General features: G+C 34.2%; 1 protein-coding gene across 1 annotated transcript; it reads right to left on the bottom strand.

The window, feature by feature from the left end:
- Positions 1-9,290: 9,290 nt before the first annotated feature.
- On the bottom strand, positions 9,291-28,784 carry LOC123629982 (translocon-associated protein subunit alpha-like). The gene is given in 8 exon segments (XM_045539321.1): positions 9,291-9,694; positions 15,772-15,865; positions 17,592-17,670; positions 18,390-18,466; positions 20,464-20,541; positions 20,543-20,727; positions 22,015-22,102; positions 28,683-28,784. Coding segments are annotated over 8 exon segments (771 nt in total). The 3' UTR covers positions 9,291-9,626.
- Positions 28,785-69,149: the final 40,365 nt, after the last annotated feature.

The following is a 69,149-nucleotide window of genomic DNA, read 5'->3' as shown; positions in this document are numbered from 1 at the left end:
CACCTGTAATCCCAGCACTTTGGGAGACCGAGCTGGGAGGTTCACTTGAGGCCAGCTACAGCTGTGATCTACCTCCCTAGTGTTTCACTTCCCTTTGTAGAACTCCCCTAAGGGAACTTCACAGAAACCATTTACAGCGACTCCTGTGCACTTGGTTGCCAGTTTCCTTAGGCTTTGCTGTGGTAAATCCTTCCTGGTCGAGCTGCAATGTGCAGCCAAGATGCACCTGAAACTTCTCACTCTTGTATGGAATCCTCAAGGTGCAACCGCCTGCCCACGAGTCTGGAAGTCCCCAGCCAGAGACCTGGGCATCTGTGAACCCACGGCATGGCAATTCAGCCTACCATCTCCTGGCTTTTCAGTGAATGGTAACCAGTGGGTGACCTGGAGAAAGAACCTTCCCAGTATGAGGCACCATGATCACATGAAGGCTCTGGACACAAACACACTTGGGTTCGAATCTCAGCTCTTCCACTTAACAGTTGAGTGATTTTTAGCAAGTTATTTAACCTGTGTACCAATTTCCTTATTTACAAAATAGGGATATACCTACTTCACTGTGTGGCTGTGATACATAATTCATATTAAACACCTACCATATGTGCCAGGTACTGTTTTAAGACTTGGTGACCTTAAATAAAAACTCTTGCTGTGGTGAAGCTTCCGTTTATTTCACAGGGGTGACACGACAAGGTAGGAAGGATGAGGTAGCCTGATAGTAGTAAGGGCATGAGGACAACAAAGCTGGGTGTGTGACGCAGGATGCTCGGGTGATGCCTTCCCTGAGGGAAGTTGGTCAGGGAAGGCTGACAGCAGCAAAGACGGGGGCTGAGACCTGGGCAGAGGGCACTATGCCAAGGCCCTGCCCCTGGACATGCATGGCCGGGTACAGGATGGAAGGTGGCTGATGGGAAGCACAGGAGAAGGCGGGACAGGGAAGTGCCAGAGCCTGGGGGGCCGTACAGGAGTTGCCCCATGAGAGCCAGAGGAGGGGCTCAGGCTGGGGGCAGGAGGCCAGAGAGGTAAAGGATGGGGCAGGAGGGGCTGCACTGAGCATGCACCTGGCACCAAATGGGCAGCAGCTAGTGTGGCTGATGATTTTACAAATAACATAGAGGATGCTGGGGTCCCTGCAGAGGAAAAACACTTTCAAGTGTTTTCTATTAATAATCTTGATTTTCTTTGAATATGTAAAGTGACAGTACATCCAAGTTTTAAAAAATTGGCTTATTTTTTTTGGCTACAGAAAAGCTGTCCACAACCATTATGATTATTATACTCATCGTAGGAGGCTCAGATAAATTTAACATTGCATTTATTGCTTCCATGATAAAATATAAGCACATTACAAACATTTTGAAAAGCAAAATGTAAATCCACCACCCTAACACAAAAACTGCTTTAGCATTTTGGTGTATTTCTTTTTAAACTTTGGATTAATCCAAAATTTAATACTGAGGGTTTCAAGCATTGCGGAGAAGACATAAAAATGCTGGTTCTTACTGTCCTAATTTTTTTTAATTCTCAAAGCATTTTTTCCCTTTCAGCAGAAAAGACTGAAAACATTACATAGTTTACAAAGACTGATCTCTAACACATGTGCACAGCCTCTAATCAAGTTACTTATTCTATGAAGAACACATTCATTCAGTTCTACTGCTTTAGAATAAAATCTTAAACAAATTGTAGGTACTACTGACTCACTGGGTACAACCAAGAAAATTAAATCCAAGATCCATCTCTGTTTGCTTAGAAATGTTTAAATGGTCAGAATATGGAGTCTATGCAATTATTGGGAACCAAAACCCTCAAAGGTGGGCTGGGAATGGAGGCGGGGAGAGACCTTACTTAATGTGTGGGGAGAGGGAGGAAGTGCCTTTATGGTCATTATCTGAAAAGCCAACTAGCTGACAGCCCAATAGCTCATGTAAAACTCATCTTAAATCAGCTTTATTCTAAACACCACTTTGTTATTTGAAATGTCTAAATTTTTTAAGTAGAGAATGTGTGAACTTTTAAAATAATTTCCAGGGAGAAATTCTGATCAATATTGTAATGTTTTTTTTTTGGCTTACTATTTTAGATTCCTTTAGTGCTTCTCATCTTCAAGACCAAGCAGTAATATGCATTGGTACTTTAGGAAACATTTCATGTTGCACAAAAATACTTTCAAGATTGGCTTTTTAATTAAGTGATACATAAATTAAAAGATGCATTCGACAGGACAGTAGACCAGTGTAAGCAGTAGGTCAGATCGATGAAAATAATCAAGAAAGAAAAGTGCTCACTTACATCTTGGGTTTACCAAACTTAAAAAAATATGAGATTTCCAGATAAACAGCAGGAACATTTCTCTAAGCTGCACAAAAATTTTAAGGATTCATTATTCCACTTTCATTAAATAGTCTCAAAAGATATCCAAATAACATTTTCAGACATAATTACCCAATAAAACTTCACATTGCAGAAGTTTTACCATAAACAAATCTGATGAAAATACGATGCCAGAAATCACATTTCGAGTTTGCAAGCACTAAAATTAAAATAGCAAACCCAAGACCTCCTGAAATCAATTAGAAAACATAAAAAAGTATTTTGAACCAGAGGTATTTTTGCCCAAACTGCATAAATTCAGATTTCCCTCAAGTTCTGTAAGTTGTTAGATTATGAAGTGGAGAGAAATGAAATCTTATTCACAGCAGAGCTAAAATTAGTAATCATTTATTAAATACTTAATGTGCAAAATACCATAGTCAGGGGCTTTGTAAGATTTCAGGTTGGCTAAATGAGAGAGTCATGTTTCTGAAAAATGACAGGAAGTTAGACTGGGAAGGCTTATGGAGGAAAGTAAATATCTGTGATTTGTTGGTTTGGGGTTATAATAAGAACTTTAAGTGAAAATGAGTCACAGGCAGTTATAACGGCACTAAGGAAATAGTTTAGGTCTAAAAATCAGGAATGAATTAATCAAGAGTTAGCAGAGGAAGCCAAGAGAAGTACCGAGGTCTCTTAACACGCTAGTCCATAGGAGGGGAGGATGAGCCTGAGCTACCCTGGGGCTAGTGAACAGAATCGCCAAAAGAAAAGGAGCTCAGGGCAGGGTCATGCAGGGTCACAGAAGCAAAGCTGAATTTGGGGGCCAGAGGTCAATGGGCTAAACGGGGAACTGAGACTGAAGTTGTTTCCTGCAAGTGGGGAGCCATGAGCTCCTAAGACAGCAGGTCTTCCTGGGCAGAAGCTAATTAGAAGGAAATTGAAAACAAAGTCTGGTAAAGAAAAGGAAGCCAATAGCACAGCAGCTGTTTTGACAAAGGGAAAAACAACAAAAAGCAGCTAGAGGCAGGAGAGTCGTGCACAAGACTTAAGACAAGAGGGTTTTTGTATAGATAGCACGAAAGGAAAGAAGCCAGAGATGGAGAGGACATGGGAAAGGAGGTTTACAACTGGCGATAAGTCTTCAGCAATCTGGAAGGGACAGGAGCTGGTTGGTGACAGTGAAGAGGTTCAACCATAAGGACTCAGCTCTGAGCACCTTGTGCTCACCTTTGTTGCAGTCGATGCAACAAAGTTCTCACCCTACAGAGATAACCATGAACGCCCACCAACAGGGTTATCTCTTGAAATCAAATCTCTGAAGCCGCCATTCGGTATGTGAAAAGCCAGTGTGACCACCGGTCACAGATTCTTACAGGTGGTTCCTGCAATGTGACTACTTCTAGGCAGGAGGCTGCAGTATAAGCCAGATATGTGCTACTCAGGTGGACTTCACCTAAGGAAGAAGTAAAGACAAACATACTCACAGCCACTTAGAGTGGCCCTTTGGCCAGACTCTGCTTCAAGAGCAGATAGCAGCCTGCTCTGGATCCGACTTCCACCTGGGAGACAGCGGCATGGGCTCACACGGCCAGATGTAAGACACATCAATATGTTTCAGACATGAAAAGGTTGATGATTATGAACTGGATGAGATATTACATGCAAGACTTTCAAATGCACGTACTTAAACTGCTCGGGAGAGTTCCAGGGGATGAAATCTTGTTCTCATTATGTACTGGGGACCAATTGCTTTACATCTTCTACCAGGGATGATGGCAATGGGTTCTTTTATGAAAGCTATTGTCCAGACAGAGTATCTAAAAATGTAGCTTGACTCTGGACTGTGATAGCATCAAAAAAAAAAAAAAAAAAAGAAAGCACATCGGAGAATATAAAATGTGAAGCAAATCCCAAGTGTTGCAACGAGAACACAGGTAGGTGTATTTCATGCATTACTGTGAACGTGCTCCCTGTCAAACGATCCGTACACCTTATTCCAACCAAGCTGGAAAGAGCAATAGACCAAATGTGATTGGATGGATGCCTGGGCTCCTGCAGCCTGTTCATCATGTGATGATGAAATGAGGATGTATATGAAAGAGGAGATGCTTGACAGACTCAATCTGAAACACCATTTTTGACTAAAGTACTTCTGATACTCCTTTCTAAAGTGCCTTTAGACGTTAAGCACCTATTTCCACAAATGTAAGATGGATGATCAGAACAGTATGATTCCTGAAAAAACATTCAGAAATAAGACTGCTTTTCTTTGGGTGGTTCATATGCCGAAATTCTGAGAAACGAGTTTCAAAAATGATTTGAACACCAACAACTTCACTGGAAAATATGTGGGCTCTCCAAGTGTTCTACAAAAGCAGCACTGGGCATGTAGGTGCTAAAAGATTTATCACAAAAACTCCCCTTGCTAGCCTTATTACTCTGGTTCATTGAGAAATCCACAGCGCTAGCCAGATTACATGGCCATCTTGAAACTTTTATTCTTTAGTTAAAAAAGAAAACTATTTTTAGCTCACATACTCAGAATTTAACTATTACACCACATCAATGTCCAAAAAGTACCACATACTCTTTCCCACCCCATGCTTCATGGGATGTTGTAAGAGCAGTGATTGCACGTCTTACTGAGTGCCAGGCAATGTTCTAAGCACTTTCCGTGTATTAATGCCTAACAAACCTAGGAGGCAGGCACCAAAACCTGAAGCACAGTGAGGTTATGCAACTTGCCTCCACCTAGGAGGAGAGGATCTGGGATTTGAACCCCTGCAGCCCAATATGAGTTCTTTTCTGCTAAGTAAACAACTAACTTTAAAGAAGAACCATTTAATAACATTGCATTAAGGGTTTAGGGCTGACGATTCAAGTACCTCTCAATCTACAAAAGAGCACGCTGAGACTCCAGGGATGAGCTACCTTTGGGTAGTGGCCGAGGCAGACTAACAAAGGCCTCCTAACTCCCAGGCTGGCATACCATATCACCTCTCTTTGTTCAGCCTCTCAGAATTGCCAATGACAGTGGCTTACCACCAGGAATATTTATGAATCCCACTAATCACACAGAAGAATAGCAAATGAAAACTGGCCCACATTTTCTCTTCTTCCTTTGAACAGTAGTAAGTTCCTACATAATTGTGAGCTAGAAGCTAGGGATAAAAAACAAGATTCAGAGCTCCTAATACAGAGGGAGACAGACAGACTGCCACAGGTACTGACACAAGTCTACATAAGGGACAGCAGGGGAACAAACAAGGCAGTCAAATCATCTTTGACTGTGATTTAGAGACTTTAAAGGTTATCCTTCATGTGCTTTCCAGGTACACTGGATTCTTTTTTCAATGCCCCACTGTGCCTATTAAGGGAAATCCGTAACAGAACAGAAAGAAGACTAGAGAAGCCTAAACCTGTAACCACAGTTCTAGAACCATCTGGTTGTATAACCCAAGAGCAGACACGTCACTATCACCTCTAACATGAAGATGGACCTTTCAACCCTTTTCAGCTTGGAAATCCAATCAAGCAATTATTAAATCTAACTTGCAGAAAATGTTTTTAAAGACTATGATTCTGTTAATAAGGGAGATAAAGACACATGATTAGTAGAGATTAAATAGGGTATTGTGGATAACTGAATGATTATAAACAAAAACGAAATGTCAATTTCAAATAACTATACATACATACCACAATAGACAAATCAATTTATAATAGCTCAGAAGACTCCTTGGGGTTTTATATACTATTATATTATATAGCAAGTATATATAGTATATTCAGTACTGAGGTTATTTGAACTTTCCATATTCAATATGTAACTTTGACCAAACTACTTAAAGTCAGGTTTTGTTTTTTCCATCTACAAAATGAGAATAATATCACCCTCCTTGAATTGGTATGAAGGTTTGTGAGGTGACAAATGGAAAGGCCCAAGGAACACAGCACATGACTGATGTTTAGTAAATGAGTTCCCTTTCTACTTCCCTAAAAAAGCAGCTCACTGGTACCTAAACCTAAGCACCATATCCCTAAACAACTCCAAAATCTTAAAAAAGAAAAACCCCAGAACTTCAAATCATATAATTAACACAGGCCACGTTTTTGTATAAATGAAAAAGGATAAAATCATGCAAATACTAAGTTCATAAGAGTCCTAAAGAAATTATTTAGATGATTCCAAGTCAGTTCTTAAGTGTTGTTCTTCCTTCCTAAATACCCTCTAAGGATGACCTTACAGATATACAGACCTCTATCTACATAGGTTTCTTAACAACGAAACCTAACATTTCACTTACATTAATAACAAGGATCTTGTATATGTTAGGATGCTCTTCACTAAGCTAGAGGTAGTAGGACTTTAAGAAAATCAGAACAAATTTATTATTTTTAGTTCTACAGCTGCAAATGATGCCATCTAAAACTGTGGAAGTACTTAAGTGTATCTGAAAATGTTTTCACATTTAAGCTAATATCTAATTTTAGAACTAAAATAAAGGGCGTGGTCTATCAAAAATCTTGTTGTATTGCTGAGTTAAAAATTATTTCATTATTCAAATGCACTAACCAAGTAAATTTTCCTTCATGCCAAGGGTATGGATATCATTGTACTGCAAAAGAAGAATGGTATATACGAGCCTTGCCTATTATTACCTTTATCTACTGTACCTCCAAAATAATCCGTCATTAAGTAAAGGTTTCAATGTTACATTGCTACTATTTACTTCTCCCCAAAAGTCGGAGTACCATTCTAGGCTGATGACCTACAAATGCACTTTTAAGACAGCAGTTCTTTAATATATTTTTAGGTCTAAATTTGCCTTTTCCTCCTATCAAAGTCACATTTTCTGAAGCTGCTTAAAATTAAAAACCTCATTAAGTCAATGTTTCTTTCCATATGATTTTTACTTTTACTCCTTCCCTAAGGCTTCTAACTCAGAGGTCCCATGTCCCTTTTCCCCTCCTTGGACAATGCTTCAGAGGGCAGGATTAGCCCTACAAGTCACTATGTAAGACTACGAAATAAATGATGAAGCTATACAACCAAAGCAAGATCCATGCTTTATGAACACATTATTCTCACACATTGAGGTGACAGGTTTGATACACAAGATCCTTAAGTTCATTTTACATATTCTGAAACCAAGTTGTTGAAAAGAAGAATTCTGAAGCCATGGTTGGTGTAGCAAATGAATATATCAAAACAAAGAAAAACTTCATTCAAATATTTACATTTAAAAAATAGGCTACTTATTAAGTGTGCTTGAACAAACCATGTGTGGAATTGAATTCCATTCATTATGGAGTTAGTTTCTGCTAAATACTTACTGATGCTATAGACGACCCCTGGCATCTGAGCACTTAAGAGTTTTCAACTGTTCCCAATCTACACTAAAAGAAGAAAACATGACAAATAATAAATTCTACATTTCTGAAGGCACTAATTTGAACCTCAGAAGTCGAAGGGCTGGTATGTAAGACAAATTGCTTAGGAGTGAGGAGGGCTGGCAGCTGTATAGCTTGGTGTGATTTTGCAATGTATTACCACGTATTCAGTAAGACTCTCTACAGGCCATTTAAATATTGTACTAACAACTTGCTGCATTATATTCCAGCAGTTTCACAAACTTAAATATTCACAAAAATGTCTTGGAATATATTCCTTGAGAATATGAAGGCTCTCCTATGTTACATTAAACAAAAAAACCATGCAGAGTTGGAGCTCATAGAGCTTTTTCAAAACAAACTACCGATCATACAGCCCAATTAAAAACTCAAACACTTTATAGTACAAAGTTTATAGTCCAGCAATGCCAATATAGGTAATTTGACAATTTAGGCTCTGCCTGCAAAGTGTTTAACAATTATACAATAACTTCTATTGTCATTGGCTTTGGCTCAGATGTTTAAATACTTTAACAGCTCAGAAAGACTTTTTTTGTTTGTGTATGAATTTTGTTTTGTTTTTGTCTGTGTGGGCATGGGTATAGGGGGCATTGAATTGGATGAGAATGAAGAGAGGTCAGGAATTAATGAGCCACTAAAATTCCATTTACCATTTCCTTACAAAATATATGTGGGAGAATATAGCTTAAAGATAGAGAAGGAAAGCCTCTTATTTGTTTTTACTTTATCCTTTATCTAGTCTGACAATAATGCCAAACTTAATTTACTGCCTAGGGCAAGAATAACTCTCTAAGAGGATTTTATGAAGTCTAGTTTAATTTTGGTTCTAAGGTCTTAAGCACAATTTTTTGGAATTTTTTGAATTAACTGAAAAAAAGGTTATGTCAACAACCAAAACGCCCCAAAGTTTAGATTGGTTAGCAGCTTTAAAACATCCAACTCATTTTTTTTAAGACTAGGATTAGTTGGCATATATCTCTGTCCCCACAATTTAATTTTCTGCTTAATCTGTCGACTAAGGCAACTTTTCTTAAGAAGGGGTGCATCTATTAAGGAGAGAAAAATTATTTCTTTAAAAAAAACTGAGTAGGTCTAAAATCATCCCAGAGCTATCTCTGGGTCAGAAGTACAGTAACAATGGACAACACAACCCAGTTTACACAAATGTACTGTTTTCTTTTTGTTAAAAAAGGGGTTAAGTTTTACATATCAAAGTCAGCAGAATTTTCATGTTTCACAATTTTGTTTGCTAGAGAGATCCCAAAATTGCTTGAATTCATTTGGGAAGTTTTCTGAAGGTGTGCCTTATAGTAAACAGCAGCAAAATACCAAACAATTCTATTGCCAAAAAGCAGCTAATCCTGCTTGTGCCTTTAGAATACTAGTTGTTAAACAACAACAACAAAATACTAATTTGTGCCATCAATTGAAATTTGAGCTATTCCAAGAAAGAAACAAATTCCTCCCTTTAAAACTATTCAAGGCAGGACATCAACAATCATATAGAGCAAATATTCATTGAGTTTTGGGGGGGAGGAAAATCAGAAAATGTCAAAAAGGAAGAGACAAAAGCATAATATTTAGTATTCTAAAGGCTCATTTCAGGTAGTTCAACAATGATTCTGGTAAAACCAACTGCTCACATACACACACACACACACACACACACACACACACACAGATTTTAATGGTTTTAAAAAAACCAGATTTTTACATTAGAAAAACGAATGCAGTGCATTTTCAGCAATATTATCGCCACAGACTCTGATTTCTCAGTCCACACATAAGTAGTAGTTGCCTTCTACGGTGACATGGCTTCTCTGCACTAATTCCCATCAGGCCGAAAAACATTAGGGCAGGTTAAGCAAAGACTGAATTGTTGCACAAAGGAACATTTACTCATCAGATCCCACTGATCTCTTCTGTGCCCGTTTCCTGGGCAACCTTCTTGGGGAAGCTTTATCTGAAAGAAAAGAGAAAGTTTTGAGCTTGTCTATTACAAGTATATTAGATTTAAAAGACATTTAAAAAGTATTTTCCTTCAACTTTCCCACTAAGGTTAAAACACACAAACATGCAAGAATACTATCTATTAACAATAATAAATGTCTCCTATCTAGCTACAGGTTTTTAAAAGAACCTTTAATATAACCTATCAAGAGGTAACTATTAAAATGACACTTTTTTGCAATTAGGATAGGAAAAAGATCTAATTGTGGTTACTATACTATTGAAGATATCATGCAAAACCATCTTGAATTCTGTATCTCAACATGTTTATAACATGCACAAGTAAAAACTTTTAGAAACAGCTTAAAAGGCATGATATTTGAAGCTCAAAAAAAAATTTACACTGGTTAAAAATTAAAAGATTTAGTATTTAAAAATGTAGTCATATTGTTTGCATAATTTTTCACAATTTCATAAATGTACCTGGAATAAGGAGCAGAATAAAGGACATTAGATAGTAATTCAATGCTAAAACTATTCTATGCACATAAGCATTATCTTTTTACTTCTTTCCCTTTATCTCCTATATAGACTCTTAGGTCTATTCAACAGAGAATAAATTTGTGGTGAGTTTTTCTACTTTTCTTCAGTAAGATGAACCATCTATAGTTTCTTTAAAAAGTAAAAGGCTAGGCGGGGTGCAGTGGCTCATGCCTGTAATCCCAGCACTCTGAGAGGCTGAGGCAGGAGGACTGCTTGAGGCCAGAAGTTCAAGACCAGCCTGAGAAACAGCACCCCGTCTCTACTAAAAACAGAAAAAGATTAGCTGGGTATGGTGGTGCGCCTGTAGTCCCAGGTACTCGCGAGGCTGAGGCAGGAGGATTGCTTGAGCCCAGGAGTTTGAGGTTGCTGTGAGCTAAGCTGATGCCATGGCACTCTAGCCTGGGCAACAGAGTGAGACTCTGTCTCAAAACAAACAAACAAACAAACAAACAAAAAGTGAAAAGTTGGACATATCTTCTGACCATTAGTCTTTTTCTTATTTTCTAAAAATAATTTGCATATCAGGAGGATAAGCTCATTGTGGAATAAGTTAGAAATAGAAATAATTTTGCCAGTTGAAAAAAAGTGAAAGGTTGGAAAAAGATCTTCACCAAAGTATGAGGTTTGTTCATACTCACCAAAGCACACAAAATTCAGCAAAATACTGGTAAAATTGAATTTAAAATATCAGTATGATTTCATGATTTTAAAAATATGCGTTTTAGTTCAGTTCACAGCAAAGGCTTAGAAACAATGGGCTCAGTATAAATGATATCCCTAAAGTCTAGATTTTAGTTTCTAGCATTATTAGAAACATAGCTAGCTTCGTGTCTGGGGCAGAGAAAGTACAAAATAAATTTGGATTATCTTGCTGACCCAGCAAGTAAGGGATCATTCAAAGATCAAAGGGATAAGATTAGGGGCAGTTCAAAAGGGCTCTCAACAGCTAAAACTGTCACAATTTGAGCTTAAGAAAGAATATTGTTGACTGAGACACACTGATCCTATGAAAATCTAAGTTTATATATGATAATAAAAAAAGGAGAAAAATGAGAAAAAACTCATCTGGGTGGATTTTATACTAACCCTTTACTTTGAAAATTGGTAAAGGGAAGAATTAAGCATTTATCCTGCCTTTTTAGCAGGAATTGTCAATTCGGTAACTAGAGTACCAACTGATGAGAGATAACTCTACAAGTCTGACGGTTAGTAAAAACAAGAAATTACAACTGAAAACAATCAATTTCAACTTCTGACACATTACTGACTCATGCAAGGATTATCAACTGGTAAACAGTTCAGACAACTGAACAAATGTGCAATGCCAAAGTAGTACTACACAGACAACCTCTAGACTGCATGAGGAAACATCTACTGGATACAAGGAAAGATCACGTGGCTACCACCCTGACCTAATGCTCAATTCAGCTTCACTAAGGATGGGGCAACCAGAGACTGTGTTCCTTGATGTAATAAAGGAAAAAGTACTTATTAGCTATGATGTATGCTATCAGCCAAAATAATTAAATATAATCAAACCTATAGATTTAACATCCGGTCTAGCTTGAACTGGTTATAAATTTAAAAGGACTTCAGAGATATAATAGCCAGATGCAGTTCATCATCCTGCAGTGGAAAACATCAGTTGTAAAGGATATTTTTCAAACAATAGGAGAAATTTCAATGTGACTATTATATGTAATAAAATAATAACTTTCTAAATGTGATGTTATTTCAGACTGGCAAATGTTATTTCTTTACAAACTGAAATATTTTAGAGGTCGTGTGTCATAGCTGTAATTTAAAGTATCTCAACATTAAACAAGTTAATAAATGACTTTTGTAATAGAAAAGAAATCTACATTGTAAAACAGCAAATAATCACGTACAGCCAACTATACTTTTCATACCCTTCTCTCTCCTTGAACTCTAGCCCTTGGCCTTTCAGAAATGCTCTCTCATTGGATATCACAGCATGAGGACTCTTTGACTTCACAGGATGAGGCTACAACTAGAATCACCCAGGCTCTAGGGTTTGATACAAGTAATAATAGGGAGAAAGGACTGTTTGTGTGTGTTATGTGTCTTCAGCTATTTTCAAATCATAAAAACAATTTAAAAATAACATTCCTCTCAATGATAAGCTCATAGAGGACAATGCATCAAAAGATTCTTGAATCTGATAAATATTTTATCATCTTAATTGGGTAACTAGATTAGCTTAATGCTTCTTAGAAGCTCTGTTGTTGCTTGTAAAGTTTTTTCAAAACCAGAGATTCATTTAAACAGGAAAAGAAAAGGAAAAATAGAAGTAACTTTGGTGGTAGATAAGTTCCCATGGTTCTAAAGCAAACTCAGGCTAAATAATCAGATTTTGAGAAAGATAAGCAAGTATTGTTAAAAAAAAAAACAGTGATGTTAACTCTACCCATCTTTAAGAAGTACGTCTCACTGGGGAAAACATATGGACTTCATAATGAAACAAACCTAGTTGTGAATCTTGGCAAGGTACTTTTTCTTAGGAGCAATTTTCTCATCAATAAATACACAGCTTCTTATCTTGCAAAGTAAATGCCCAATGCACAAAGGGCATATAACATATGTTTAAAGTCTTTCCTTCATGAAGGCCTCCTCTGACTTCTAATAGGATCCTTTTTCTTAACTTTTAAACTGTCCATGTTATTCTAACAATCACATACTGCCTCTGACTATTCAAATTATTTTTATATGTACTTTATTTCCTTAAACAGAAATGTAAATTCCTGAAAAACCAGGAATATTCCAAACTTCTTTTAACATATCACTCATAACCTACAGAATAGTAGGACACAATAGATAGTCAATACTTGCTGAATACAATTATACTCAATCTGAATTTTGCTCTACAAGTGTAATAATTCTAAGCTTTTAAATTCAGGGACAACAATGTCAGAAAGAAAGGTACTATGAAACCAACTTCCCACACTCTTTGTCCTGTAACAATTCTTTGGGAGGGATGGCTCCATAATTGTTACTTTGACTTTAGTTTTTAATTATATTTTTTATGCTTTTTAAACACAGATTTAGCTAATTCTCTAAGACATTTAAAATTTAACTATTTTATGAAGAACTTGAAATAGGCCATGGTCTATACTTCTATCCAATTCTTCTTGCCATACTCAGTATCAGGACAGTATGTGTAAATATATAAGAAATTAGTAGCTACAGAGAAAGATTATTTCCTTCCATGATTTGAGCTGCCACCTATCCTATACATCCTGATGTCTCCAAATCGTGATTCATATATACTCTAAAGCAGAATTTTAAATGCTTCCTGGACATCCTTATCTGGGTGTCCCAAGTGCTTTTCACACTCAACCTATCTAATCCAAACGAATCTTTCCCCATCCATATATGCTTCTCTTCCTTAGATTACGGGACACTTATGGGTCCCATCTTCCATCCAGTTGCCTAAGCTCAGAATGCTGTTTCATTCACTCCTAACACATCCTGTCACCAAAAGCCCTGTCGGCTTCACCTCTGAAGTACCTTTCTATTCCCTTTTACTCTTATCACCATTGGCTCTGCTTAGACCCTAATGATCTCTCCTGCGCTTTACTGAAATCATCTAAATTGGTATCCCTGCTTCCAGTAGTCCTTCACAAAGCTATCATAATTCCTTTTTAAAACACAAAATTGTAATTCCTCTGTTTTGAAGTGTGTGACAGCTCTCTTTTATCTAGAAATCAAAAGTCCTTAGCACAGCACATAAAACCCTGAAGAATCCTTCTCACTCAACTTTTCAAGACTTCAGTCAAATGTCAACCCCTCCTGTGAATGATTTCCTACTCTCCTAGAGGGGGAAGGTCCCTCCAGTGCTCATATTACTTTGTACCTATTTTTATTAAAGCACTTGCCACGTTGTAATTACATTTCAAATAGAGAAAGCTAGCTCACAGAAAGCAATAAGGAAAACAATTCAGGAAAGGGACTGATCAGCCAATTCACAGGAAAGAAATACTAAATAGCCAATACAGTCGTCTCTTGGTATCAGCAGGGAATTGGTTCCAGGACACCCCCACATACCAAATCTGCACAATTATACTGCTTAAGCCCTGCAGCCAGCCCTGTGGATACAAAAAGTTGGCCCTCCCTATACGTGGGTTTTGCATCCCTCAAATACTGTATTTTCAACCCGAGTTTGGTTGCAGATGTGGAACCTGCTGATATACAGAGGACAGACTACATTTACTGAAAAAAATCCACATGTAAGTGGAACCTCACAGTTCAAATCCCTGTGGTTCAAGGGTCAAGTGTAAATACATGTGTAAAGAAGTTGAATCTCATTCTTAAAGAAATGTAAATGAAAAACAGCAAGATACTATTTTGTATCATAATGACAGATTAAAATATTTGATACTTAATACTTGAGAATGATTAGTGAGAATGGAGAAGAAACGGACTATTATTGCAAACATAAATTGGCACTTTTTAGGAGAGAAATGAAGTCCTTTCCATAAAAATTTAAATGTACATGATCTTTGACCTAGCTATTCTAAGTTATCTTATAAATTTATATGTAAAAATACTCATTACAGCATTATTTTTAAGTGAAAAAACTGGAAATAAGTTAATCATTCAATACAGGACACGTTAAATCTATCACAATACATTTATATAAAGAAATACTGTCTACTTATTAAGAAGAATGAGGTAATTATATATGTTGCTGGCATAAAGAGACATCTAAGACATGAAAACTGAAGTTGTAGAGCCATGTGGACTGCATGATGTCATTTGAACACTCACATAGAAACAACAGAAGAATATGCTTATAAATGTATAGCAAATACTTGGGATACATAAACGTAACACCAATTATTTATGAAAGATGGGATTAGTAAAGGCGGGAGCTGACTTTAGTTTTTAACTTCTATATTATTTCATTTTTTAGAATGAGGCTGTACTGATTTTATAATAAATGTTTTTAAAAAGTCTCTCTACAATTGGAGAAAAAAATTCTACATTCCTTTATAAAGATCACTATTTTAAAAAATTGCATATATAACTGAAACATATCTGTTAGGTAAACTACCAAGTAATACTTTAGGTTTACTCTTTCAAACTGGAGTATGTATTTAGTAGTTTTTTAAATAAAATATAGTACTAAAAACTGTTCCATTACTCATTAAACTTACTATAAGGTATTTATGTGCTAGACAAGAGCCCCCAACATTCTATCAAACACCATTAAAAATTTAAACACCTCACCTCTTCTACTTTGCACTGAAGCAAGGGGAAAGAAAAGAGACAGGAAATAGATTAGGAATATAGAAAATTCATACATTTATAAATAAACTGCAGATTTGGAAGCATTTCAAAATTAAAGCCTAAGAAATACTACACATAGAACAAATCTTCAAAGACTTCACTAATCATTATACTAAATTCTATACAAGTAATGGAAAAGACGCATCTTAAACAGTACTGACCAAGCACTTCTTGCTAAATCTATTTAATTTCCAGTTAAGAGAAAGCCTTCCCAGCCAAGTTTGTTAGACTACTTACTGATCTGATTCAAAGTTTCCTGAGGAATCCAACTCATGTCAACGTCATTCTGACTTGAGGTACCCATTTCTACTTTCTGTATGGGTCTCTTGCGCTAAGAGAACATAAAAATAAAAAATATATAAAACTACATTTTAAAGTAGTTCTATAATATCGAATTTTCCCTTGCTATAAAGCTTCATATGTTACTATACCATTGGTAGACCAAATAAGACTATCTATATAATGATTTTATTTCCCTTTAGGAATCAAATTGTAATCAAAGAATAAATTTATTTCTACATTCAATAAAATTCAGGGTAACTGCTGAAATGTTGCACACAGGCGGTTCCTACATTGTAAGCTAAATAGAGTTAAACAGTTGGCACAGATAAAACAAGAACATAAAACCGCATTTAAGCTAACAACCTCAATTTAATGTAAGAGCCTCAAACTTTCTCCCTAGAGTATTTACAACAAAACTGCTAAAAAGTAAAAATGATTCATTTTTTTACTTTGCTCTAAAAAAACACCAAAAAACAATTAAAAAACTTAATTATCTACATAAGTATTATATAGCCCATAAATTAGATTCTGAATACACAGAAAGATAACTAAATAATGGTTTCATTCAAATGGGAAAAAAAGAGATGTAGTTATACCTAATAAATTTATAGCAAAAATTCCCACTAAAATGAGGCAATGAAGTTTTGGAAATTAACATTGAAGCACCTCTTTTAAAGAAAAATGCTGGCCAGGTGTGGTGGCTCATGCCTGTAATCCCAGCACTTTGGGAGGCTGAGGCAGGAGGATCGCTTGAGGCCAGGACTTCAAGACCAACCTGGGCAACATAGTGAGACTCTATCTTTACAAAAAATTTTAAAAATTGGCCGGTGCGGTGGTGTGCGCCTATGGTCCCAACTATTCTGGAGACTGAGACAGTAGGATCATTTGAACATAGGAGTTGGAGGCTACAATGAGCTATTGATCATGCCACTGTACTCTAGCTTGGGTGACAGAGCAAGACCTCATTACAAAATAAATAAATAAATATTTAAAAATTTAAAAAGTGATTATTAATAACATTTATTGTTAATTTTAATATAGATTTGACTGCCTGACTTAAGGCTTAGTAAATATTCACTAAAATGACTAGCAGTTGTTTAGGGTCTAATAGATTATACCAACATATTATTGACACAATTTGCGTTATACTTTCCCATTGAGAGGAACAGCAGAGCTATTGTTTCTGTGGGGTAAAAGGGAGAAAGAAAGAGATGGTGGAGGGAAAGAAGATGGGGAGTAAGGACTCAGTAGGGGACAACCAGAATGACAACCCAAGATGATACCACTTTACTACGCTGACCACAAAAACAGAAGTTTGACTCATAGAGCAAATATAGCCAAATTCTTTTTCTTTTTCATATGAAGAGACTCATCTATGAATTAAGAATTATCCCTGTAAGTATTAAGGCAAATATAAAAGCTGGACTGCTAACAGATAAACAGCATATCCATGCAAAAGTATAGTAAACAGAACAATGAAATCTTTCTCGGTTTGAGGAAAAAAAATTATAGCATAATTTGGAGTTACAATACCAGTAAGATCACTCTGGAGGGTACAGACAAAGGACAATAATTGTATATGTGCATGAAAGTCTAAATGAATCCAAGTTACATGTCCAGGGTCTCATCTTCAGGTTTTATTTTAAAAAGGTTCAACAAAGCTGTAAGTATACAAACCTACAGTCAGAAGCAGCCACAAAGAACTAGACTGTGCTTAATTCGGTATTGTAGTGACTTCTGAAGTATGATTGTAAGAGGTGTTTATCTATAATTACCTTTCTTGACTCTAGGAGTTGATGAAGGCCAACAACAACCAGAAGCCCAAGACCAGCAAGGAACATACACACAAAGATTCTGGCATAAAAGAAAATATAAACTGGCTTTAATTCATAAGAAATACCACAGCTAATTACAACTGTAATTCTAACACATGACATAAGCTTTCCAAATAACTTGTAGGGAAAACGAGTATTTTTCACTCAACTTAAAATTCAGGCAATTAGTTTTATAAATTTAATTTATATTTGAGAGCAATTAGTCAATAAAAAAGTAATTCTATGATTTAAAATGAATAAAATTACATTATAATTTATGCTATTTTCAAAGCTCACAGTTTAAAATAATTGTGTTAGGTTTTATGTGCCTCAAACATTACATTATTTTGCAATTTAAAAATTACTTCAGGTGAATTACATTTAAGTCTAAAGTAAGAATGACTCTTCATTCAGAAAGAACATGTTTTTCAAGATAAAAACTTCTAATTTATGTTTTCGGCAGTAATTTTAGACTTAGCTTATGCTGGTGAATAACTTATGAGCATGGGGTAAAAAACAATTTAGAAGAGAGGAAGGACAGAAAGCCAACTACTATCTTTTAAAAAGATTTGTCAGTTTCACTTATCTTTCCTAACTTGATATTAATAGTTGTAACAATCATCTAAAGTAAGAATAATGTAGTAAGGATTTCACCATAAAGTCCATTTTCACCATTCAAAAAAAATTTGTTGAAATAGGAGCAAACCTTCCAGTCCTACCTTATGAGATCAAGATCTACATACTGTAACTTTCACTTACGGTTCTCCATCTAACCCATCTTCTCTTTCAATAACTGTAACTGTTTGATTGAAGACTGCATCTTGCAATACATTGCCCTATTTAAAAAAAAAAAATCACAAAAATCTGAAATCTATTGGAAAGTATGAAAGCTTGTAAGATTTAAAACTGTTACCCTAACAGATATACTATCGCTTTCTCATCACTTAGAAAGTCAGTAAACTCAACAGTCATATATAATTACACTATTCAATGCCAGGGACTCAACATTATAATGTTACTTTCACCTATAAAATAAAAATGTCACCAGGCTGGGCATGGCAGCACCTGCCTATAGGCCCAGCTACTTGAGAGGCTGAGGTGGGAGAATCTCTTGAACCCAAGAGTTCAAGTCCATCCTGGGAAACATAGTGAGACCGCTCTCTCAGTTGTCCCCTACTTTCTTCGGGGTTGAGGTGAGTGCAGAAGGGAGGTATTCGAGGAATCAGGAAAACAAAGTAAAAAATGAGATAACATTGCAGAAAGAAACAAAGATCACAGAGCATTCTTACATCAGCTCTATCTTCTGTTATCTGCAATCCTCCAAAACAAGGAAGGAAGCATGAAAACGTACAGTAGTTGCAAAAGCATATAATTTTAAGAACCGGACCTGAGCAAAAGTCAAATTCATGTTCTAAACTGACAATGGGCTGGAAATCAATTTCTTTATAATTAATGGGTTGGTGATTTTCAGTATCAACATATTTTTCTGTTGTGGTCTTGAAACAATTTTGTCAGGTCAACACAATTTTAGTTTTCAAATATATCAGCATCACTGGGACAATACATAGCTCTGTGTTCGATGCCTCACAAAAATACAGTACTTTTTCAAAACTGTCGGTTACTGCTGAACTATAATTATATAAGTTTTACTTCAAGATGTTTTACCTCAAGATCTTTCAGTTTGCATTCCTCTATTGACAATTCCAGGAATCAGAATAGACTAATGAAAATAACATTCAAAATGGAACTGAAACTACAAATATGCTTGTTGGATCACATTTAATTCTATGTGGAAGGAAGAAAACCCTTCCTTCCTGTCTACTAAGTAATTAGAATAAAAGGGACAATTTAATGGCAACACAAGAAATTTAACTCAGACACAAGGTAAATGTGTTAACACTAGGGTGAATTAGGTTCCAAGAGAAAATGAAATTTCCTTCTCTGAACACTTTTTGAAAAGGGAATGGTTTAGAGGTGCTCTCATCTGAAGGAAACAACAATTAGCATACAGAGGTCAACTTCCAGCAGTAAAATTCTAGTGGGTTTCCTTCATTTAGTCACTGATGACTATATATAACACACAGTTTAAAAATCATAATATATCAGAGCTTATATTAGGACATTTGGTTCTCATAAATGAAAACTAAACCATAAATCTTGCTGCTAAAACTACCTTAAAAATATCTGATTATATCTTATCTGTGAGTGTATAAAATGATGGAAAAACAGTTGCAGAAAGTCTTTTTTTTTTTGAGACAGAGTCTCACTTTGTTGCCCGGGCTAAAGTGAGTGCCGTGACATCAGCCTAGCTCACAGCAACCTCAAACTCCTTCCTGGGCTTAAGCGATCCCACTGCATCAGCCTCCCGAGTAGCCGGGACTACAGGCATGCGCCACCATGCCCGGATAGAGTCTTTAAAATTTATAAACATAAGCAGTAAAATAGGCAAAACAAGCAATAAAAGGAGGTACAAAACACATTATTTAATAGATCTTAACATCTAAATCAGTAGGAGACTACAGCGTGTGGCTTACTCTCCTTTTCCTTTTAAGATCCTGCTCAACTCCTTCCTCTCTCACACAACAGCACCTTATTACACGTATCTCTAGTATGCATCCCTTATCACACTGTTTTACTGCCTGTTTTTGTCCATCTCCCCCACTGGATTATAGACTTGACAGAGATTTGTAATTTACCTTTGCCTCTTTGGTGCCTATCACAATTTCAACCACAAAATAGGCACTTGAATGAATAGAAGACTATTTATTAAACAATGTCAATTGTCCCCATTCATCTCTAACCTTTAAAAAAAAAAAAGGTTTAAAGGCCTTACATTCAAATCTTTGTAGTTCAGATTGATGACCAGACCAAAGGGTCGTCCACCCATAGGCTCTGCAGGAATGAAGGAGTAACTCAAAAGTTGCTTGTCTCTGAGGTGGCACTACAGTGTCCAGAGGAAGAGCTGTGAAATTCTGGATATAAAACTGGTAGTCCTGAGGATAACAGAATGAGCCATCTAAGGATTCAACGATGAAATCTTCGGTACCCTTGTTTGTAAAGCCTACCAGGAACTTCACAATGTTATTTGCTGGAAAATCTAAGAAACAAAATAGAGACAAGAAAATTTGAACACATACCAAGAGTTCAAAATAAAACGATATTACTAATAGATTTTGACACCCTTTTCCTGCTGTTTATGGAGTTGGTTTCAGAATTCTTTTCAATAGAGCACTCTAGTCAGCCACTAAGTAAAAATTAATCAATTAGAGTTGTTATATAAGCTTTTTGTCTATACTCTAGCATTCCAACACGTGGGTTTAACTAAGCATCTCAATTTCAGACCAGATTACATTCCAATTACGTGGTCTCAGAAAGAGTTGTGTACTTTTAGCAGCAAGATTATCATGCAGCAGGGTTATACATCTTGGTGAAGTCACTTTCAACTCTAACTCAGTATGCTATCTGTGTAGATAAATGGAGAAAAGAATGATGGAAAGATAAAGTCCAAGAGGACCATCTGAAAACTAGTATTTTTAGAACATAAAAAATTAATCAGACAATCTATCTCCACTTTAAGCAAGTAGACAAATGTAAATTTGAAGGTTAAGACCCAAGGAGGCAGATATAAAAATAAATGGAACAAAACTCACTTAATCAAATTATATTCTGCAGGCATAAAGTTGGAAAGTACATGGCAATAAAACAAAAAACTTGAGAAGACCAAGAAAATTAATAACTTTCAATATTAAGTCTTCACTAATTATACTGTAGTCTACAGAGCTGAGTTTCATCCAGTACAGTACAGGCTGTGGGGTCAGACAGGTTGTCTCCATAATCTATTTATGAACTGGATAACCCTGGACAAGTTTCTTAACTTCTGTAAGCCTCAGTTCAACAGTAACTATGCTCAGAAGGTGTGTTAGGATTAATACATGCAAGGTATTGAGAACAGTGCCTACTGTATAGCCCTCAATAAATATCAGCCATTCAATTTATTTTCTTTTAATAAAATCTAGGCTCTAACCAAGGCATAATTGAAGAGATTTAATATTTCATTAATGTTTAACACTCAAAATATAATAAGTTACTTTGCTGTGGCAGTTTGAAAAAGTTTTAAAACATTATCTTTGAAAAGAACATTTAATTTCTAGTCAAACTGAGCAGTATTTATTTTTCCCTTAGTTTAAATGCCAGCAATATTACCTTAAAGATATTGGTTCTCATATACATGAGAAAGTTTTTTCAAAATACTTGTTTGCATTACATTTGTTATGTAAAAGAGAATGTTAATAAGATCTTAAGCACTACCAATGCTTCCCCAAAACCCCAAGCTTGTCATTTTAAAATTCTTATATCTGAATAAAAACTAATACTTCTGTATTACCTTCTCCTTTTACAAACAAGATAGTAGTATCTGCACTTGGTGAAGCTTCAGGTTCACCAGATACATCTTCTTCCTCTTTATCTTCTGCCTAAGAAAAACAACATTAAAATGGATTATTACGGGAGAAAAAAATGCATCATCCTTTAAGAATAAAGACTTCACTAGATTCTGGCAAAATATTGATTCTCCGTGGCTTTACTGGGATTAGCAATATGAATCCCACTGTCTTGTAATAGTTAAAATAGAATACCTAGGCTGGGTGTGCTGGCTCACGCCTGTGATCCTAGTACTCTGGGAGGACGAGGTGGGAGGATGGCTCAAGGTCAGGAGTTCAAGACCAGCCTGAGCAAGAGTGAGGCCCCGTCTCTACTAAACAATAGAAAGAAATAAGCTGGACAACTAAAAATATATAGAAAAAACTGGCCGGGCATGGTGGCGCATGCCTGTAGTCCCAGCTACTCAGGAGGCTGAGGCAGGAGGATCACCTGAGCCCAGGAGTTTGAGGTTGCTATGAGCTAGCCTAATGCCACGGCACTCTAGTCCAGGCAACAGAGCAAGATTCTATCTCAAAAAAAAAAAAAAAAAAAAAAAGAATATCTAGAGCAGTGCATCTTGATGGCAATGTGCATACCAATTCTCTGGGTATCTTGCAGATCTGATTCAGGTCTACACTGAAGCCTTGAAGAGCAGAAATAATTTGCAGCTCCTACAAGTGTGTTGTGCTATTTCAAGTGTGTTATGCTATTTCATTGAACTAAGTGTGTTGAAAAGTAAAATAATTTGCTTATAGCTAACGGCCAAATTCCGCTTCTGTGAGCGGTGCTTGCTTACTCAAATGCTTGGTAAACAAGGCTCAGGCCCTGGGGGGGTGACTACAAACAACTTACTGATAAAGGGGCCGAGGCATGATCAGCACGTAAACAGCCTAACAGCCAGGACAACATTCCTAATCGCACGTAGACGGCTTGTGCAGGGGGTGTGTGTGTGGGTTTGGGCAATCAATATTGGACAATCTTTTGTAACAAGCTATAGCAAAAGTATAAAAGGGCATATGTCCCATTGAGCGGGGTCCTAGTTCGTAAAGAGACCACTGCGTTGGTGCTCTGGGACTTGGACCCTGGCTCGAGCCAGCCAATAAACTCCTTTGCCTTTTGCAGCCTTGGACTCTGCCATTCTGTTCCTGGGGCGGAACGGGGAACCGGTTCTAACAGCCTGAAATCCTTTATTTCTACAAGCACCCAGGATATGCCAAGGCTGCTGGTATTTTAGACCACACTTTGAATTGCAAGATTCTAGAGCAGTGGTTGATAAACTTTTTCTGTAAAGGCCAAATGGCAAATATGGCTCTGGAGACCATAAAGTCCCTATTGCAACTACTCAACTCTGTGACTACAGCGTGAAAGCAGCCACAGACAATATGTAAAGGAGTGGCCACGGCTGGCTTTGGCCTGTGGCCACATCTTACTCACCCATGTTCTCAAGCACCTTGTTACCAGCCTACAAAGATTTCCATTCACATAACAGAAAAATTTTCCTTTGAGAATCTGTCACATAATTTGCAAGAAATCATTAAAAAAAAAAAAGTTACCAGGGATCTTATTAGGGTAATATAAATGTCCTAAAACTGAATTCATGTTGCACAACTGGGCAAATTTACCAGTTGTATGCTTAAAACAGGTGAATTTTACAATACATAAACTGTATCTCAAAGTCTTTTTTTAAAAGTGAACAAATTTTACATTTGAAACTCTAAACCTCAGTACAGCATCATTTTTCCAGGCATTAAAAAGGATTACAGAGATAATCGTATATTTGAAGCGTTCGGGCCCTAAAACTGAGATGCTTAAGGGCACCACTGTTTACTGGCAGTTGAATTTTCATTTATGTAGAACACTCCGTCCCCTAGTAGATAAGACTTCTCAAGGGCAAATACTGTCTTGTAATTTTAAAATTCTCCACATTGGGCTCATTCACTTGAAAATGCACTCAAACATTTGTTCAATGACATTTATAAATTTCAACAAAAAATTACAAGGCATACTTAAAGATAAAAAAAAAAACAGTTTCAAAAGACAGAGCAAACGTCAGAACCAAATTCAGATATGATAGAGATGTGGGAATTATCAAACAGGGAGTTCAAAACAACAATGATTAATATAGTAAAGGTTTTAATGTAAAAAATGACATCATGCAAGACAGATAGGCAATGTAAGCAGGGAATACGGACTCTAAGAGAAGATTCAAAAGAAAATGCTGAAAATCAAAAGCACTGTAACAGAAATAAAGAATGCTTTGGGTGGGCTCATCATGAAATAGGGCACAACCAAGGAAATAATTAGTGAACTTGAAGAAATAAACTTCTAAAACTGTAATGCAAATAAAAAAATAACATGAAACAAAATATCTAAAACTTATGGGACAATTACATAAGTTGCAATATTGGTGTAATTATAATAACAGAATGAGAATAAAGAGAAAGAAATTTTAAGAATTTGAGGTGAAAATGACTGAATATTTTTTAATTGTAATTATAGGCATGAAGTTATAGATCCAGGAAGTTCAGAGACCACTAAGCAGAAAAAATAACCAAAATATCTAATCTAGCTTAGATAGTCAAAGTTATGGGTCAACTTGCCTAGTCTATGGTACCCAGTTGCTCAAATAACAGTTTGGATGTTGCTGTGAATGTATTTCAAATTAAAATAAAATCAAAATATTATTTACATTAGCAAAAATGTTAATGGTGATGTGTTAATTATATTACCACAAAATGAAATGCTTAGTTATAAATCTTTACAAAATTTGTACAATATCTACATGAAGAAAACACTGATGAAAGAAATCAAAGGAGATCTAAATGAATGGATGTTCTAGGATAGGATGACTCTATTTCCAAGATGTCAATTTTCCCTAATTTGACCTATAGAGTCAATACAGTTTATTAATAATCAAAATTCCAGAAAGTTATTTGTGTATGTTAACAAACTGATTCTAAAGTTTATGTAGAAAGGCAAAAGACTCAGAATAGCTAACATAATATCAAAGGAGAAGAACAAAGTCAGAAGACTGATACTACCCAATTACAAGTCTTAACAGTAATTAAGGCACTCAAGTATTGGTGAAAGACTAGATAAACAGATCTTTGGAACAGAATAGACAGCTCAGAAATATATCCACACTACTATAGTCAACTGATCTTTGACAAACAAGCAAAGGCAATTCATTGGCAAAAGGACAGTCTTTTCAAAAATCATGCTGAAACAACTTGATATTCACATGCAAAATCATTACTCTAGCCACATATCTTATACCTTTTACAAAAATTATCTCAAAACAGATCATAGGTCTAAATGTAAAATTTAAAAATATAAAATTCCAAAGGAGAGAACTGATACCCATGGTTTTGGTGATGATTTTTTAAATAAAACACAAACACTATGAAAGAAAAACTATAATTTAAAGTTCATTAAAAATACAAATTCCTCCTCTATGAAAGACTTTGGTAGGAGAATGAAGAGCTGAGAGATAGACTTGGATAAAATCTTTGCAAAATATATATCTGACAAAGTAATTGTATTCTAAATATACAAATAAATCTTAATATTCAACAATAAGAAAATAAACAATTACAAAATGGGAAAAAGATTTGAATAGACACCTCACCAATTAAGATATACATAGATGGCAAATAAGCATATGAAAAGATGTCTTGATGGAATTACAAATTAAAATAATTATAAGGTAGAACTACAATCTATTAGAATGACTAAAATCTAAAACATTAAAAAAAATGCTGACTAGGATGTGGCTCAACAAGAATTCTCATTCATTGCTGGTTGGACTGCAAAATGGTAAGGCCACTCAGGAAGATACTTGGTACTTTTCTTAAAAAACTAAATATACTCTTTGTAGGATCAAGCCTTGTTCCCTTGGTATTTATTCAAAGGATTTGAAAACTTCTCTTCACACACACAAACACACAACTACATACAAATATTTATAGTAGGTGTATTCTTGTCAAAACCTGGAACCAATTAATATATTTTTCAATAGATGAATGGATAAGCAAACTATGTAAGGTACAGCCTTACAATTCAATATTATTCATTGCTAAAAAGATATGAATGATCATATCACAAAAATGTAAAGGAAACTTAAATTCATATTGCCAAGTGAAAGAAACCAATCTGAAAAAGCCACATATGGTATAATTTTAATTATATGGCATTCTTCAAAAGGCAATCCTATGGAGACAGTAAAAAGATCAGTAGTTTCTAAAGTTTCACATGGAGGGAGGTAAGGATGAATAGGTGTGGCACAGAGGGTTTAGGACAGTGAATCTATTCTTTATAAGCTATGATTGTAGAATAGAAGATGGTGGCCAAAGACAATTTCACTTTACCTGAAATAGTCTCATTTTTTATAGAAGTATATTTTTAAAAATATGTTTAAAAATATTTATGTATATGGAAAGACTGGAAAATAATGTGTTGAAACATTAACAGTAGTTAATTCTGAGTAGTGAGTAGCAAGTGTTTGTTATTTTCTTCTTTTTACCTTTTCGTTAAAAATTCCAGCTCCTCCTCCAAACAAATGTATGTAAAGAATCTTTACCAAAGCTATGTTAAAAATAAATAAATAAATTGAAGGAGAAAATAAAGAAGACTATATTAAAGATTCACATATGAACTTACAATTTGTAAAATGATGTTTTTGAAAAGGCAACAGTGATAGAATGCAAAGTATTGATAGACAGAGGAGCCTTAGAGTGGAGGTGGAATGCCTCTTCCAGCCACTATAACATGATAAAGAAGAAAGAATACATGCCAATTAGATTTGTTCCTTTCTTCCTCTCACTATATTCCTTCAGGATTTGATGATTTTCTGCAGTGGTATGTCTTGATGCCTGGAGGACATTATCCTAAGGGAAGTAAGCTAGTCATACAAGGACGAATATGCGATGATCTCACTTATGTTTGGGTTCTAAACTTTTGAGCCCATAGAAGTAGAGAGTAGAATGGTGTTGACCAGGGACTGATGGTGAGGGGAATAAAAGTGATGTTGGTCAAAGAGCATAAAGTTTTGCTTAAATAGGAACAATAAATTCTGGAGATCTTCTGTACAGCATGGCAACTATAGTTAATAATAATCTATTGTATACTCGGATATTGTCCAATAGTTAATTTTGAATGCTCTCAGCACAAAATAATGATAAGCATTTGAGGTGATGGGTATGTTAATTAGCTTTATGTAATCTTTCCACAATGTATACATATATAAAAATCATATTGTACCTATAAATATATATATATAATTCTTTGTCAATTAAAAATAAAGTTTAAAATAAAATTATTCAAAAGTATTAATATTAATTTAAAATTAGGCATTATTGCCAGAGTGTGGAGGAGTATCGACCTGGGAAATGTGTGGTCAATGAGAGAATGTGCACCCTCTGCTTGAGCAAGGAATAGCAAATGGCTGAAAAACCAAATTTAATTTCTGATAGAAAAGGTAAACTAAACACTTTTACCAAATTGTGTGTATATATAATTTATCATATGTATCATTTATACTATATATATATATATATATATATATATATATTTTTTTTTTTTTTTTGAGACAGAGTCTCACTTCGTTGCCCGGGCTAGAGTGAGTGCCGTGGCATCAGCCTAGCTCACAGCAGCCTCACACTCCCGGGCTTAAGCAATCCTACTGCCTCAGCCTTCCGAGTAGCTGGGACTACAGGCATGCGCCACCATGCTCGGCTCATATATACAATATATTTTAAAAGAAATATCATTCTACATACTTTAAGTTCTGCGTAATTTAACAATAGGTATTTTTAGACAATCAAAAAAAAATAATGGAAGGCATATATCTATTGGCATTCAACCAAAGATTCTGAAAATCATTAATGCATAGAGCAAAAGAAAAACAACTTCCCACACAAATAAAACAGTTCTAAAAATGATGTTTTAGATGCTACTAATTTTATGAAATGGTGGATTGATTTTATCTGTGGTGGACATGACTTGGCCAACTGCTTAGCTACTACTTAGGAAGATGACTTCTAAGAGGATTTCTTCAGAATATGAGAATACAAAATTATTTTGAGATAATCAGTTCTACAAATAGAATTAAATCTGAAATTGTTTGTATTTCTCAGTTACCTAGATTGCTCTTTCTAGCTAATTGTGCCACAGATGTGTTTAAAGAAATCAATAGAATCTATCTTATCAATATTTACACACACTGGACCTAAAAGCCATGTCTTTTAATAAAGTATAGAAATCTAAATATTAATATATTATATTATGTATTAATGTTTTATATTTTAAAGTTTATTATATTATATATCTTTGGGTTTTTTTGCGAATTTTTTATGTATATTGAAGTTCATTTTACTACTCCACACCGCCTATGGGCCTGTGCTACTACTTTGCACTGACTTCAGGCGCTTCTTGCCTGAGTGGACGTGGGGTTGATTGGGAAGAGTTGTCCTGTGGGTCAGATCATGTTGCCCCGCCAGCCGGCAGGCACGGCTGTCCCATGCTCTATTCCCTATCGTGCATCTCGCACTCCTTGGATTTTGCGGTGGATTCTCCGATTCACCCTTTTTATTTCCCCAGCGCTGCGTGTCCCGCGCTGCTTCTCTGCAGATTCACGAGCTGATCCTGTGGGCCGCGATCCCCTCGCGTGTGGCCGTCCGCGTTCTCCACCGCCCACTCTCGGAGCAGTGAGCCAGGAGGTCGCCAATAATCCACCATTTCCCCCGATTTTATATGCATTTTAATTTAAATAAATATAAACTTCTTCAAAATCTAAATGCAAATATTACCAAAAAGATAGATCTGGTTTACAAATATGATTCTGTTTTCTTTTAATAACCTTTCTTTTTTGCTTTCTCTTGTACCTTTAAATTAGAAAAAAATTACTTCTGTCATTATATGGAAATTACTATTCTGCTATATGTGTAAATAAGATATATTGTTACTGCTAGTCTCCTCATATATGAGAAAAAGTAGTTTTACTGAATATGGGGCCGTAAAAAAATCCATCTTTCGCCAACTTCAACTGACAAATAGTGGCAGCCAGAGAGCTGTTCCAAAAAAATTCTAAGAGCACAGATGTTGGCAGTGAGTTCAATTAGGGAACCCTGGAGTGTGTTTGAAAGGTTGTGTACATGTTGTATCTTTTGCAGATACATTCGTAAGTGGTATCTTCTTACCAGAGCTCCAATATTCTATGAATCTATATACTTAAGATTAGCTTTCAGTCACATATACAAAAATCCCAAACACAAAAGATGATCAGAGAGTGTCCCTATGTGGCGGCCATGATGCCAAGCACACTGCATGATTCTTTACCCCTGCTTAACCTTCACCTAAGTTCTGTGAGGTAAAAATACAATTATTTTCCCTCATTTTACAGGCATGGAAACCAACATATAACTTAAAAATTCTGTGCTGAAGATGACCTATGACAAAAATGATATAAGTGGGAATGCTGTATTTGACACCAGTGAATAATAGAGAATGTATGAAAACACTTTGTTCTCTTTATTATAAAAAATGAACTCATGGGCATGCTCAATAAATCAAATTACGCTTTAAAAATCTTTTCTTTTTATTTTTAATAATATTTAGTTCTATATTCTACATTACCTTCCTGGCCATTATAATACAGCAGGATAGATTACTTTTAGTTTGCTGAACGCACTAAGCGTTTCAAGTAACTCTTTGCTTCACAAATTCTTCCTATTGGCTGAATCTTCTTTTTCTATTATTTACATGGCAGATTTATTTTTCTAATCATCTATCAGGGTTCTCTTTCTGTGGGAAATTTTCTCTGATCACTCCTTCATTTCAAGTAAAGTTAAATTAATCCTCTACCAAATTACTTCACCTATTTTCTGATTATATTTTTGGTTTTATATTATACATATATTACAAACCTGTCATTTGTATAGTTGTCTATGACTGTTGATAGTCACCTTTAGATATGAAATTATGATTTGTTATTATATCCCCAGTATCATGTATAAATTATCACAAAGAGCAAATATTGTAAAAAATCATTTACTTATTATAACTGAACATAAGATTTCTTAATGAGAAGCAGATTCAGTGTAAGGAAAGAATTTTAAAAACTTCTTTCAAAGTGTGGTTCTAGATTCACCAGCCCCAGAAATATCTGGCCTGTTTGTTAAATGTACAGATTCTTGTGTTCATTTGAAATCCTTAATGTATTCAGCAAACTAAAAAATAATCTAGTCCTGCTTGTATTACAATGGCCAGGAAGATAATGTAAAATATATTATAGAACAAAATATTACTAAAAATAAAAAGAAAATATTTTTAAATGCAATTTGATTTTTTGAGACTGCATTCAGGTGACTTAAAGTAGAGGGGTCATGAACACTGGGAATGGGCTTCATCTGGGGGTCAGTATTAGTGAGAGGGAGGGGGACTGTGGGGGTAGGTATTCCAGTCTGTCATATCCTGTTTCACATTTTTCATGCGTGTCCTGCCTTGATCCATTTCCACTGGAATGGGTGGAAAATGATAAAGCTCTCTTTTATCTACTAATAATGTGATCATAACTTAAATAGCAAACCCCAACTCTCCCTGTCCCTCCAGTCCCTCTCCTAAAAAGTGCAGTTTGGAATCTCATTCTGGAAAAGATGGAATTGAATGGAGGTTTTCTACATTATAGGTAGACCTAAGTAAAATTCTCAATAAATCTTTTTTGAGTAAATATAAGGTCTCTTGTAGCTATAATGTTTTAGAACATATCTCATCTTCATTTTTAATGTCTTAACTGAATACAGTTATTTAGATGAAGAAAGCATGTTACCTTACTGGGTATTGTAATTGATTCTAGTGTGTGTGTGTGTGTGTGTGTGTGTATATCAAATAGGATAGTGAAAATGTTACCTTGCAAACTTGTAGTCTAGTATCAGTTAATTCCTATTTTCATCTTTAAAAGGCCATTGCAAATCAGTATAAGGATTTTTCCAGCAATTACTCACAACACTTTGTCATAGTTTTCAATTTCTTCAGCCATTTAGTAATATCTTTCTGTGAAGGAACATTGCCAAGTTAATCATAGTACTTATTGACTAGGTAGGCTGCAAACTCAATGCTATTAATAGAAAGGTAGTGTGAATTGAAGTTCTGTGTTCATTATAGATACAATCCTTATTTTAAAAAGGGAATTCCAAACTAAAACTGGGAATGAAAGTGAGGAATTCCTAAATTTTTGCTAAAGTGAATCATGTTTTGTTTGAATATATTACAATAGTAGGAAGAGTTATAACAATCCATCGTTTTATCAGAAATGGTACCTGAAACGGATAGGATATGAGTACTTTCAAGCTTCCCTTTGAAATATATCAAATAATGCATTTAGAGTTCTCTTTATTCTTCTATTGTTGTAAAATTAGATTCTGGAATTGGGGTTTGGTAATATGATGTGTTGCTCACAAGTAGCCAGAACTTCTATTCCTAATGGATTTTGAAACCAAGGAACAAATATTTAATCTCCCTTTTATGTCTTGGTTCTAGATCCACTTCCCAAATCGAATACCACTTTTTTTTGGTTGTTTTGTTTACATTGGTTCTCTGAAGCTTACTCTCAGTACCCTTTACTCTGAATTGTCAAATTTTGATAAAACATGCCTTTTTCTTTGGTAGGAGAAAGCAGATCTTACTGTCTGCCAGAACACAATTTACATGCCTTATTGGCCCCAGTAAACTTTTAAAAATCCTAAAACAATTTTAAAAAGATACCTAATAGAGGAATAATGGGGAAAGAAAGTTAGCTTTCTTTGCTATACCAAGTGCCTTATCTGAAGGCAAGCTCAGAATGGAGAAAGGGTACTTTTACTAATTTGTTCATTTAGATGGTCAATTTTTCTGTCCAAAGGTGGATATTTTTGTTATGTACATAAAGGTCTTGTGTGTGCTAGATCAAATCCTGTAATCATTTACTGAAATCTGCTTCCAGTTACCGTGCTAAAATCTTTATTTTTGTTTTCTTATTCATTCCCCAAAATAATCTTGACATATTGGTTTTAGTTCTTAGGGTAGACCAACAGCTATAACAAAACCAACCACAAAGAAACAGTGATCCAAATAGAATAGAAATGTGTTTCTTGTTCCTGTAAACAGGCCCACATGATTCAACGGTAGTGTGAAGAGGCTGCCTCAGGTGGCTGTCCACAGAGTTACTCAGAAACGAGGGCACAAGGGGAGTCTGCCATTCACACTGTGATTGGAGTTGATTTCAGCGTCACCCTGGGCTGCGATATCTAGCTGGAGAAGGAGAAAGAGTGTCAAGAATTGCTTCTAGGACTTTGTTTTTTAGTGATTGAGTCTTCCAGTTCTGTCCATCTGTGGTTTACTATCTATTGTCTAGAACTCCGTTCAGTGCAATGTGTGACTGCAAGAATGTCCAAAAAAGCAGTGTAGCTGTGTTGACAGAAAGAAGAAATAAGGTTGATGAACAGCTGACAGTCTCTACCTCATAGCTAGAATTCCTTTGGCAACTGAGTAAATAATAATTTTAAGAAACTGGGTTGTCCTCATATATTTAACAAATTTTAGATTTGGGGTTTGATGGCTCTTCTGACTTCCAAAGCCAGGGATATTAAGCATGCTTCAATGGACTTTCAAGATTTAGCTTAAAAAAATCCCTTATGAAAACATTCCTGAATAAATTAATTTGTAGAAGGGATGAAATATGCCACATCCTGGGGTAAACTCTAAGAACTCTTGATGAAAATTAAATAGAAAACATTAATGTGCTTTTAATATCATATGCCTCTTTAATTCAATGATTACCTGGAAGTAGTCCCAATTATGCCAGAATTTTAATAAAATAAAATGTTTTAAAATTATTTTAATGGGAAAATTAATCACCAAATAGCCACTACTGACTCCTTATTTATGTATACATTATAATCATACTATAGACATGGGATAGATATTCAAAATATACTTTCACATTTATCAGCATGGAATGTTTCATCCAACCATGATTGACTTACATGGTGTTTAAATTTTCTGAAATGTAAGTTACAAAATAAAAAATAAAACACAGTTTATCAAGAGGCTTTAAATTGGTACTAATCCTAGTGATGTTTATAGTAATATTTCCCTAACTTTGAGAGATTCAAATTGTCAGTCTAAGAATAGCTATCTTTTTCTTCTATAAAACAGTGATTTTTTTCATGGCATGGCAAAGTATGCACTTAAATCTGACAACATTTTTAAGTTGGAGATATTAACAACGTGTTTTACTATGGCAAACAAAGTGTTATTACTTGAGCAAAACAAGATACGTTTACTTTTAAAGCAATTGCCTTTGTTTACCAACTAAAATATTTTATCATGGAAAAAAGTAAAAAACTGTCCCTTCTTCTTGACTCAAACAATTATTGGCACAACCACATAATTGCTTTGGGAAGAAAATGATGATATATTTTGAGAAATACACACAAATGCCCTAATTAATGTTTTGTTGACATTTTCTTAAAAATAGCACAAGATTTATATTTGTCTACAAAAGTACACGTACCTACATGTGTGTATGTATGTACATGCATATACACACATATATATTCACAATTGTTTTAAGTGTAAACAACTCTTGTTTGACTTCAGCATGACATTGGAAAAAATCAGGGTTTTATACAACTTTATAAACTTGCTAAATCACTTCCAGATGTAATAGTATAATGAATTTTAAAATTCTAGTTTTTTAGTAAAAGTGGCAGTGATACTTTCATATTTTCATTGTTTCTGTGATATATTGTGAAAAAACTGGAAATAAGGTTATCTGTGGCCCGTTAAGAACTTCTTAATAACTTGTTGCATAATATTAAAATATTAAACAGTTTTCTCTTTTATTCTGGTCTCAAGTTTCTTTATTGATGCAGGAGATATCTATATTTACTCCACAACTACTAGGTCATCTCTGGTGTTTGTTGTGTGTCAAATCTTTTTTTTTTTTTTCTTTTTTTGAGACAGGGTCTCACTACCTCACACAGGCAGTAGTGCAGTGGTGTGATTATAACTCACTGCTGCCTCGAACTCCTGGGCTCAAGTGATCCTCCCCTCCTGCTTCAGTGTCTTGAGTAGCAGGAACTATGGGCAAGTGCCACTGTGCTATCCTAATTTATTTTATTTTATATGGCCCAGGCTAGTCTTGAACTCCGGGCTGCAAGCAATCCGCCGACCTTAGCCTCCCAAGTAGCTGAGATGACAGGCACAAGCCAGCCATGTAGCAAATCATTGTAAATTTTTATTGATTGTAGCCCATATTTTAAATAATTACTCATTTTTTAAAATTATTTTTATCACAGATGGTTCAAATATTTTTAAAAATATTTTGAAAGTCTGTTAATATAAGTTTTCCCCCTTTTTAGGGAACACTGAACTTATAATGTATTGCTGACAAAGGAATGTGCAATGCCTTTGGATAATAATTTTAAGATATTATTTTTCATTGAACTGTGTTGTAGAAAAAAGAATATTTAAGTTGGGTAATAATAAATTATCTGAGTACTAATTGACCTTTATCAAGATAAATAGGCTCTCTGAGCTTGGGCTTTCTTATACCTATAAAAAATAATAGTTTCATCTTAAAAATTTGGTAATATTTTAGTGATTGAATGAATTTTTATTACCTAGTCCAAATAAAAATGTTCGTTTATGAATAACATGAACTATATATAACATGCACTATGAATTTGGGTTTTTTAATAATACATTTTGTTTATAACCATTTAGTTTTATAGAAGATTATGAAGATGGTACAGAAAGTTTCAGTGTGTCCCTAACTCAGTTCCTTCAATCAACATTGAGCGTTGTAGTGACACATTTACTACAATAAATGAACCAACCTTGGTAAAGACTTATTAAGCAACATCATTTTGCTTTGTTATTATCCTATCTACAACACCACATTGTATTTAATTTTTAGGTCTTCTTAGACTCCTCTCGGTTGTGACAATTTCTCTAATTTGTCTTGATTTTGTTAATCTTGACAGTTTTAAGGAGTACTGGCCAGGTATTTTAAGAATGTCTGTTAATTATTTGCCTGTTTTTTCTTTCTTCTCATATTTAGACTGGGTTGTGTGTTTTGGGCCGGAAGAACACAGTGATAAGTACCATTGACATCATATCAAGGGGGCAAAATTTCAACATGACTTATCACTGTTGCTGTTAACCTTAATCATCTGGATGAGATAATGTTTGTTGGGTTTCTATACTGTAAAGTTTTTCTTTTTTGCCTTTTTTGTGTTGCATCCTGTAAGGATGTTCCTCTGTGCAGCCTAAAGCTAAGGAGTGGTGAGTTATGCTTCACTTTCTTAACAGCAGAGTAGTTATGCAAACTCTTGGAGATTGTTCTACCCGAGAGATTTGTCTCTTATCCTTCATTTATTTATTAATTGGATGCTTTGTAGACTCATTAAATATAGACTCATGGATATTATTTTATACTTTGATTATAATTCAATACTTCTTTATTAGTTGCTTTTATTATTCAAGTTTTAGCCACTGGAAACTCTTTCAGTTGCCTCCATATCTTTTTGACATACCTCCATCATTGTTGATTGTTTTATTCTTGTTTTTGTTTTCGTTCTAGAATTCCTTACTATTTGGCTTTACAAGATGCAGCAGGATCATGCTGTATATTTCCTCCCTCAGTCCTAAAATCAGCCATTTCTCCAATTGCAAAGGTTACTTTTATTGTAGAATAGTTAACAGAAACCAGGATTTGGGCACGAAATCTGCTTGTTGTTACTATGGAGCATTGTTTCTAGGCTCTATTTGCTGAAAGAGAAGGAAATACATGTGTGCATACTAGCCAGTACATATATACACATCTATATTTCTCTGTGTATACATCTGTAAGTCAAGCTGAAGATGAGTTAATAATGATGTCTCCAACTCATCTATTATCATGTGCATTATTCTAGCTTCCTCCTTTTGCTTATCTGTAAGTTCTCATTCCAACAGTGAAAAACCTGGCTCCTATAGTCCTCCACTTATTTATTAATACCTATTTGTTCAATTCCAGAATACAGGCAAAGCATTATCTGAATTATTAACCCATACCCCATGGGAAGTAATTTTATTAAGTAGAGTATAGTGCTTATGTTCATTTTCTTTTGCCTTTAGATTTACAGGCTCTACTATTTCCAAAGATACTTAGGTGAGCTCTTTTTTCTCCACTCCCTTCAAAGAGGTTATTTCATACATTTGTAATGCAGTGACTGTTTTGTCACTTTCTGTGTTCCACCCAGGAATACAGATATTGTATGTGAACATTAAGGTTTATGCTGTAAAGTTCCCTGCATATTTACAAATTCATAGAGTCATGTATCCATAAGTACAGTATCATTGAAAATCATTTCACTGTTATAAAAAATCCCCCCTTTGTTCAAGTATTCAACCATCCCCCAAGATTAAACACCTGGAGACCACTGACCATTTTACCATCACTATAATACTTCCTAGTAGGAATTATTTTTCAAAAGAAATGACTGCTGTGATATTCCCTTCTTATAAGTTATCTATTTCATTCAAAATATATGCTAAGTTTGAAGTCATATACATGGGTATAAATATGGTAGCAATAATGTAAATCAGGCCAATTTGATCTGCATGAACTCACAAATGCAAAACATTTATGTTAAAGAAGCTCAATGGTACCTTCAGAGAGCAAAATAAATTCTAGCTTGTAATAGAACTAAGAAAATTCCTAAATTTATGTGTGTGTGTGTGTGTGTATACACATACACACACACACACACACACACACACATACACAAATATAATTAGATGTTTCACTGGACATTTGTGTCACAAAACAAAATGTAATATATTAAGAATGTAGGATATGTAATAGAATTTCATTCTCCCTATTGTTGAAGGAAGAATATAATTCATTATATACTATTAATAGCATAGATTCAACTTCAAAAAAGACAAAGTGAAAGATATATTTTATTAAAAATAAATCTATAACTTATGACTAGAAAATGCAACACACTGGCATTAGCTCCACAGAATTTAGCAGCATTGTTCCACATTAGATGTATGTCATATTAGGACCATTAATAAAATTGTGTATTAAAATATATGATTATAATAACCCTAACTACAGTTAACATTTATTGACCACTTTCTAAGAGCCTAGGTTTATGCTAATTTTTCTATATACACTGATTTTCTCAAAATTAACCAATAAAAACTTTTAAATAAGCAAAGAAGTGTGAAGTACATACCAGCGTTTTCTTCCTGTCTCAGGCATATTAACTACCTTCTCCAAAGTCACACATCTAATGAATGCAATTAACTTCAATGTCTCTGTTCTTTGACCACCTGTCACTTCCTTTTTTATTTTATACTTAAATATATTAATGACAGCTTCAAAATTTTATGCCTGGTAACTCTTATAATTATTAACTTTTGTAAGAATTATTATTACTATATTTTAATTTAAGCATTTTGACCTGTTCAGCTTCCTGTAATCTAGCCTGGTTTTTTGGGCTTCATGGACATGCCATAGGGATTTTCAAAAGCGATGATTTTGATATTTTCAAAACCCACAGGAATATTTAAGTTTTACACCCTTATCTAAAATCACTACCTGCATGAAACCATGTTATGTGCATTATGAGGTAACAAAAATTTTTAAGGAAAATGATTGAATGCTTCTATGCTACTATTATAACCAATTTTGAATTAAAATGTCTCTCATGATTTTGATTAACGCTTTTATTTTACCCACTGTAATTTGTACAAATACATTAATCTTATAGTCAAATAACCTTCCCTTTGTCTAGGTTGTAAGAGAAGACATCCAAAAATAAGCCATAATTCAAAGTGCATATTGAACCAGAGAGATTGCTACTTTTATAATGATAAATCAGTCCATGTGGGAAAATGGTCCAAATCAATTAAAATAACTGTTAAAAGAGAATTGCTTAGAAAGGATGCAATTCACATTTCTAAGATATTTTGATGAAAACTTTTAAGCAGGGAAGACTGTGATTCTAAATGGATATAAAATGATACTAATATTACATAGATGAAAAAGAAAGAAAGGTAGCGTTAATGTTAATGCCAGACTTCTTTTCAGTCCCCATCATCCCTGCTCTTTGCCCAGGAAAACTAAGTCATTTTATTTTAAATATTATCTTCATTAGGTAATAAAATAGCATTATAACTTACAAAAAGATGGCTTCACATGCTTGTAATAAATTTAAGGATTTTTTCACAAAGTCACTTCAATCATGTATACCACACCAAGAACATTACAACTTGAAAAGATCCGTGTGGCAATCCCGCTCCCATCAGTCACGTTAGATACCGCAGGAAATTGATGAGATCCTGATACCTATGATTTTAAGTGGGATGAAGAAAAATCTTGTATCAGTGAAACTAGTACATTCAAAGTTGCCACCTAATATTTTTACTATGGTCAGTTACAGTATATACAGAGTTCCTCACGTTGAAGCTATACTCCAGTGGATTTTGGATTTTGCTAAATATTATTTTTTAAAGAAATGTCAAATAGAATTTAAGAAGAAACAAGAAAGAAGGTAAAATTCTTAATTACTTGCACATTGCATATGTTCTCTTTGAGAAGTGGCCTCTACCTCCGGCACCCGCCTGCCAGACTCCCAGTCTGTCCCCACCCGCCCTGCCCTCTGCCCAAGATGGCCGACCTCTGCAGTCTGCACCTTCCGCTTCCCTTCCCTGCTGAGGGCTTCTGGGAGGGCTGAGCCAACCGGAAGCAAAAAGTGGATGTCGGAGGGCAAAACAGCAGGAAGCCAAGGTGACTCTTCTGCACCGACTTGTGTGCCCTGTCTCTCAGCACATGCGTCCCATTTGTATTACCAATACTTACTGGGCTCCAGTAAAAGCATTTCATTACCGTTACCTCTTTAGCAACAGGGATGCAATAGTTCCCCCTTCCCATTCCTGTTTTAACTCTTAACAATGCCTAGACTTTTGCAAAAAGTCTGTCCATTGAAATCTCATCATTTTAAACATTTGGGGCTAATTAAAATTCCTGTCAAAAACTCAGCCTAAAATATCTAGAAATATTCACTTTTTAAACTTTGATAAATATACTCTATGAGTATCTCCACTGTAGATCTGTGTCTATAACTATTTATGAATGAACTATTTGTTTTTCATTTTTCATTCACTTTCGTCTTCCTTGAGTGTAGTGCAGTATAGTGCTTAAGAGACTTCGCTTTGGAGTCAGGATACCTGGATTATGACCTCATTTCTGTCACTTATTATCTATGTGATGTTAGGAAAACATTTTTAAACACTTTGTGTCTTCGTATTCTAGTCTGTGAAATGGAAGTTATAATAATGTGTACCTCTTTAAGTATTTCAGAGTATTAAGTGAGTTTATACAGGATTAGGAAAACCATTTAGTGCAGAAGCCTTCAATAAATTATAGTTGTTTTTGTTATTGTTTTTATTTTGTTAATATTATCACTAATATTATTGCCATTACCCTCATCCCCTAGAGATGCTGGGATGCTCAAAAAATATAAATTTTACACACTTACCAGGATTGCATATGAACCCGTTTGGTAAGTAGCCCAGAAAGTACTGGCATTTTTCAATATTTTAAATTTTGGTTTATCTAATAGAGGGACATATTTTATTTGTGTCATGTGATAATTAGTGAATGTAAGTATATTTTCTCATAATCATAATGGTGTCATTTCTTCTTTTCACTTTATTTAAAAATTTCTAATATTTGTTTTGTACAAATTTTAATGAAATTATTTTTGTTTTAAAATTTTTCAATAAAAAGGAACACTAACACCCTTGTCATTATTGTTATAATCACTTTCTAGTTATTAGTTTTTCTGTCAGCTTTACTAACAGTATATCCTGTCTTATGCAATTTTATAATTATACGTGTTCAATAAATCACCCATGTACGTTATGGCTTTTGATTTTTATGATACTCTTACGAAAATGCATGACCACAAAATTTTAATATTTTCTATTATCTATTGTACTTCTAATGATTTATTGCCTTACTTATTTTGGTTATGATTAAATACTTTATTAATATGAAATACATTTTTATGTAAGAAGTAAAGGAAGGATAACATTTTCATGTCGCTTTTCTCAGCTTTTTCTTTCCCAGAGTGGCTTGAAATGTGTACAAGAGGTTCATATAAACTAGACTCTTTATCTTTGTCATCTCTTCTATTGCTTGATCTGACAGAAACATGCACACAATCAGGCCCATTAGTTTACATGAATTTTTTCTTAATCTATCATGAAAATATTATGTGGTTGTTTCATTCACAGTATTTTTAGTTATCACTTTGTTATAGTAAATTATTATTATAACTGTCTCATATCAATTTTTAATTACTTCTCACTTGGGGATTATTGATAAATTTTTTCTTCCTTGCTACTTTTTTGTAGCATTGTTTCTCTATTCTTGTGAATATTTACATTCTTTTTCTATCTTGTTTGTTATAAACTATCTACAGCCTTTTATTTCCTAAGTAACCAGGATGATCAAACAGTTGATAATTATCATTGTTGTATTAATATTTCATGGAATAATGCCAAATGAAAATAAAACACTCAGGCTGGGCACGGTGGCTCATGCCTGTATTCCTAGCACTCTGGGAGGCTGAGGCAGGAGGATCGCTTGAGTTCAGGAGTTTGAGACCAGCCTCTCTCTACAAAAAATAGAAAAATTAGCTGGGCATGGTGGCACATGTCTGCTGTAGTCCCAGCTACTCGGGAGACTGAGGCAGGAGGATTGCTAGAGCCCAGGAGTTTGAAATTGCAGTGAGCTACAAGGACGCCATTGCACTCTAGCCAGGGTGACAGAGTGGGACTCTGTCTCCAAAATAAGTAAATAAATAATTTTAAAAAACAATAAATATTTTTTGAATTAATAAATATGTATCCAAAAATAATAAAAATCTATTATAAAATTAGTGCCTCATTTCTGTTATTAATGATCTCTATAGTGGTGACTTTGAGTTGCAAATTAGTGGAAGAAATTATACATATGTACACATATTTTATGTATATTTTTACGTATTTTATTTATGTATTTATTTATTTTTGAGACAGAGTCTGACTCTGTTGCCCAGGCTAGAATGCCATGGCGTCAGCGTAGCTCACAGCAACCTCAAACTCCTGGGCTCAAGCAATCCTTCTGCCTCAGCCTCCCGAGTAGCTGGGATTACAGGCATGTTCCACCAAACCTGGCTAATTTTTTTATATATACATATTTTTAGGTGTCCAAATAAATTCTTTCTATTTTTAGTAGAGACGGGGTCTCGCTCTTGCTCAGGCTGGTCTCAAATTCCTGAGCTCAAACGATCCACTCGCCTTGGCCTCCCAGAGTGCTGGGATCACAGGCATGAGCCACCGCGCCTGGCCTTATACACGTATTTTATATGTACACATACATTTTATGTTATACACATACATTTATATATATACAAATAAAGTCCCTCAAAAAGAAAAATACTTTTTCAAGTACTCCACGTAGATAGTTAATGTATTTTTCTCCTTAAGGACTCAAAGCCAGTAAATTTATTTGAAAATATTTTCTTAGGAATGAATCCAACCTTATTTGTTTTCTGTAGATACATATCTTGTAAGGTAATATTGATTCAAGGAATACATAAGGAATTTACACTGAAGACATTTATATACCTAAATAAACACCCAATATTAAATACCATTGCTAAAATAAATAAAACAAATATATATGTGGATTCATATATCCATATATATTTGTAACTCCATTTCTATTAAAATAAGTTGTAGGGCAATATTTATTTTAATATGGAGTCAAAATATATTCATAAGAATTTTCATTTTTTTTAAGGATCCTTACTTATGATTATAATTCAAGACTTTCTCCCAGCAGGTTGATTTCCTTGACAATACATTTTGCTATGAATACTGACAGTAAGGACAAATTCCATTCATAATTTCAGCAAGGCCTGCACATTCTTCATAAAAGTGACCATTGTACGAGACAAAGTTCTTCAGCATACACTACACTAGGTTTAAGTGCCCACAGGTGTTAAATTCTAAGCACTTCAATAACGCTTAAAAATAATGGATAATATCTCACATTTTCAGTCGCATAAAACTTAACCATTTTCTTTCAGTAATGCTTTGGTAAAGAAACTTATAGCAAAGTGTTAGTTGCTAAGGAAACCATCTTCTATGAAACTGAATATAAAGTAGAAACTTTTGGAAAAGATATCCAAAATGAACATTGCATATTTTGTATTAGTTTATTTTGAGTTTGTTGGTGGTGGCGTCTTTCGAATATCTTTTTAATAGTAGATCCAATAAATTTTATCTAGGTTACTGAAAATGTGCAGTGGGATTTAAAGTTTTACTAATGTAATGGATGTGAACCTCAGAGAATTTTATGAAACAAATGTTTTTAAACTCATGAATCTAGTTGTGCCAAAGTAAGAGAAAGCAAAGTTCTTATAGAACGATTTATAGTGTTTCTAGATTTTCTCTACTGTAAAGTTACTTGTCCTCTATTTCCATCCTATACTGTCTCTGCGAAGGAAGTCATTCTGTGCAGTGTCTCCTTCACCCTTTTGCTATACCGCATCATTGTGGGTTGTTTGCTTCTTGTTGTTTTACATCCTTTTTTTTTCCTTCTGGGCATCAAAAGATGATCCAGGTTCATCTCGATATTTCCTAAAGCAGTTCCAGAATTAGCAATATATCTGAGGAGTTCTGGTTCCATTCATTGGAAAACCATATTAAAATCCAAGATCTGGTATTCATTGCTACTGGGATTTATTGCTTCTGGACACTGTCAGAGGATGGAAAAAGGAAAAAAAATATGTTTAAAGTAACCAGTGTATGTACAGATATGCCTAAATAATTTTGTATGCTGCCATCTCTGTCAATATTAAGCTAAACATGAGTCCATACTGATGATATTCCCAACTCTAATTCATTTTCACCTCAATGATTTTAGTCTTTCCTTTTATATGTAATCTTATGCAACAGAGAAAAAAAAAAAGAAAAGAAAAGAAAAGAAAACTGGCTCCCATCATATGACATCCCTTTACTTAATTGTTCCACTCCAGTTTATGTGTATAATAGTCTCCGAATTGTTAACTCACACCCTGATGGCAAATGTCTTTATGCACTACTGTACAGTTTCCATTGCATTTGATTGTACAGACTTCATTCATATCCAGAGTTATTTAGACCAGTACCTTTGCCCCCTTCTAATAACGGTTTTATTATTTTGGCACATTCTACATTCCATCCTGTGAACACCAAACTTTATAAATGAATTGTTAAAAATTTGCATGCCTTAAGGTTTAATGCTGGTGCTGGAAGTTCTGTGGATTTTGACAAATACAGTGTCATTAATTCACCATTACATTCTTTCATGAAATGGTTTCACAGCCATAAAATATCCTCATACTTCACATATTCAACTTTTCCCTCTCATCCACCCCCCCTCCCCGGCAACCACTGACACTTTCACCCTCTCTACAGTTTTGTCTTTTCCAGGAGGCCATATAATTTAAATGATGGCATATATAGGCTTCCAGACTAATTTCTTTCACTGAACAATTTGCATCTAAGATTCATCCATGTCTTTTTGTGGCTTGAAATAATCAATGAATAATAATCCCTTTTATAGATGAATCACAGCTTATAAATTTACCTGTTGTAGGGTATTTTGATTGCTTCTAGGTTTTGGTGATTGTGTATAATACCAGTATTAATATTCATGTTCAGGGTTTTAGGATATTTGTTTGTCTTGGTTTTGTATGGTTTTGTGATAGTACTTTTTGTACCTGATCTAAAAACATATTTGCCTGTCTTCAGGTAATGATACTATTTTCTCATTTTTTCTTATAATACCTTTATGACATTTATATTTGAGTCTACAATCTTTCTTGAGCTAGGTTTTGTGTTTGTGTGAGATAAAAGTCATGGTCTATTTGTCTTTCTCAACAAATCTTCAATTTTTCCATCACCGTTTGTTGAAAACTTGTTTCTTCACTCATTTATTTCTTTGACACTTTTGCCACAAATAAAGATAACTAGCATATGTGTGGGTCTATTTCTTATGATCTATCCTGTTCCACTGATCTGTTTTCTTTATGTTAATCTGGTTGTCATTCTTTATGGCAATGTCATGCTATTTTATTTGCTGAAGCTTTATATTTAGTCTCGAACACCAGATTTTTTACTGGTCTGCTATGTACTTTGAATTTCCATATAATGTTAGGATTAGACTATAAATGTCTACAAAATTTTGCTAAGATTATGATTAGGATTGTGTGGAATCTGTAGGTTAGTTTCATTAAGAACTGACTTTTTAAAAGATGGAAACTTTAATTCTACAGATAATGACATCGCTTTAATTTCTACTAATATTTTGTAATTCTCAGAATTTATAAACAATATTTTATTAATTTTATTTCTAAATATTTTTATGTTTTAATGTTAATTTAAATGGAATTTTTTTCATATTTTAATTTATTTTACAATTATTAGTTTTCATTATGTAGAAATGCAATTATTTTGTATAATGACCTTGATCCTGTAATACTGCCAAATTTACTTATTCCTTATAGTAATTTTATTTTGAGTGGTTTTGGATTTTCTACTTACAAACATTCTATCTAATCTTTATGTTTTGTTTTCTCTTACTTTATGCTGAGTGTAGTTGAGTAGAGGTGGTGAGATCAGACATCCTGATCTTAGGGGAAAATATCCTATATTTCAACAGTAAGTATGATATTGTTTATAGTTTTTTTAATATACTCATTGTATTCAGAAAAATGCATTGCTATTTCAGTATTTCTGCTATGGATATTTTTATTATGAATCTGTATTGAATTTTATCACTGATTTTCCTGTATCTGTGGACATGATCATATATTTTCTCCATTGTTTTGTTAATGTGGTAATTTACATTGATTATCATTTTTAATTTTAAAATTGGGTTGCTGCAGTATCATAAGGTGATGGAATTGTTAAAATTGACTCACATAAATCATAGATCATCTTCAATTTTAGGAATTATTCAAAGAATCAAACACTACAGAAGCACTGACTGTAGCATTTCTTTCTGGAGAGGGCAAATCCAACAAAAGCAGCTTTTTAAGTGTTCATTTCTCCCACACTGGCACAATAGAAACATAGACACTTAACTATGTGTGCATACAATTTTGTTAGATAAAGCTAATTTTTAGTACTTTTGCTCCATCTGCTTGACTAACTTTCACTCTCCAGTTGGTCATATTCCATAAAATCTTAAATTCTGAGTTTTATACTTATAGTAACAGAACCAGATAGACAAGTCATTTATTTACAAAATACATTTATTTATAAGAACTTCCAAGTATATTTCCAATAGTAAATGCTATTAGCTTATTTACAAGGAGGCCTGGTCTAGCTCAATTACTGCCTCTGGAATCCCCAAGTAGAAGGGAGTAACTCAGCTCAGCTGTTAACTTTTGTTCCCAGTCCACTCTATGATTTTGGACAGTGTCTCTTTGCTTCATATTTCTTGGTATATTTTCATAATTTTTCTTAAAACAAAAGTCCTCAGAATATTTTCTACAAGATTTTGTATAAACAAATAAGCTTATAAATACTTCAATGACCCAAAGGATTTGAGCCATCAAATAGAAAGTGTGAATTATTCTTGTTATAAATCATGTTAGTCATGACTTTAACTCTTCCTAGATCTTTTTGTATTCTTTTAAAAGCTTAATTATTCCCTTTATCTGTTATCAGGAATTATTAGGACATGTTTGTATATGTTAATGGATGCATGTATGATTTATCTAAAACCATCTTCTTCTGGCCAATCTGTATCCCTATATATGAAATTAATTGAGGGCTTCAAATAGCCTCCTAAAATATTTTCTCATTCTGATTGAAATGGACATTTGACTTTTATTTAGTACTAAAGTTAATAGAGTAAGTTACAGATTTCAACATGTTTGCTACACCATTCCTAAGTTAAAATTACATATATTTACATACATACAAAAAGTATACTTTTCCCTTTTATATACTTACTCTATGTGCACATAATTCCAGAGGTGGTGACTAAAGACCACTTTTCAAAAAAACTATAGTTTCCACCTGGTGTTTGAACATAATCATAACCTTATTTCTCCTATCATAGCCTGTGTTCTTATTGACACAGACTTTCAGGTAACAATATGTAGTGCAGTCCATTTTTTTCCCTGATTGAGATTATATGTGTTGATACTTAATACTGATCTTTTAATCCTGACAAAACAAACCATGACAAACATAATTTTCCTTTGTATGTGTAATATCTGGGCAATTAGAGAACAGTGATAAAGGCCACAATGTCAATGTCATTCTCCTCAGCTTAGACTTGTGATATTCTTCCCATAAATGTATCTCCCTCCAATAGACTTCTAATACTCCTAGCCTCTGACCTTTAAAGAGATGAGATTCCAAAATAATTAGTTTATCCAATTACCTGCTCTGAGTAATGGTATGTGGTTGAGCATTGTCTTGCAAGAGGATTGGCGTGTCTCTATTGACCAATCTCAGCTGCTTAATCGCAAGCATCGTTGTTATTGCCAATCAGTTGCAGTAGACATCTTCTGTCATAGATTGATCAGGTTTCATGAAGCTGTAGTGGATAATACCAGCGCTGAAACCCGAAACAAACACCATTAGCTATTCTTTGATGAATATTGGGTTTTGGACTGTGTTTCAGCACTTCATCTTTGTCTAACCATTGTGTTGGAATGCTTGGGATTGTTGAAAATAACCCATTTTTCATCACATGTAACAATACAGTATAGAAATTGCTCGTCTTTATGTTGTGACAGCAGAGAAAGGCAAGCTTTGAGACAATTTCTATTCTGACACTTGTTTGATTCATGTAGAATCTATCTATCCAGCTTCTTTAGCTTGCTGATTTGTTTCAAATGGCCCAATATCATTGAAATTGTAATGTCAAACCTTGAAGCTAATTCACATATAGGTTAAGATGGATTCATTTCCACTACAGCTTTTAGCTCATCATTATCCACCTTGGTCTCAGGTCACACATGTGGCTCATTTTCAAGATTAAAATCAACAGAACAGGACTTCTCAAACCAACCACGTACTGTGCATTGGTTAGTCACATCCTTCGCATACATGTCACTGATATTTCCAGCTGTCTGAGTTGCATTGGTGCCACGATGGAACTCATATTCGATAATAAGACAAATTTTTAACTTATCCATGGTTTCACAAAAATTACTCTTAAAAAATTTTTGAAAAGTTTCTGTTCATGTCCTTTGCCCACTTGTTGAACTTTTCAAAAGAAGATAGACTAATGGCCAAGAAACATATGAAAAAATGCTCAACATCTCTAATCATCAGAGAAATGTAAATCAAAACCACAATGAGATATCACTTAACTCCAGTAAGAATGGCCTTTATCAAAAAGTCCCAAAACAATAAATGTTGGTGTGGATGCGGAGAGATAGGAACACTCTTACACTGCTGGTGGGATTGCAAACTAGTACAACTTCTGTGGAGAGTAATATGGAGATACCTCAAAGAACTAACAGTAGAACTACCATTTGATCCAGTAATCCCATTACTGGGCATCTACCCAAAACAACAAAAGACATTCAATAAAAAAGACATCTGCACTAGAATGTTTATAGCAGTACAATTCACAATTGCAAAGATGTGAAAACAACCCAAGTGCCCATCAATACATGAGTGGATTAGTAAAATGTGGTATATGTATACCATAGTGTTCTTTTCAGCCACAAAAACAGTGGTGATCTAGTACCTCTTGTATTATCCTGGATGGAGCTGGAGCCCATTCTACTAAGTCAAGTATCACAAGAATGGAAAAACAAGCACCGGATGTACTCACCATCAAATTGGTATTAAATAATAGTGTGATAAATGCACATATAATAGTAACATTCATTGGGTGTCGGGCAGATGGGAGGGGGGTGGAGGGGATGGATATATTCACACCTAATGGGTGTGGTGCACACTGGCTGGGGGATGATTATACTTGAAGCTCTGACTTGGGTGGGGCAAAGGCAATATATGTAACCTAAACATTTGTACCCCCATAATACGCTGAAATAAAAATAAATAAATAAATCTAGCATATAAGGTGCAAAAAATTTTTTGAAAGATAATTACAAGCCAAAATGTGTATTTGAAAGAATGAGGATGTATCTTCACAAAAATAAAACAGGAAATGTCAAAGTGAAATATCAGAGATATCCACTGTCAAAGTTAGTAATTAAGGAAATTAGACATTTCACACTTAATATCCTAATACAAACATTTTCCTGTCATTGTTAATGTGTGTGATGTTCCATTAGATGAGTGGCTTCTCTAGTCCATTCACAAATCCCTCATCATCCTCTGGACTGACTCCTACTTACAAACAGTCTCCTGGAAAAGTGTTCCTTTATCATGCACATTGGATTTAAACCAGGACAAAAATTCTGTGGAAAACAGTATGGAGATTCCTCAAAAAATGAGCAATTGTGTGTGTGTGTATTTCTTTTCTTTTTTTTATCTTTTTTCTTTTTCTTTTTTTGAGACAGGGTCTCACTCTGTTCCCCAAGCTGGAGTGCAGTGATGTGAACACAGCTCACCGAAACCTTGAATTCCTGAGCTCCAGCAATCCTCCCACCTCAGGCTCCCTAGTAGCTTGTACTACAGGCACAAGCCACCACACCTGACTAATTTTTAATTTTTATTTTTTTGCAGAAATGATATCTTGCTCTGTTGCCCAGGGTAATCTTGATCTCCTGGTCTCAAGTGATCCTTCTGCCTCAGTCTCCCAATGTACTGCTTTTCCTTTGGCTTGTCTTTGCTGATAAGGCAATGGTAATTTTATTATTATGCTTCTGAATTTAAAATGTATGTTTTTCCTCTGGCTTTGTAAACATTTTTTCTCAGTGGGTTTTCAGAAGTTTGACTATTATATTTCTAGGTTTTTCTTGATAGTTTTTATGTTTTTTGGTTCAAAGAGCTGAACTTGGATATGTGGACTGTTGTTTTTAGACGAATTTGTAAAGTTTTCCTTTATCATATCTTCAAATAAGCTTTTTCTTTTCTCTCTCTGCACTTATTCTAGACTCCATTTATTTTATACCACTTGAGAGTGACCTATAGGTGACTGATGCTTTGCTTTTTAAATTTTTTTTCTTTCTGTGGTATATATTGCATAATTTCTGTTGGTCTTTATTTAAATTGTTTCTAATTTTTATAATAGCTAATGTATTTCTAAGTGTAGGCAGGAAATTTATGATTTCAGCTGTTTTATTTTTCAGTAGTAAAATTTTTAGAGGTTACATTTTTCTTCTGAAACTTCTCATTCCTTCACCTTTTATGTCTATCTTCTCCAGTTACTTTCTTAGCATATGTAAATATTCATTTGTCCTCACTTTCTGATTGACATAGCTCAGGCATCTTTATGTCTTCTTCTATTGATTATGTTTTGTTTTGAGTATGTATCACATTTTCCTATTTCTTTGTACCACTTTTTAAAATTTTCATATATTTTATAAAATGAAAACTAAAATAATGACTATTTTGTTCTTGTTTATCACAGAGGGTATGGGCCTTTCCTGTCTTTGGCAGCGAGCTTGAGGTTCTGATCACTCTGATTCCACTTGAAGTGGAGTTAAGCTGGGGCTATGTTCCAACTTTAATTAAAATAAACTTATCTGTTGTTAGTCCAGTTCTACACTTTCCAGGATGCCACCTTTGAGGACCTTGGCTCTTTTAATTTGTCAGTTTTGAGCTGAGCTGGTTTGGACCCCTGGTTTTTATATGGTTCACCTTTGTTTTAAACTGTAGCAGAGCCCAAAACCCATGGTCACAGGTGCTTTCTAGCTCCTCCTCCACTACTGCTTTTTAGCAATGTTGTGAGTGTGGAAGTGCGAGGGGCGAGTTGTCCAGACAAATGATTTATTTGTATCTGTTGAACTCTCCCAGATTCCCACCTATCTCTCTAGCATGTCATAAAAAAGCTCATATGCTTTCTCATCTGTGCAAAGTTTCTCCTGTGGCAGGACCTCACTTCTGCCCCTGTGTCCAGAGAAGGCCCTCCCCCCAGAATAGAAGCTGATGTGGCTCTTTGCTTTCATATGAGAGGTTTTGAAATTCAGATTATAATCTACTTTTTAAATTAGTCACACAGAAATGCATGAATATATTTTATATGTGTATTTTTCCTTTATTTTCCTTTTATGTGAGTGAAGTTTTTTTTGTTATTTTTATTTTTCTTTAAAAATAATTGCTTTAATAACATATACTACATGTGATGATATTCATATAAAGTATTTGTATAGAATTGTGCAGTCATCCCCACAAATGATTTTAGAATATTTCCCTCACTTCAAAAAGAAACATCATGCCCATTTGTAGTTATTCACCATTCCCACTTCTTCCTCCATCTAATCTACTTTATGTCTTTACTGAATTGCTTTTTCAGAAAACTTCATAAAAACACAATTATACCGAAAGTATTCTTTTGTGTCTGGCTTCTTTCACTTTGCATGTTTTTGAGTTCAGCTATGTTGTAGCATCTATCAGTACTTCATGGTTTTTATTGCCAAATATTATTGCACTGTATGGATATATCATATTTTTTAATCCATTCATCAGTTGATTGGCATTTGGGTTGGTTATTAGAAGACAACATAATTTTTTTTAGAGCCAGATTTGTTTAAATTTTAGAATATTATGGGAGTACAAATGCTTTGGTTACATAAATTGCCTTTGTACCACCTGAGTCAGAGCTACAAGTATGCCCATTCCCCAAACAGCTGGCACAGCACTCATTAGGTGTGAGTTTACCCATCCCCTCCTCACCCCTCCCACCTGCCTGACACCCGATGAATGTTACTTACATATGTGCACATAAATTTTGATCGATTAGTACTAATTTAATGGTGAGTGAGTACATATGGTATTTGTTAACCAAAACAGCATGGTACTGGCATAAGAACAGACACATAGACCAATGGAACAGGACTGAGAAACCAGATATAAAACCATCCTCATATAGCCATCTAGTCTTTAACAAAGCAGACAAAAATATACACTGGGGAAAATCTCTGCTCAATAAATGGCACTGGGAAAATTGGATAGCCACATGTAGAAGACTGAAGCAGGGAGTGGATTTTTTTTTTTTTTAAACATTCCTAAACACTCTAAGTGGAAGTAGAAGTCTTCTCTATTACTTTTATTATATTGACGCAGCTAAGAAGAGGGATTTCTACAATAAGGTTAATAATAGGAAAACATTTCACATGAGGTCAAGAACTAATATATATTGAAAAGTCTTGGCAGTTATCTTCCCCTAAAAATGTAGAGTTGTATTCTATCACACTGAGACACATTTCTTTAAGATGATCATAACCTATGACAAATTATAGGCTTTTGTGAACTAAAAATTGAGTTAAGTTTGAGTTGAATGTTCGATGGTTAATGTGGCATCAGATATATTCTATATGTCATTGAGGCTGTAACAGTCTTATAACTCAGGTAGAGAAAGGAAACTATATCTTATTCCCATAAGTGGTACAAAGCTGAGGTGAATATACTTTTAAAGACAGGATCCTAAGACAACTTCTTGAGGAAGCAAATTATCTGGTTATCTTCGGAGCATTCTAAAAGGGGAATATCAAAATGTAGGGTCTTAAAGGATACTACTTGCTTATTGAAGGTACTCAACATGAGAAATTAACACAAAAATTCATCATTTCCTGATAAAATTTCTCACAGATTTAACAGATGTATGTAGAAAAGACAAAAAACTTCTATACACCAGAATACATAATACTCTCAGAGATTAAAAAAAATCAAAACCACAGCATAAACAAAAACCTTGCTGATGATGAGGTCACAAAATAAAACCATACTACCACAGGTGCTAAAGGAAAACTAATTTATGAAAATAAGAAATAGTGTATGAACCATACTCTTTAAATGAGTTTGTCTATGTTAAAATACAGGATTAAAATAATATTGCCTTGGAGTATTATAAATAAGCCTAATAATAAGAGACAGCAATATTTCAGATTAGGTATTTTGATTGAATCCTTGAAATCTGTTTGGAATGTTTAAGAATATTTGGGAGTTACAGAGGGGGAAATGTGGCCACAGATGATGGATTAAAATGTAGAGTGAAAATAACAAATCTGAAAGATAATTTTACGTAAAATCACCAACATTTTTTTTGTGTGTGTGTATGCGTGTGTATTCAAGATTGTCCTCAAAATGCATGTGAAGAAATTTCTCATATATCTCTGGATGATATGGAGGTGATGGGCATCTTCTTGGGTGGATTGGGCTGTGTAGATGGCAGAGCACCTGGCTGCCACCGTTGAGTATGTACCAGGGATGCTAACGACCCGCAGTGCAGGGACAGCCCTTCACAGCTGAAGTTCTCACTCAGTCACCCGCAGTGACTCTGTTGAGAGACTTAATTGTATATAAGTGACATAGTCTTATATACTGTAACCCTTTCATTAGGATGTATCACCTACTGGGATCCATAAATGTCTCTTTGATTACAATTGTGCTGTCAAAATTTCCTCTTTCTAATAAGATCACATTATTTAATTGAGTTGTTTCATCAGTAATCACAATCATTACAAGATCAGTAACATATTTCTGTCGTGTTCTAAGAATCTATTTCTTATCTTTAAAATAAATGCATTTTTATAAGAAATAGCAAATGAAGAGGAAACAGAAGCCAGTAAAAGACCCTAATAAATTGCAAATATTTGAGTTTTAACTGAAAGTAGTCCTCCCTGGTTACTCTGGATCACGTGGATTTCACCAATCTCTGGCTCACTTTGCCAGCATTTTCTATTTCAAACAACTCAACATTTCATTATATTATCTTGCTATTTGATTGTTTGATTAGTGCAATTCTTGTCTTTTCAGCAAGAACATAATCTGCTTGAGAACATGTCTTATGAAAACCTTGTATTCCTCATGTCAGTTTTCACAGAGTGCTTTCTTGAATGATTAAAAGATAAGTAGCAAAAATATTTGAAAGTGAAAGAAAAGAGTCTAGAAAATCAGTTGTTATTAAGTTTATTATTCAAGAAAGCTATCTAACATTGTTCTCACTCCAAGTTGAATCTCCATGTTAAATATCAATAACATTTTTTCAGTTCATTAAAGTAATGGTTGTCACTTATTAAGTATCTTATGCATGCATTGATGCATATTAAAACATATTTTCCTATCCTTACACATGTGTACATACACATACATACATACTATCATGCAAGTGCAGCCACCCTTAGAACAATGAAGAGATTGAGGCTTGGGAAAGGAACGAACCTTGTCAAATTGAAAACATCTAATGAGCTTGGCCAGGTGTGTCTGATTCTAATGCACACACTTTGTGTGGGAACTACCACAGTTTCCAATGAATCATTAATAAGAATAAGAATCTTTAGTAAGAATAATGTGATTATGTCTACTTTTGAATACATTAAATAAATCTAGTTCAGAAATTAAATTATTTATTCCCATCACATTCTTTCTTGCATAGATTCACATTTCTAACTCTTGACACAAAACCACATAAGTGTTTCATTAAGTATCACAGATTAGAAGCTCATCTGTTAAAAGTTTGGGGAATTATCTAAAAAATATTCACCAAAGCAATGTTTAATAGGGGGGCACTATCTGGAATTCATTTAGTGTCCTTGAGGGATTTTTTAATCATTCAAAACTTGCTGCAAAATTTTTGGGATTTGAAACTAAGCATACCTTCATTTATATTCTCTCAACCAATATTTCTACTTTATCTCGCAAACACACATCAGTTTCTTGCTTTGGCTAGAATTAAACAAACACAGGTGTTAAAATGATCAGTTTCCACATATTTTTTTCTACCTACTTGTGCTATGGAAAGCCCTTATGTTTCTGTACAAGACACATTTTCCCAATTCATGGTACCTTAAAAAAAATAGAAAAGAAAAAACTGCCAGGCAAAATGTGCTGCAGTATATGAGCCGCTGCAGACTTCTCATAGGTATTTTGCAAGCAGATGTTTCATTTGCAGTTTGCCAGAAGCAAACTGTTTTTCAGGTGCACACAGAATATCATCTTTGTATAAAAAAGAAATGGTAATAACTACTCTTAGTAGAGTTTTACTCAATAGGAGAGCAATATAGAATTGTTGGCTAAAGTGTTGGATTGAGCACATAATGTTTAAATGGTCTAAGTGCACCCATGTTAATTGCCCCAGAATGAATGGAGATAAAAACACCAGCACAGAGCCTAAAGCTGGGGGTTAATATTGTTAAAGTACCTTTTATGTAAAACAGAGTGCTTTACCATATCCCTGTGAATTAAGAGCTATTATATCTATTTCATGAGTGCAAAAGTGTGGGTCAAATTTTATGCAATTTTCTCAAAGTCAAATAGTTAATAAGAATTATACCAGAATTCATACCCAAGTCACTGTGATTACACAATCTAATTACAGGTGTTTGAATTCTTTGGTTTCTGCTTTGTCTGGTTCTTGGAATCCGTACTCCCTGGAATTGAAATACTTCATATGAATTCCAAATAGTGCCTAGGACTGTGCTAGTCTATGGAGCAACTGGAAAAAAAAGAACAATAGCCTTTCTACTTTGCCAATACTTTGGATTATAGATTGAATCATCACTACGCTTCTGTGTGTTTGTTCATGCTATGTTTCCTTTCTTTCTGAACATGTTCCTGTGGCTAGGGTTAATTCATAGCTCCTGTGGTAGCATACAACCTAATGATAACTTGTATATGTTCTTTGCTCTAAACTTCAACATATTTTCATTAATAATTATTATGTCTTACAGAGACTCTCAAAGTACCAGTTATACTCCTTCACCCCAAACTGAAGTGCTACTCTGCTGGCCCACAGGAAAGAAACAGCATAGGGGACACTTTAGCAAAGGATGCTGGTCAGATGAACCTAATTTCTAACCCAGCTCTACCCGTTACCAGCTATGAATGTAAATGAATTGCTTAATATTTTTACTTTTTAGTTTAATTTTTTATTTAATGAAATTAAAGGTAAATTTTATCTCATTGGGTTCTTTTAAATATTTATGAGATAATATATCTAAATAACTGATGAAACTACATCTTGTTGTCTAGTACGAAATGATGCTAATAAATATTTATCATTTATATGCAATTAGAATTCATATATTTGGATTTTTATCTGCATTCTTAAAAAATCTTAGCATAACCATGAGAAAAACTGATGAAACTTAAAAGTCCAAACTTTCTCAATTTGCTTCCATATAACACTTCACAAATCTTCCTTTATTATTCAATATAGGTATCAGTTTTTAAAAAATGAGACAAAAGGAAACTTCTATATATCAAATGGACCAGGATGAGCTTTTTATGAATACTATCTTGGCAGCACCTGCCTCAATGTTAAGGCTTGTGTTTTCTCTGATTCACAAAGTTAAAGTTAGTGACCCAAGACAAGGCTCCCTCTAGGTCCTGAGTCAACTTTATTTTGGATTACCACTTTCCATAAAATATAAGAAATTTAACACTACAAAATCCCGTTCAATTCTATTCCATCTTTTGCATTCTTTAATAGTCTACTTAAAAATATTTTGTAAACTCCAAAATATATCCTTATGTTTGCATTACAGATCAATACTTATTTAAATGTATCAAAAACACAATAATGTTTCTATTAACCCACATATTTACCATTTCTCTTACTCGTCATCTCTTTCTATGAGTCTTGTCTTCACTGTCATCTGGAATAATTTCCTTTCAGCCTAAATAATTTGCTTTTGTCAATTTTTCATTTTGTCTATTTAACTTTTATACTTTTTAGTACTAAAATTGACTTTGGTTTTTGTCTGAAAAGAATTCCCTTCTCTCTACTGAATTTTTCCCTCTTTTCATCCATTTTGTTTATCTTTACCTCTAATCTTTAACCAATTTTAAATTATTTATAACAGTTAAAGTCCTTGTTTTCTAGTCCAATATATGGATTATTTGTGATCAGCTAGTATTGCCTTATGTATATTGATTATGGGTCATGTTTGCCTACTTGTTGCACATCTTGTTTTGCTGCTATTATTTTGTTGTGTTTTTAAATTTATTAATGATAGATACTATGTGTAAAGGAAAACTAGACACTTAGAGACTGACATAGTCTTTTTTTTTTCTTTTACAGGGAGGACATGTGTCATTTTGTATTTTTGCCAGTGTATCATTTAGAATGATCCTATAATTGGGATTGCTGGCTCAAAAGTCAAACATATAGGCATTTTTCAAGATATTGTCAAATGGTTTTTACGTGAGTTTTGGACTCCCTTTCTTATTCCCCCCAATAATAAAAAAGAATGAGTTTTCCCATAATCAAGCTATCAGAATAAATTGTCAAACAATTATTTTTCAAGTCAAACAGGTAAAAAATGGAATCTGCGTGTTGGTCCATGTGTTCTGCATTTTAGTTCTCCTGAAGCATTAATAATAAACCTCGGAGTACACACTGCAATTGCCCCCTGGGTCCAGGTAGAGTCAGTCAGGAAGATGGGGCAGAAAAAGAAGCAGGAGAGGGGTGGATGAGGCAGAAAGGAGGGGCAGGCCGCGAGAAGCGCGAGGGCCCCACGCGCCCTTGCGGGCTTTGCCTGCGGTGCTGGGGGAACACAGGCCAATGGCCCGCAGCCTGGCCACGCGGAGAATAACCTCCTCCCACAGCCGGCGACAGCCAGGGAAACTCCACTTTGCCCACGACCCAAGCGGCCCAGAAGCAGATTCTGACCCAGGCTCTGTCTCTCTCCCTTTTTTTTTTTTTAATTTCAGCATATTATGGGGGTACGTAAGTTTAGGTTACGTATATTGCCCTTGCCCCTCCACCACCCGCCTCCCAAGTCAGAGCTTCAAGCGTGCCCATCCCCCAGACAGTGGGCATCACACTCATCATGTAGGTACACACCCAACCCCTCCCCCCACATCTGCCCCACACCCAATTGGTGTTATTCCCAAATGTGCTCTTAGGGGATGGTCAGGGAAACCAATTTGCTGGTGAGTACATGTGATGCTTATTTTTCCATTCTTGGGATACTTCACTTAGTAGAATGGGTTCCAGCTCTATCCAGGAGAACATAAGAGATTCTATATCCCCATTATTTCTTATAGCTGAGTAATACTCCGTGGTACATATATACCACATTTTGCTAATCCACTCATGTATTGATGGGCATTTGGGTTGTTTCCACATCTTTGCAATTGTGAATTGTGCTGCTATAAACATTTGGGTGCAGATGTCTTTTTTATAGAATGACTTTTATTCTTTTGGGTAGATGCCCAATAATGGGATTGCTGGATCAAATGGTAGGTCTACTTGTATCTGTTTAAGATATCTCCATATTGCTTTCCACAGAGGTTGCACTACTTTGCAGTCCCACCAGCAGGGTATGAGTGTTCCTATCTCTCTGCATCCACACCAACATTTATTGTTTTGGGACTTTTTCATAAAGGTCATTCTTACTGGAGTTAAGTGATATCTAATTGTGGTTTTGATTTGCACTTCCCTGATGATTAGGGATGTTGAGCAATTTTTCATATGTCTGTTGGCCATTCTTCTATCTCCTTTTGAAAAATTTCTATTCATGTCCTTTGCCCACTTTTTGATAGGGTTGTTTGATTTTTTCTCACTGATTTTCCTGAGTTCTAAATAGATTCTTGTTATCAGTCCTTCACTGAATGTGCAGCATGTGAAAATTTTTTCCCATTCTGTAGGTTGTCTGTCTGCTCTCGTGACAGTTTCTTTGGCTGTGCAGAAGCTTTTTAATTTGATCAGGTTGTATTTATTTATTTTTGCTGTTGCTGTGATTGCCTTAGGGGTCTTCATAAATTCTTTGCTTAGGCCAATGTCTGTAAGTGTCTTTCCCAAATTTTCTTCTAGAATTCTAATAGTTTCACACCTAAGGTTTAAGTCTGTTATCCACCATGATTTGATTTTTGTGAGAGGTGAAAGGTGTGGGTCCTGTTTCAGTCTTCTACATGTGGCTATCCAGGTTTCTCAGCACCATTTATTGAATAAGGTTTCTTTTCCCCAGAGTATGTTTTTGTCTGCTTTGTCAAAGATTAGATGGCTATATGAGGAAAATAAAGACCATATGATCCTCTTAATAGATGCAGAAAAAGCATTTGACAAAATTCAACACCCTTTATGATAAGAATGCTTAACAAAATAGGCATAGATGGGGCCTATCTGAAAATGATACAAGCCATATATGACAAACCCACAGCCAACATCATACTGAATGGGGAAAAATTGAAAGCATTCTCATTTAGAACTGGAACCAGACATGGCTGCCCACTGTCCCCATTAATTTTCAACATAATATTGGAAGTCCTTGCGAGAGCTGTCAGACAAGAGAGAAGAATCAAGGGTGTCCACATAGGGACAGAAGAGATCAAACACTCACTCTTTGCTGATGATATGATATTATATCTAGAAAACCCCAAGGATGCAGCCAAGAGACTCCTGGAATTGATCAATGAATTCAGTAAAGTCTCAGGATACTAAATCAATACACACATATCAGAGGCATTCATATATTCCAATAACAGTCAAACAGAGAGCTAAATTAAGGACTCAATACCCTTCACAATAGCAACAAAGAAAATAAGGTACCTAGGAATATACTTAACTAAGGAGGTAAAGGAGCTCTACAGGGAGAACTGTGAAACACTGAGGAAGGAAATCGCACAGCATGTAAACAGGTGGAAAACCATACCATGCTCATGGATTGGAAGAATCAATATTGTTAAAATGTCTATACTACCCAAAGTGATCTACAGATTCAATGCGATCCTTATTAAATTACCAACATCATTTTTCACAGATATAGAAAAAACAGTTTTACCCTTTGTGTGGAACCAGAGAAGACCCTGTTTAGCAAAAGCAATTTTTAGCAATAAGAAAAAAATGGGAGGTATTAATTTACCAGACTTCAAACTATACTACAAGGCTGTGGTTCTTAAAACTGCATGGTATTGGCACAAGTGCAGGGACACAGACCAGTGGAACAGAACAGAAAATCCATGCTCTCTTAATAAGATCTCAGCTTTGTGGGTCCTATAGCAGAGAAACTTGTGGCCCCAACTCAATTTCTGATCTACAGAACTGTGAGATAATAAATTTGTATGGTTTGAGTCACTTAATTTGTGGTAATTCATGATGACAATGCTTTCTATAGGAGAGAAAATTGCAGTTATTTTTTTATCAAGTTAAAAACTTAAGAGAAAAATAGCTTAGGAGAAGCAGATAATTTAGGATAAAATAAAAATTATTGGTAGTTTCACCCTATTTATAGAAGAGCTATATAAAGAAACAGAAAATGGGATAACTGGAAATAATGAAAGATATATATTGCCAGAGAATAAACTGTTAGGATTTAACATGAGAGCCCACAGAAATCAAATAATAGCAATGTAACATGATGCTTCAAAGAATAAATGGTTGAAATGCAAATAAAACTCACCATAATTTAGGTCAAGAAAATGTGAGACTAGAGAATTAGATGAGCCTAATGACTTGAACAGTAAAACATTCTTGAAGTTGGAATAGAGAAGAAACTCTGAGACACTTGGCAAAGCTTCAACGAATCTGTTGGAATGACAAACAATTTTGGTAGAAAGAATCAATAAGGGAAGTAAATGGCTGTAAAGTCAAATGATAAAATTCACAGTCAAGTGATATTTACACCATAGAGGGTTTTTATTTTGGTTTTTAACATTTCCTATGTTTTAACATAGTCTTGGCATGTTTTTTTTTTAACTTTCTAGAATTTTTGCTTAATGGAATTTTGCCGTAGAATGATATATTTTTTACATCTTCATATATTAGTTTAAATTAAATGGCAAATGCAAGTGGCATACATTTCTAGAAGATGCCTTCAATAGCCATACAAATTAAACTTTAGCAGAGATTTTTTAGGATTTGCTTAACTTGTAAGAAATATTAGACCATAAGAAAACCTTTTTTGTAAGAGTTCATAATATTACGAGGGTAGAAACGCTTTGGTTACACATATTGCCTTTGCACTAAGTCAGAGCCACAAGCCTTCCCATCCCCCAGGCAGCACTCACTGCACTCGTTAGGTGTGAATTTACCCATCCTCTCCTCCCCCCTCCCACCTGCCCAACACCCTATGAATGTTACTTCCATATGTGCACGTAAGTGTTGATCAGTTAGTGCCAATTTAATGGTGAGTACATGTGGTGCTTGTTTTTCCACTCTTGTGATGCTTAACTTAGAAGAATGGGCTCCAGCTTCATCAAGGATAATACAAGAGGTATTAATAGTTCACCATTTTTTGTGGCTGAGTGGTACTCCATGGTATACATATACCACATTTTATTAATCCACTCATGCATTGAAGGGCACTTAGGTTGTTTTCCCATCTTTGCAATTGTGAATTGTGCTGCTATAAACATTTGAGTGCAGGTGTTCTTTTTATTGAATGTCTTTTTTTCCTTTGGGTAAATACGTAGTAGTGGGATTGCTGAATCAAATGGTAACTCTACTTTTAGTTTTTTGAGGTAAACTTTTTTCTGTAGAGGCTGTACTAGTTTGCAGTCGCACCAGCAGGGTATGGGTGTTCCCATCTCTCTGCATCCATGCCAACATTTGTTGTTTTGGGACCTTTTGATAAAAAACATTCTCATTGGAGTTAAGTGATATCTCATTGTGGTTTTGACTTGCATTTCCCTGATGATTAGAGATGTTGAGCACTTTTTCATATGTTTGTTGGCCATTAGTCTATCTTCTTTTGAAAAGTTTCTGTTCATGTCCTTTGCCCACTTTTTTAATGGGGTTGTTTGATTTTTTCTTGCTGATTTGCCTGAGTTCTTTATAGATTCCAGTTATCAGCCCTTTGTTGAATATATAGCATGTAACTATTTTCTCCCGTTCTGTAGTTTGTCTGTTAATATTTACTCTAATGATTATAAAATGCAATTTGGTACCATCAATATTTATGGAAAAGCAGGAACAAAATGTGATATTTCCATTTGTTTCAAATATTTTTGCTATATTTGATAATCCTAATGGAATACAGACATCAGGAAACTATATCTCCATGGGTAAAGTGTAAATTATATTAATATTTCCCATAAACGAGAGCCTTTCATTCAGGGAGTATATCAAACTGTGTTATCAATACTCAAAGTATTAAAATACAACATATTCAGATAAGGTAATTATCTATAATAAGCTCCTAATAATTTGTCAACTTAAGCTGAATTTGATGTACATTTATTCACTGAAAAATATAACTTTAACTTGTATAAATATTTCTGATCCTAGTATTTAGATGGGCTTTCTTTCAGTCACCATACATGAATATTTATCAATCTTCACATCTGGTAATAGTTACGTGATTATTTAATAACTAAAAGAAATGTTTGACTATAATCCTTGGCCTACATAGTAATATGCACAATGACATGCACACACATGCACACACTCAGCGTAGATACGACACAAAAAATATTCATAAGCCTGAAATTTAACAGATTGTATTTTTTCCTGCTTTTATTTACATCAGTAAATAGAAAGTTATGGTATATAAAATATTTAGAGAGTTTTAGGACTATATTTGAGATTGAATTGTCATGCCATTCCCAAATAAGAAACATATAAGCATCATCTTTAACAAGATGAAATTTTGTCCATAGCTAAAAGCTCAAGAAAGTAGGAAGGTGCTTAAAACAATTTTCATGAGTGATAAGTCTGGAAACTATATTTAAAGAGAAATGCAATCTTAAGATACTTGGAAGAACACTTGTAACTAATTATGAAGTTTGCATTTCAGCTATGGAAAACTGTAAGCTAAGAGGTGACAAGTACGTGCATGTTTGTATGTTGTCCACATAACATGCCTCAGATTAAAATTTGTATTAGTTATAATGGAGAGCATTATATGATCAAAATAATTTCAATAAGTTTATTTTACAAGTGAATTTGAAATTATTCTGTTTGTATTTTGAAAATTAGACATGTAAATATGTGAAATTCATGCATGACTCAATCAAATACCATGCAGTGTTTTCTTTTTATAATAAGTCACATTACTATTGAACCCCAAACAAATTCAAAGAACTATATAACTATAATTTATTAGTAGTAAAATAATAATGGTGATTATATTAATATTTATTGTTGACACATATAACCATTATAGAAAATGTGTAAATACTACTGGTTTGTGTGTGTGTGTGCCCACTTACATAACAATGACAGGGAAACCCAGGAATCTATCTGTGTACTAGTATTTGCAGTGTGTGTGAGAGCATGCGGAAGTGCCGTAGCACATTCCACCATCTCAACACCAGCAAGGTATCATTTGCTAATGCTGTAATTCCACACATTTCTGTAAACATTAGTCACATCAAGGAACCCAAGAATCCAAGAACACCTCTCCTCTAATATTGTTCCATATTTGTGGAAATCTGACATATGGAAAAGACCAATCATATCTCTTCATCCACCTCAGCAATCATTTGCCCTGCCCATTGTACTTTTGGTTCTCCATCGGCACAATACCTTATAACTTAACAACGTTCTCTCAAGTTTTATGGGAATCTCTGTTATGACTGAAATCAGATGTTCCCCTGAGGATAGTGTTTTGCAACTTTTTCTTTTTCTGCAGCTTTCTTAAGTGGAGGTTATTTTATCCCATGTGCCTATTTTGCCACTGGTTCTGTGTATGCGTTCCTTACTCTTCACTGTCACTTCTAAGCCATTTTCTTCTTTCTCTTTTAGTATGAATTTTTGTCTTTATTCTATTAATATCATTTGTCTCTTTCAGAATAATTTATCTGTCTGTTAATACCTCAAAGTTTCTTATCTTTTATTATTCAAGGTAATTTTTATAGCTCTAGTTTGAGATCACCACTTTAATGCTAAAAAACACATTATTTTCTATTTTAATATTTAGTCTCCTCTTTAAGTTCATCAATTATGGTTTTAACTTCAGGAAGTCTTAAATTTTTCAAGGACTCTTATTTTTATAGACCCCCCCACTAGATATTCATCTTACCTTTCCTGTGAATGCATTAACTGTGTTCTGATTGTTCAAATTGATTTTCCTCTTTTGGATCACTTCAGAAGTTTTGGTTATTATTAAAATATTCCTATTGGCAGTATTCCTGCAGGTGATGAAAAGCATAATTATCCCTGCCCTGTGAACTTAGGGTATAAGGGTCAACTATCAGTCCTCTTCAAAGGGATCTACATGAGACAATCATGATCTTTCACCTCCTGACACTCTCCTGCTTCAATAGAATTGAAGTCCCAGACCCCCAATCAGCTCTCCCTGGCATTTATGGATCACAAAGCTCAGACATAATCTTACAAAGTTGACATTAAAATCACCCTTTGAGATACATATCTGACAAACGTAAGATACTACTCAGGGCATCTTGTTCCCATTTATTCCATACTCTAGGTTCCAAAGACATTCTCCTGTTGATTTTCTAAGCCCTGGGGGATAGTGTATTAATTCAGCCCCACAAATGTGATCTCAAATGAGCTAAGTATGTTATCGATACCTATTTCTCCAGAGATCTCAGAAGCTGTCTGGGTCAAGAAAATAGGAGTTGGCAATGGAAGACAAGAAAATGATATTTAGGTGCTTGTAGTCAAGCCTTTCAGAATATGGACTCTTATTTAATCTTATATTTTTACTCATATAACGTGTCTCAAGAATAATTTTTTATATTATCTTCTTTATTTCTTCAATCTGAATGTTTTTCTTTATAAATCTTGATTTCTGCTAATGCTTTTGTTTTATACATTGTGTAATTATTAGTAATATTCTCATTCTCAAAAGAGTCATGGTTTAGGTATTAAATTATGTGGTGACTCTAGCAGAGGAGGCAAGTGTAGGTGGCTATTAAAGAAATCCAGGGTAGAGATGACGAGCATTATATGTGTGACATTGTGTGAATGTGTAGAACTGGTAGTGGCGGTTGGGGGTGGGGAGGATAGAAAACAAGTAGTTATTTTCTGTAGTCTGAAGAAGCTGCCTCTAGCAGATGAATATATATTGAATGTCCTCATATATGCACACATGTGTGTACATGCTATTTGATAATAATGCTTCTATATGTGCCTTTACCACTGTGTGTATATATATACATGCATATATATCTACATAGACACCCATGTGTATGTTTATGTATTCGTGTGTACAATGTGTATATATGTATATCTGCACACATATACATATAAATCAATTAATTATAATCTGATATTTAATTTGTAGATTATGTATATCATTTATTACTATTTTTAAATTATTATAATTTATTATAATTAAAATTGATAGCCTAGCTCACACTTGTAAAGGAGAACATGTGGTATCTGCTTTTCCATTCCTGAGATATTTCACCTAGAATACCAGTCTCCAATTTCATCTAAGTTGCTAGAAAAGACATTGTTTCATTCCTCTTTGTGGCTGAAAAGTACTCTATGTTATATACTATATATTACACATTTTCTTTATCCATTCATCAGTTGGTGGGCACTTAGGTTGATTCCTTATCTTTGTCATTGTGAATTGTGCTATGATAAGGATATATATGGCCATGAAGAGCAGTAATGGACATTGGAAACTAAGAAGGTGGAAGGTGGGAGGGAGGTAAGAGTTAAAAATCTACCAGGCATACATGGGATTTCCCTCAAAATTATAAAAGCCATGTATGACAAACCCACAGCCAACCTCACACTCAATGGGGAAAAATTGAAAGCATTTCTGCTTAGAACTGGAACCAGACAAGGTTGTCCACTATCACCACTTCTATTCGACATAGTGATGGAAGTCCTAAACAGAGCAATCAGAAAAGGGAAGGAAATCAAGTGTATCCAAATGGGGAAAGACGAGATCAAACTCTCTGTCTTTGCTAACAATATGATCTTTTATCTAGAAAACCCCAAAGATTGTGTCAAGAGACTACAGGTATTGATAAGCAAATCCAGCAAAGTTTCAGGTTACAAAATCAGTGCACACAAATCAGTAGCATTCATATACACCAACAGTCAAGCAGAGAATCAAATCAAAGACTCAGTATCTTTCACAGTAGCAACAAAGAAAATAAAATACGTAGGAATATATTTAACTAAGGAGATGAAAGACCTGTATAGGGCCTACCCTACAAAGCACTAAGGAAAGAAATTGCAGAGGGTGTAAACAGAAGAAAAACATATGTTGTTCATGAATCAGTAGAATCAACATTATTAAAATGTCTATACTACCCAGAGTGATCTACAGATTCAATGCAGAAACATGTAATCAAAATGTTTGTAGCCTCATAATATTATGAAAAAAATATCTACTTATTGAGTACAATGTATACCATTTTGGTGATGGGTACACTAAAAGCCCTGTCTTCAATTGATACAATTTATCCACATAACAACAAACACTTTTACACCTTAAACTTTTTGAAATAAATAACAATAAATGCCAGTTTTATAGTAAAAAATGTAAATAAAAAAGTAAAATCATTAACCAAAATATTGTATGCCATCTAATCATACCTCTGACTTTTAATTTATGGAACAGTGAGAAACGTATTACTAATTTAGTTTGAATAATATTTGAGATATAATAAGGATAATTTATTTAGATTTTGAATCCTTAATACCATTAAGTATATCAAATGCTTAAATAAGTATAGCTTTTTAATTCTAGTTTTGGCATACCAGACATTTTAAAAATAGTTCAATGTTATATTAAATCAATAGGTGTTGAATATTTTTTACTTTACTCTTACAATAAGTTGTTGTACAATATCAGTCAAACATTAAAGGTAAGCAAATTTCTGTTACTATAAAGCTATCTCATAGCTTTAATGGTAGTCCAAAATGTGACTAATTAGTACAAATTTAATAATAATGAAATATAGTAATATTTAGGAAAACACTGCTTTCATCATTTTAATAACTATGAATGGTTAGATTAATGTCATCAACTAGGTTTATTAAAGCATTTGCCTAAATTAAAAAAAACAATGGTATTAGGGTTAAGCAAATCAACACACTAAACATTCATATTAAAATTAATAATGAACTGCTAATTGATAATTTGCTACTTTAAATAATTACTTTTGAGTACAGTTTTAAATTGCTAAAAATCATTTATTTTAATTAGCAATGATCTACAAGTGATTGTGGTATGTATTACAATAAAAATTGTTTACAGTTTAAAATTAAAAATTAAAAAAATGGCTAACTTTTTAAGGTGCAGTAGAATTAATTATATATTTTACATGGGGGAAGAATTAGCCCAATGTTTAAAACTGAATATTGGTGTCTCCTCTTTCTCCACAACTCAATAGATGTTGGAGTTCCTTAACATTTCATCACAGGTTTCTCTTTGTACCCTATACTTTCTTTAAGTCACCCTCATTACTGGCAGAAGGAAAAGGAATTGCAGTCTTTGCACACCAGAAAGAGTGAGGTACATTTGCAAAACTGAAAGAAATTTAATAAAACCGAGAGAATAAAACAGAAACAAATTGAAACTGAAGGGAAAAACAAGATACTCAATGCTCTCTGAAGAGTAGGACTTATCTCCATAGTATGCTGTTGGTGGATGAATCTCTTTACCAAAAAAAGATTATATCATATTGGGCAAAAATACCTGTATACATTTGTTTAGATCCAAACTCTGTTATAGGGCAAAATCCCATAGTATGATATAGAGTAGAATAGATAAATTGAGTTGAAGAGAAAAAATAAATTTGGAAATGTTCTAATTCTTAGAATTCTTTATCAATGTCTAAAAAGACACTGGATAAAACATGAAAAGATACAAAGTAAACAGTTGTGAAGGTTAATAAATTAGGATTGATTAAATACATTCCATGAGGCCATTATGAGATTTTAAAAATACTTTTTAACCTGAACTAATTTTATGAAAAAGAGGGTGCTTGCCTAATTGTGAGGAAAATATTAATTTTGGTAAACATAATGTTTTGAATTGCTTTACCATAATATTAACCATATTGTCTATTTTTAAGGTTTCACCAAATTGAAGCCAATTCTCTCAAATTATTTACCATCAGGCATATTTGGCTTCATTCATTTAAAAAGTTTAAAATATTTAAAATAAAATTATATTTGTGATTTGTAATTATTACCTAAGTCAACTTTCACTCTAATATGCAAATCAAGGTGATTTTATGAGGATGCTGAGTTACGCATAATACAAATTTAATGATTCTTAGCAAATCCTAGCCAACTGAGTTATAATTAAAATTTACACTACTGAATAGCTTTTAATTGTATAATGGTAACAAAAATAAAACTGAAATATATTTAATTTGGCACAAAATTTAATTAGTCCTTAAATGTCCATGCTCTACTTGAAAACCTTTTGATTTTCATGTTTTCAAATTATTCATGAAATCTTATATTTTGCTGTAGTGATATTAGAGTGGAAAATGGCTTCCACTTTGCATGTGGCTTTTTCTGTTTACTATCACAGAAGATCCTCTGGCACTCCTTGGACAAATATTCACCTATACCTGATTTTGTGAAGGTATATTTCCTTTAATTTTGTACATATTCATTTCCTTTGTATGGGAAAAGCTATACATGAAAAATAACAATAGTAGCCCATGAGTCTGGGAACCATTTCTCTAGGAATTCACAATCTAAAGAAAAAGATATTATGTCATTTTGTTGTAAATTAATCTCTACTTCACATTTTAATGTAGAATACTATAGTAGATTGGAGGAGCTTCTGGCTATGGCTATGTGAAGAAGTTGGGGACACATAACGCAGCACTATTTACACAAATTTAAAACACGCAAATACTCTAAACAATAGTACATATTTTGTAAGTATAAAACAACAATTAAAAACATAAGTTTAAAATATATATTTCAAAAAAAAACTTTTGACAGGTAAGGAGATGAGAGTAGTGAATGTATTAAATGTGAATAAATAAGGAAATAAGCCCAAGCATGAACTATTCCACAACCAACTATGAAAAATTCAGTGAACTAAAGGATGTGATTGAATAAACTTTCCATATCTAAGGTCAAAAAATAATCATAATGATTGCTTCTATTTCAGTTGAGTTTGCTTTACCATTATTATATCATTATTATAATGAATGTCCCCTTTATTTGTATCAATTAGTACTCACAGAATTCCTAGATGTACATAGCATTTTACTTTAACAGACCTGCTAGTTCTTTCTATTACAAAAATATTATGCACAATTTTATTTTTTAGATGCTATTGCCTAGAAAATTTCATAGGCAAAGTGTTGCTTTTTCTAAACAAAAGTCAATTTTCAAATAAATGAAATTTAGAGTACTTTCTGTCATAATTTTATAGGAATGAGAAGCATATTTTAAATTTGCATGGAAAATGAAAAATATACGAACTTGAACAACAAATATGTACATATTATATAGCCCATGCACACTTAATGAGAATTTAGTAAAGAATAATTTACACAAAAATTAACCTCCCTGGGGTTCACGACTTGGAAACAATTATTAGTTTGGAACCTGTAGAATTATTGTACTTGAAGTTTAAAAACAATTGAGTATGACACTGTCGTATGACTTGACACGTCCTTTTGGTAAGAATTCTTATGAACCATAGAGTACTAAGACAGAAAAGCAAATAGAAAAAAGATATGTCAGGAACACAGTAAAATTCTATCTGAACTGCTTGTCATGACTTCTTATTGAATATTTAATGGAAAATAAGTAAATGAAAATCTTACTCCTCAACTTTAGGCAAATTACTGTCCTCATGTAAGTCAGGTCAACAAGAAGTCAGATACCTAAACTTCATATTAAAATGGCTTTATTACATTACATTGCAATAATATGTTGTTGACTTTGTATAATTAAGGAAAACAATTGATGTGTTAAAAAGATAAATAATATACAACTACTGTTAAAAACCTTATGATAAACTTGTAATGAATATTTATTTTATATTTTCAATTACTTTTTTTCCTAATTTTGTTTTT

This window comes from Lemur catta, unplaced genomic scaffold (assembly GCF_020740605.2).
Source record: "Lemur catta isolate mLemCat1 unplaced genomic scaffold, mLemCat1.pri scaffold_66_ctg1, whole genome shotgun sequence".
NCBI lineage: Eukaryota > Metazoa > Chordata > Mammalia > Primates > Lemuridae > Lemur > Lemur catta.
This window is presented reverse-complemented; position numbering and strand designations above follow the sequence as displayed.